The sequence below is a fragment of the Polypterus senegalus genome, chromosome 3 (assembly GCF_016835505.1).
Source record: "Polypterus senegalus isolate Bchr_013 chromosome 3, ASM1683550v1, whole genome shotgun sequence".
Classification (NCBI taxonomy): domain Eukaryota; kingdom Metazoa; phylum Chordata; class Cladistia; order Polypteriformes; family Polypteridae; genus Polypterus; species Polypterus senegalus.
This window is the reverse complement of record NC_053156.1, coordinates 241,607,360-241,679,448: the sequence shown is the minus strand read 5'-3', so window position 1 is coordinate 241,679,448 and position 72,089 is coordinate 241,607,360.

Sequence of the window (72,089 nt, the reverse complement as noted above, 5' to 3'; positions counted from 1 at the left end):
TTTTGGAAACCCTGGATCAATACTGCTACAAATGCAGGAAGCAAATTGAGATGACCAGCCATTCAATTAAAGCTAATTCTTTAATGTAGTTATCAGATATGAAACTGGAATTTTAGAAGAGTGGAGGCATGACCAGTATTGATATACTGACATCCTGCTCAAGTATAAAAATAATAATAATAATAATAATAATAATAATAATAATAATAATAATAAAAGTTACATTTATTGAGCGCCTTTCACAAACCCAAGGTTGCTTTACATACAGAGTAAAAAAAAAAAAAATTACACAGATGACGAAAGTTCGTAGAAGAGAAAGGTTTTCAGTTGAGATTTAAAAATAGTCAGATTATCTCAGAGATTTAAGTTATGCCAATTTCTACAGAAAACAAAACCACATGGTTTAAAATGTTCATCTGTTAAAAGTGCCAGAGATCAAAACTTTTAGGGAAAGAAGTGGTGATTTTCTATGGCAAAAGACTAAACAAAATGTGCATGAGAAGCAATAGAGGAAATAAATGACAGGGTAATTAATCAAATTGATTTCTGAAATATTTTTCTTAGAATTATAATAGACATTATACTCTACTAGAGATTAAGACAGAAGAGGTTCAGAAAAACAAAATAGAGTACAGATCTTTGCCTTGAATTATTTGCTAGCTCAAGCACTTTCCAATAGCACTTTAACTGCTATGTTGAGACACAAACAAATGTATAACAATACCATTCAATAGGTTTAAATAATTAATTAGTTCAAAACACCACAAAAGAGACTACAAATGGGCTAAGCAGCAAATATATAGTGCCTACTGTACATATCAAATGATCTTTGTTTGCAAAACGTATTAGAGTTCAGTGCTTTTTAAAGGTTACGCTGCATAACTGGTTTCACTAAAGGTTTCCGCATATAAAAAGAAAATAAAGGGTTATCTGTTGTGTATCACAGAGAGAAATGGTGGTTGAGATCATTAAGAGGAAATTGTGGTAAAGGATAAAATCCTTTAAAGAATATTTTTTTGGAATCAAATAAACAAGCATATTTATGAAAATGAACCTTCAGATATGATGGCATGATAACACAATAATTAGTGCTGCTGACTCACTGGTCAATGAACCTTTGTTGTCCATTCATTGTGTGTGGGAAGTGTTGGTTCTGTTTGTGTCTGTATAGGTCTTGTTTGGGTATTTTGTTTTTTTCCATTGCTTAACACTATAATTACCAAAGCCTATGAAAAAAACATGTATATCCGGCCCAGCTTTACTATATACATGATATAGTTTATTTCTACATTTTATCATTTATTACTAAAATATTAAAAACGTTTCTATTTTAATGATGTGTTTACACAGATTATTATATAAATGGAACACACATGAAATGCATGTGTTCCAAATAACGATCTGTGATTTTCCTATACAACTCTAGGCACATTTACAAGACAAAAGACCCTGATTGAGAGGTGCAAAGGTATTTAAGGTGGGCCAGGTTTACAAGTTTTTTCATTGCCTCTGGTAAGTCTAGTGTTAAAGATATGCATGCTTAGTAACTCTGAATTGGCCAGGTGTGAGTGAGTGCGTGCTGGTGTTTGAATTAGAGTATACTGTTATTGACTGGCACCCAGTTCAGGGTTGATTTCTGTCATGGGTCTGATGGTGACAGGATAATATTAATAACATAATAATAATTCTTCACATTTATATAGTGCTTTTCTCATTCTTCAAAGCTCTTTGCAAACTCCACACAGGGAGGATACAGGATGCAAACCCAGGATAAGCACTGTTTCATCACAAGTTCAAATTTTAAGAAGAGTTTCAATAAGATGGCTTCTAAAACAGATTGAAGACTAAAACCTCAAGTTGTATGCCTAATCTTTTGAATTTGTTTATGTAACGCATAAAAAACAATGTTAACAATGTTTCTCATATGAAATGATGGGTGGCCTATTGGTATACAAAGAAATCTCAAAGAGCTAATTTTATGTGAAACCATCATCATAAAGTTTATTTGAATTTTAGCATTTTTACTTAGGATTAAGTATATAAATACTAATATTCTAATAAAAGGGTGAGGTTTCACTCATTGTTGTGTATCCTCTAAACATATATAACCATTCATCAGTGCAGGTAATGAATGGTTAGATGTGTGTGCTGATACATTCCTCAGTGTAAACTAACATTTTTTGTTTGTCTTTTAAAAGAAATGTGTTGATAGAGACGTGCTTTAAAGATGAATATTCTGGGGTTACTACGTCACAGAGCCTGGCCCCCAATAAAGCTCATCTAGAAATATCTCCTTGATATTGCCAAATTTTAATGCGTGTTACCTCCAGAACCTTATCACTCTTGTCCTAAACACAAAGAGTTTTTTTTTGCCAGAATGCCTGCTTTAAGATGTACATGAATGCTGGTGTGTGCACAATTGTTCTGTGAGGTTCACAATGCATGCTGTGTGGAGTTTGCTTGTGTCTTTGGTTGAACATAACCGTGTTTTATTACAGTTGCTATACAATATAGTATAAAATGTTCAGGCCGAAAATACTAATAAAGATTATAATTTATTTATACAAAAGGTATTTTTATGATTATATCTTAATAAAAAGAAACATCTGAGCCAACATTATGTACAGCCGAGCTAAAAGTGTTGAAAATACATTGAAAGCATGTCTGTTTAGTGTACAGCTGTAAGAGGGGTAAAAAATGAAAACTGTGAAACTCACTTAAGCAGTAGTCTATGAAGGGACCTATAAAGACATATAAATAAATGGTACAAATATAAATTATGAATTTATAAAGATAATAAGCTGTGTTAATTAGTTAATTCAAAATTGGTAAGATGAAGCAAAAAAAAAAGTTCAGTCACCCAGTCTTAATAAACCAAAAGTGATGTACTAAATTTTAAACAAGGTTTTCAGTGCCTTGGAATATCCAGAGAGGCTAAATGAACACATTGCTGTAAAGAACAATATGTTACTAAGTATTATTACCGCTAAAATGGCTCAGTTTAAAGTGGTCAGACTCAAATAAATGAGTAAACAAGGCTTGAGAAATTATGACAAAAAGAATACAAAAATAATAAGCAGAAGTGATTTTTTTGTAATATCTTCTATTCATTCTGTATCTATTAAACCCAGGCCTGGGCAAATGGCCTTGTAGCTAAGGTATTGGACTGTATGGCATAAATCTGGTGGTTCATTCACCATAAAAGGTTCCCAGTGGCTCAATGGAACTCTCGTTTTGAGATAAGTAAAGGTAAGGTAATAATTTTAGATAAAAGTTTCATGAAAAAGTTACATCCAAATTATAAAGTGATATGGAATTTCAAATTTTACCTGCTTTTTTCATGTAAAACCTCAAATCAAGACAGATCACGTCAGACATGTCTTTAACTTTAATAAGCCTGTAACAAACATTTAAGTGAAAATCAAAGATCATTTTTATAAAAAAAAAACATTTAATTGCCTTGGTTGCATAAGATTACACCTCCTCTAATTAAATTTTTTAGAAGCTCCTTTTATTTGGATTACAGTAAGGCATTGTGTCACTTTTATCATCTGTTTGAGGTCAGCACCTTAACTCATATTCGCTATGCACAGCTTTCTGCTCCAACTCTTCTTTTCTTACTTGCTGATCTTTGTTAACCTCATTCCCTAGATAAAATATCTGAAATTCTGGGATAAAACTTGAAAGCTAAGATCAGTCATTAAAACAAATGTAATGTTTAAGAAAGTAATGCATGTAAAAAATAAAAATCTTTGAATTTGATTTACATTAACAAATTATATTTAAAAGACGTGTTTGCACTTTAGTGAATTTTATGAAAAAATATCAAAAACAATAAGTATGTTTATTACAGCAACAATTTGTATTAATTGCTCTTCCATATAATAACTCAGTGCACTACACAGCAATTACAAATTCAGTAGGAATAAAAGAATAAAATAGTGATATATACATGAAGAAAACATTATGCAGTGTATACTGTGACTGAGATGAAGCACTCTTTTGACCAGATCCAAAAGTATTTAGGCAGGGATTCTATCAAAGAAGGTTCAAATAATTGCTAAAAAGACAAAAAAAAGCATAGTTCACATATAGTCTAATATAAATTTTTTCTCATTTATCAGAGAATGAGTACTCTTTTCAAAATGTATGTCCTCTTAAACAACACTCCATCCTAGCCTGTCCCTCCATCAAAATGATGTGTGAGAGATGGTCCTTGTCTGGCCGGGACGCCTCATCACTGTATGAACTGGGGGGCAAGCCTGGTCAGAAGAGTACCTCCCCCGGGATGCTAGATGGCTTTTCCCCTGGGTGGCAGTGGTGCCTCAGATTCCGGCAGAGCTCCAAGGGAGATGGAGTTCTCTACGACCCTGTTGGGATCTGGGGGGTGCCACCAGGGGGCACTGCAGTAGTTCCTGAGCCCTTGTGGGCAGTTCTTCCGCCACACCTGGAAGTGCAGCCAGAAATGGGTCATCAAACACCTGAAGCAATTCCGGGTAGGCTATAAAAGGAGCCAGCAGCCACCACTCTGAGAACCAGAGTTGGGAGGAGAGGGACAAAGCTTGCTGGAGAGGAGTGGTGAAGAGAAAGTGCCTCCCATGTCTGTCTGTGTTGGGTTAAGTGCTGGTATAGCGCCATCCTTTGTCATAGGTGTTATAATCTATTTAAAATTTTGAAGGTTCATTCTAGTGCATTCATTTAGTTTTTAAAGTTATGTTTCTTAGGATTATAACAGCTTTGTTTTGGTTTCATCGTTGGGTTACCACTGGAAAAGCCATACCGAGCCCATGTCAGGTATGGTTAGTTTTTACTTGTTTTTCATTAACCATGTTTGATGTCACAGCTTCTCAAGTATTTAACACAGGTGTCATGCTTAGTTTTGTGTCCTAGTTTTATACTGTAGAGAAGGTCATTTTGCAATGGTGGAATGAACCATGGTGCTGCAAAAATATAAATATGGCTTTGACTCCAGATTCAACATGTCCTGGATCTGCTTCATTGTGAAATGGATCAAATGAAGACAGTTTCATTAGAACAGTACATACGGTGCATCCGGAACGTATTCACAGCGCATCACTTTTTCCACATTTTGTTATGTTACAGCCTTATTCCAAAATGGATTAAATTAATTTTTTCCTCAGAATTCTACACACAACACCCCATAATGACAACGTGAAAAAAGTTTATTTGAGGTTTTTGCAAATTAATTAAAAATAAAAAAAATGAGAAATCACATGTACTGTACACAAGTATTCACAGCCTTTGCTCAATACTTTGTCGATGCACCTTTGGCAGTAATTACAGCCTCAAGTCTTTTTGAATATGATGCCACAACCTTGGCACACCTATCCTTGGCCAGTTTCGCCCATTCCTCTTTGCAGCACCTCTCAAGCTCCATCAGGTTGGATAGGAAACGTCGGTGCACAGCCATTTTAAGATCTCTCCAGAGATGTTCAATCGGGTTCAAGTCTGGGCTCTGGCTGGGCCACTCAAGGACATTCACAGAGTTGTCCTGAAGCCACTCCTTTGATATCTTGGACGTGTGCTTAGGGTCGTTGTCCTGCTGAAAGATGAACCATCGCCCCAGTCTGAGGTCAAGAGCCCTCTGGAGCAGGTTTTCATCCAGGATGTCTCTGTACATTGCTGCGGTCATCTTTCCCTTTATCCTGACTAGTCTCCCAGTTCCTGCCGCTGAAAAACATCCCCACAGCATGCTGCTGCCACCACCATGCTTCACTGTAGGGATGGTATTGGCCAGGTGATGAGCGGTGCCTAGTTTCCTCCAAACGTGACACCTAGCATTCACACCAAAGAGTTCAATCTTTGTCCCATCAGACCAGAGAATTTTGTTTCTCATGGTCTGAGAGTCCTTTAGGTGCCTTTTGGCAAACTCCAGGCGGGCTGCCATGTGCCTTTTACTAAAGAGTGGTTTCCATCTGGCCACTGTACCATACAGGCCTGATTGGTGGATTGCTGCAGAGATGGTTGTCCTTCTGGAAGGTTCTCCTCTCTCCATGGAGGACCTCTGGAGCTCTGACAGAGTGACCATCGCGTTCTTGGTCACCTACCTGACTAAGGCCCTTCTCCCCCGATCGCTCTGTTTAGATGGCTGGCCAGCTTTAGGAAGAGCCCTGGTGGTTTTGAACTTCTTCCACTTATGGATGATGGAGGCCACTGTGCTCATTGGGACCTTCAAAGCAGCAGAACTTTTTCTGTAACTTTCCCCAGATGAGTACCTCGAGACAATCCTGTCTCAGAGGTCTACAGACAATTCCTTTGACTTCATGCTTGGTTTGTGCTCTGACATGAACTGTAAACTGTGGGACCTTATATAGACAGGTATGTGCCTTTCCAAATCCTGTCCAATCAACTGAATTTACTACAGGTGGACTCCAATTAAGCTCAAGGATGATCAGGGGAAACAGGATGCACCTGAGCTCAATTTTGAACTTCATGGCAAAGGCTGTGAATACTTATATACATGCGCTTTGTCAATTTTTTTATTTTTAATAAATTTGAAAAAACCTCAAGTAAACTTTTTTCACGTCGTCATTATGGGGTGTTGTGTGTAGAATTCTGAGGAAAAAAATGAATTTAATCCATTTTGGAATAAGGCTGTAACATAACAAAATGTGGAAAAAGTGATGTGCTGTGAATACTTTCTGGATGCACTGTATCTATGAAATAAGTCCATCATTTGTAAATGCACACCAAGGCAAAGTAAGAAACCACCACAAGTACTAAGAAATTAAAGTAAACAAGAAAAAGTATATAAATAGTTCAAAAGTAATATTACAGAGCAATATGAAAAGGATTTAAACGAAACCAGTGATGTTATGATTCTCTGTGTTTTTGCTATTATTTGCTTGGTAAAATTTTTTTTTTAAAATCTGTGGTTTAATGTTTGTTCTCTGTTTGTGCTCCCATTACTAAGATGCAGTTGTCTGTTGCCAAGGACACATTGTCATTGGTACAACATTATTTAAGCTGCTTTTGCGAATCAGCCATTAGCCAAGTTTGAGGATTTAAAGTGAAAACTTTTCATGGGTGCATCCTTTTGAAACATTGGAAGTTAGATATATCTGTTTTTATTCTCAGGCATTCTGTGATTCTTTGTTCACACATTGGGGTTGTTGCATTGTTACATGGTAGCTTTGACTTTCTGGTTATGGCAGGCCTGCCAATTTTCCAACTGCTCAGGTGTAACAGCTGGTGTTTTACTAATATTGGTAGATAGCCCATTCCAGAGTTTACGTGTTCTACAGCAATTGATTTATCTTTTGAATTTCAAGTAGGCTTTCATCTTAACATCATAATCGACAACCTAGAGTATTGGAATTGCTACTGCAGGTAGCATATGGCCGCATAACTTCTGTAGTAAAGTTCATTCAGTTCATCACAGAATAAGTATTACTTCTGTTAAACTATACCATACAGTACTTCTTTGAATTTTTGTGAAAATCATTTCTCAGAAAGTCACTTCAATGGTCGTCAAATATTGGTGCCTTCTGAATGTATAAAGTGATGTGAAGTGACGAACTTCAAGCAACAGTCTTAGAATATCAGCACTTACCTCCTGTTACCTGCTGTTGTAAACTTAACTCTAACACTCCTTATTTTTTACTTATAGGGACTGGTTCACATTTAATCAAACTGTAATGTTTCCAGTATTCATTTTATAATTATGTCAGACTCTTCATTTCTCCGAAAGAATCTAACATCTAACTTTTGAGTCACACATGTATGTCAGATTACAATATTAATTCTAAACTCAATCCAAAACAAATTTAGTGATTCAACAAATAGATTTATGATGGTAAAACTTCTTAGTTCTAGTTATGATCTTTGCTGCTGTGTTTTGACTTAACTGTAGAGCAGTATGTGAATGATTTGAACAGCCAGACCATAAAGCCACTGAACAGAAACAAAGCTTCTGAATATAAGATAGACATTTTATAAATTGTGAAAGAGGAATGCAAGACTCCTTGAAGTGAAAGCAACATTCATTTCTATGGCACAATAAAACACAGTGACTACATACCTCATCTTAAAGCTGCTTTCACTGTGTAACAGGTCACACCAAAATATCAGACAGACAGCTCAAAGATATTTTGAAAAATGATGTTTTGTGTTGTATTGCACCAAAATAAAAATAAAAAAAACATATGCTGCATATTCTGAAAGCTACTCTTCTACTGTAATGGATACTAACCAGTCAATAGCAGATGTAATCTTTGCTTCTTCGCCTTATGTGTTCATCAGGCTGATTTTATGAAGATCTTAAATGGTTTAAAATATTTAGTAATCTATGCTCATTACACCTAGCTTGTACATCAGTCCACAGTGTTAATTAGCACTTCCATTACATTCACAAATAAATGCGGCAGCATGAGTTCCAACACTGAACAAAGAGACAGGTAAACAGGAGCAGAGTGTCAAGGTTCTCACAAGGCTGTTCTTTGAGCTGTGGCACCTGCTGGTGTGCTCTGCTTTATGTGACCACCCACGTTTCCTGTTTTTTAGAATTCAAGGCAATTTATTATTTTTAAAATTTCATTCAGTATTTTACACAAACAACATGTCCTTCTCAAATAGGCAATTATCATTTTAAAGGAAAAAAATACTTTCATCAATGTAAGGTCTGTGCAGCATTACCTTTAAAAGTGTCATGGCAATACACAGCATTGGGTAATTATGTATGCATTTTTTGCCATACAATAATACAAAAATGACACCTTTAAAAGATATAAAAGAAAATTATCCAAGATGATTTTAGTTCAATAATAACCTGTCACTGTCTTTAATTGATTCATTAATGTAAAGGTGATAGCACCAAACCCTTACATGAAAGTACAAGAAAAGGATGGAAGATGTAGCCAAAAATAATTTGATCTTTTCATTATAAAGCAGGGTTTCTCAACCTTTAAGTATTTGCGACCCGAGTTTTCATAACAGTTTTAATTGCGCTGCCCCGCCCTAACATTTTTTTGAAATGTAGATGCATATTTTATTATACCTACTTAACTTTTATCGACATTTATCTAACTCTATATTTATTGTTCTAGTATCAGAATGCAGTTTAAGTTAATTTGTTTTGGTTTCAACGATGTTTTTTTCATATTTTTGATTCTTGTTTTCTTTTTTTCACATCTTCACGCCCCCCCTTTTTGTTACTTCCGCCCCACAGGTTGAGAACCACTGTTATAAAGTAAACATTAAAAAAAGTTTTGTATATCTTTTTTATTTCTTTTCTTACCATTTCATACCTTTATATCAAACATTTTATGTGGCTATTTGAAGTACTGCATAAATACAAACATAAAATTTAAAGAGAGTTGCACTGATAGATGAATATCTATACAGAGTGAACGTCTGAACTTTTTTCAAGTCATTTTGTTTTTTTAAAACAGGACACAATTAATTGACATAACAGCAATTCATATTTAGAGTGCATTCACAATACCTTTTACCAGATGGAATAGTCACAAAATAAAATTTATATTTAATGCATCATAAGTTAATTAAGTTTCAATGGGTCAATTAACATTCTCTATTAATCAAAAATATAATTAGTGCAAAATAATGTAAAACCAAGTTAACTTGCAAAGTAAATTAGAATTAGAATGTCTAAAGGCCAAAATGTAAAATCAATATGGCAACTTTATGGACAAATAAATATACTGGTATCTGCTCCTTTGGGTAAGGAGGAACAGGATGAGCACTGCCAGAGTCCTACAAACTGAGCTCCAGAAGGCCACTGGTGTGAATGTCTTTGACCAAACAATCAGAAACAAACTTTATGAGGGTGGCCTAACATCACAGATGAGAGCAGGTTCACCCTGAGCACATGTGACAAATGTGAAAGTGTCTGGAGAAGCCATGGAGAAGGTTTTGCTGCCTGTAATATCGTTCAGCACGACCGGTTTGGTGGTGAGTCAGTGATGGTCTGGGGAGGCATATCCATGGAGGGACACACAAATCTCTACAGGCTAGACAACGGCACCTTGACTGCCAGTAGGTATCGGGATGAAATCCTTGGACTCATTGCCAGACCCTGTGTTGGTGCATTGGGTCCTGGGTTCCTCCTGATGCACGACAATGCTTGGCCTCATGTGATGAGAGTATATAGGCAGTTTTTGGAGGATGAAGGAAATGATACTATTGACTGGCCCTCATGCTTGCCTGACCTAATTTCAATAGAACACCTCTAGGACATTACGTTTTGGTCTATCTGACACCACCAGGTTGCACCTCAGACTGTCCAGGAGCTCAGCGATGCCCTGGTCCAGATCTGGGATGAGATTCCCCAGGACACCATCTGTCGTCTCATTAGGAGCATGCCCCGATGTTGTCAGGCAGGCATACAAGCACGTGGGGGCCATATAAACTACTGAGCACGATTTTGAGTTGCTGCAATGAAATTTCGGCAAAATGGAGTAGCCTGCCGCATCAGTTACTCACTTTGATTTTCAAGGTGTCTTTAAATTCAGCCTTCTGTAGGTTGATAATTTTCATTTCCATCAAAGGATGTGGCATTATTTTGTTCCTAACACATTACCCAGTCCATGTCGGTATAGCTATCCAGCATGATTTTTTCCCCATTGACATCTGATGTGTTTTCAAAGTTTTCCTTTAATTTTTTTGTCCAGTTTATTATGTACTGAGCTTAACTCCAACATATTGTCAGATTTTTTAGATCTTTTGAGACCATCCCCAACAGTGCTGCATTCAGAAACACATTTGACACATCTGTCCAGGGTTGCTTGTCCGTCACTGAATGCATCCAGTTAGGTCAAGCCTGGGGATCCTCTACTGTCTCTGAGCTGTTAGAGGCCAAAAAGGTAAGCTTATCTCTCCATTTACCAAGGACTTCCCTCAATTAGTGTTGATTCTTGGGTCGGAAAGCCTTTCTTGTTACTATAACCTTCCAGTAACCTTTGGTGTCATGTCCTCTGGAGACTGGGTGTCAAAGGGGGTTATTTTGAAATTCTGCCTCTTCTGTAATTAGAAAAGATATTCAACTAAAAAAGAAATGGTTATAAACAACAAAGGTAAATACTGTATAACAAATACTGTTTTGAATTATAGTTTACAAAAGTGATGCTGTTTTACAAAATGTAACTCAAGTTTAGCAAGTTTAAGCAAGTGGTACATCAGGTAAAAGACTTATGATTTTTTTTTTTTTAATAAAATAAAGACTGGCAATGTGATGAATGTTAATTAGACATGCAAGAATTTCACTGTACTCTATATGTGTGGCAATAGTACTACATTTTCTACTACTTTTTTCTTCTGTGTCTTCAATTTCAAAAATTATATCTCCCCCCAGCTCTCATCTACAATTGCCTCAGTGTTAAGTTTCCTGTTCAGTTTCAGTGATTTTTTTAAAGCAATCAACACAATCTGAACTCTTCTTTTCTACCAAATTATCCTTATTATGAATAATGTCATATTCTTATTGTGAAACCTGAAAGCTCTCAATATTGTTTTGTTGCAGATTTGGTATTGTTTTTATCGACAGTATTATTTTTATTGTTCTTTAATAATGTCATTACAACACCCTTTTTGTGTTTGTTTTTCTTGTGGGTGCTGTCATTTTGTACCATGTTTTTGATTCCAGCAGCTATATTGTTGTTAACATCCTTTGCAAGTTGTGTGACATGTGATCTTGGTATATAAGATGCATAACAGTGTACCATTCTCAGTGTCTAAGCTTAACATTCACTTAACTTCAAGCAAGTACATTTTGGGAACCTTAATAGGGAAAGGATAACAGAAAGCACCAAGTCATTATTTATACTTTATTTACTTAGTTAGTTTTAATTCCAGGTTGTGTTTTTCATGTTTCTTCATATTCTTTCGTAATCAACGCTGGCCTGATTTTTGACTACTCTTTTACTTCTAACCATCCTATAAATTATTAATCTCTAGGCTTTAGAACTAATTTAAGTAATGTTCTGTCCTTGCAATTTTTTTAGTACATCTTAGTATAACAAATGTGACTTGCTTATTCATTTTTAAACAGCCTGTTTCTTGGATCATAGCTGTGGTTTGTGGTATAGAAAGAAACATCAATATTAAATCCACTATTAAAAGCAAAAGTCTGTAGTGATATTCTTTTTTAACATATGTACACTAAATAACTTTTTTTTTCCCAAACCCTTTTTTTAAATCATATACTATTGTCACAGCTGTAAAAAAGGATGCTGCAAATTTGAATAAAAAGGTCTTTTTGATTGTTATCTCTGTTAACAGTAAGTAAATCTCGGACATCTTAAGAATACTTTTGTTTGTCTCTGATAAATTTTATCTGTTCATTTTTTGTGATTTTTCTTTAAGCTTTATTTTCAGGAATCATGACCTTTTGTGTGTTTTGAATGAACTTTTTCTTTTTTTGCTTAAGAAATATTTTAATGCTATTTTAATTAAATTAAAGTGCATCACACCACCATTTTAGAGCCCCAGCATTTTCCTGGTGAGTTGCTGCAACGCACTGCACTTTTGCTAAGGAATGCTTTCCACTGCACGTCATGTCATGAAGGTCCTGCTATAAAACTCAATGTAATGCTTCAACTCTCTATCTCAGAAAAACAAACACATCCAGGTCTGTTTTTAGCATCATCTTTGTGGATGGATATAATCAGGAGGATGGCTGGAATTAAAAAGGAAGTGGAACAAGTCTGTGCTGCAGTCCAGCAAAGCCACTTTGAGTATCCACAACTGGTATTAATAATCACTATGTTTCTACAAACCTGATCAATAAAAACAACAATAACATTTACTTCTATAGAACATTTTCATACAAGGGATGTAACTGAAATTGCTTTACAAGATGAGCCCCCACTGGACATTTTACCTAACATAAATGTTCTTAATTGTTCTTTTTTTTTAAGGCATTCTGTTAGAGAATTCGACACGGTGGGTCTTGTGGCAAGTTAGGATATCCACTTTTTTCTCAACATCACAGGCAGCTGCACCAGGAAAACCAGGAACCAGAAAAAAAACCTCAGAAAATTAAAGATTAATAATGACTGCAGATTCATTGAAAAGCATGATAATATTATGCATATCTAGTTTATTAAGCACAGAACTAAAATGCGCTACAAAAAACATGTAAAAAGTGGGGTTTTAGCCGTTTTTTAAAATGATCCACTGTGTGAGCCTGGCACATCATTTTTGGTAAAGTATTTCAGAATTTTGGTGCATAACAGCAAAAGGCTGCCAAACAATTTCTTGTGTGCTTAGCTCTTGGAATAATAAGAAGAGTGCTATTAGAAGATCTAAGGTTACAACCTGGAATGTAGGTGGATAGGCACTTAGGAAGGAGCAAGGCTTTAAATACCATTAGAGTAGGACACAGGTAACCAATGCAATGAGGCTAAATCTGGTGAGGTGTGCTCAGATTTTCTTTTTCTGGCTAACATCCTTGCTGCTGCATTCAGAACTAACTGTGAATGGATTGATGTCTTTCTTAGGTAGGCTAGTTATGAGTGCAATACAGTAATTTAGTCATCTAAAAAAAAAAGTGTGAATTAATTTCTCTGTATCAATCTGTGTTTTAATTAAGATGTATAATATTTACAGCGTTACTTAAATGGAAAAATTTGGTCTAAGTAATATAGTTAATATATGATTCAAAGTATAGTTCAGAGTCCATGTTTGCACCTAAATTCTTTATTTATGTATTGACTTTTAATGCTAAGGGATCAAGTTTGTTTCTAATGTCCTCATTATTCCCATTTTACCACTGACTACAGTTTTGTTTTTTTTTCCTTATTTAACTTGAGGAGGCTACTAATTATCCATTCAGAAATACAAGACTGACATAGGGACCAGACAGCTGAGAGTGCCAGGTCCATCAGGTGCTGTAGATAGGAAAAGCGGTGTGTCATCTGCATAGCTGTGGTAGTTCATATTATGTTTTTAGATAATTTGACTTAATAGTATAGATCCTTGAGGTACAACATATACAATATCATAGAACTCCAAACTACAATCGGTATGACATATATAATATCATGGAGCTCTGAACTATAATCACCATAACTAAAAAAGAATTTTCTATCTGTTAAATAAGAAAATGTCTTATTTAATACAATATAATACAAATAATAATGTAGGCCCTCCAACCTGCAGAGAAAACCTGGTGATTGGTGGAAAAATTGGCACCCCAGCCACTGTAAAAAACCTTACATTGGACCATTGCATCTGAACTAGTGTGGTGCTGAGGTGTCACCCATTGCATGGCTGCACTTGAGTCCTAATCTGGGACCCTGAGTGGGTTTGTCATGTGGTGGGTGCGGCAATGTGCTGTATCAATGCGTGCTCCTAGCCTCTGTCTCTCTCTCTCCTGTCTAAATAACACAAACCAGTATAAATTGCTTCCAGAAAAACCTACCCATTGACTAAAGCAATTTATCAGAATACTATGATCTGTGATGCCAAATTGTGCGCTCGGGTCTAGTAGAACAAGTACAGATACAAAACCTTTATCCGCACTACCCCGCTGGTCATTTACTACTTTAAGCAGTGCAGTTTCTGTGCTATGATTTGTTCTAAAACTTGACTGAAACTAATGAAGTGTAGAATTGTTATTTAAATAGTCATTTAATGGCTGAAAAACTGCATCATAGACTATATCATCTGTGAATTTCCTAGATAACTTAGTCAGACTGTGCTTCAGCTGTTTCCTCATCTTTCCATTCTCTTTCTTTACTTTGAAAGGTAACAGAAAATTACAGTGGAGTATTCCATTTATACCCCATGCCAGATTAGTGTTTCATGATATTGCTCACAACTGTGTTTGAAGTAAACACATAGTTTTACATACACTTTTGGAACTTCAACAAACGTGTGTGTTCAATGATATTTTTAGTCATGGGCTATTTCAAATTATTACTCTCTATTCACTTACCTTTTATTTATTTATGCATTTACCTTTGTATAGCATTGTATAGTTCTTAGTTCTCTCTCTGTTTTGCACTTGTCCAGTGTCTATGTATATGTTGCACTGTCCTGGGAAACATCATTTCATGCCACTGTATGTTGCAATATGGTGTATGGATGGTATGACAATAACTTGACTTGACTTTGAGGGTTTTATTTTATATAACATATTTAATAGGCGGTAAAGTACATTGTTTATCAGTTTAACATGACAGTTTTAAGGACACATAAATAGGAACTGTTTAATTAGGGAGTTATTTTTTTTTTTAATTTTTTAAGTTGCAGGTTATGCATTTTCCTATAGCTACTGTGATGAAAAGGACATAGCACATTTTCATGTCGAAATGCAGCTCAAAGAATCATCATTTAATCCTCTGGAGTAATATACTGTAAGTTAATACATCACAGAGAGTTAAATCATTTATGCTGCAACCATAGCCAAACCTTTATTTATTTCAAGAACAGTCTAGAAATTCATTGTATTTCAGAGTATGTCATTTCTGTTCCATCTATCACAATAAAATCCTGCCTTGCGAATTTCATGCATATCCAGCAGAAAAAAAAAGATTACAAATCAGAGTTGCAGGCTTGCTGGGTCATTTTACTCACTTGGGTGCTAGTACATTATTGATCTCACAATCTCATCTTGTTATTTCTTTAGGATATCAGAGATGCCACTTCAACAACACAACTATGCAGTATATTACAGTCATAAAATTATTTCTTTGTATACTGCAGCTTCTGTTTTAGTGCTGCATACAACAGCACCACATGTTTAATGTCACCTTTCACATGCTTTCATCGTAAAGTTAATTTTGCCTTTGACACTGCTTTTAAAGTATTGTACATTTAAATGTGTAATGCTTTAGAAATGATTTTTGTGTATAGAGATACGCATGCAAAGGTCATGCATTTAGCACATAGAATACTTTTTTTACTTCTTTATATCTACATTAGTAAACTAAGGTCTTTTCAACTACACCCTTCAGATTTGTGGGTTGATTTGTTCCAAGCCTGCAAACTCTATTCTATTGTTTTACTCAATTATGTTGACCTCTTTTGTATGTCCCTTTGGATAAAAGTGTTTACTAATCAAAAAATATAAATGTGAATATATTCAAGGCGTGTTGGTCTGGTAAACACTGTAACAGCAGTGTTATAGCCTTATAGTCTATGTACAGTTTTACGGCTGTTTAAAATTTATATAATGTCAGTGAACTTAAAATACGCTGGCCTCAAATTAGAAATCTAGCAGTTTTGTTACACCATGTCTGTTAGATGGAATCTATGCTTTTCTTAAGAGATGCTTTGGTGAAACAAGATGTTAGTCACTTGCAGGAATATATTTGATAAGTATATCTAACATTTACTTATTGTTGTTTTTGGGCTGAGTTGCTGAAAATCTATTTTTACTATACTTTAAAACAGGTGAGAGCACACTCATGTTATGCTGCATAGAAAACATAATTAGTTTTTTTAATACAAAGCATATAAGGATAAATAAAAGGGAGAACAGTAAGCACAAATTTACATAAAAAATAAAAAATATGCATTTCACTGCATTTGTAAGATGGTACAGAGAGCCTGTCGGTCAGGTGGGGTGTGTTCTCCCATTTCTGAAGTACTAACAAGCACCCCTTTTTAATCTCCCTATCCTCACTCACTTATAAATATTTACCTAAATGAAAATAAATAGGGTGTGCAGTTTAAAATTCAGTAAGTGAAGAAATGTGACTTTTAGTGTCATTTTATGTACCTATGCCCAAAAGACTTCAATATGTTTTGCGACAGCTTAGGCCTTTGGGTCAAGCTTTCAAAGGCTTCATATTAACCAGGATCAAGATATTTTTGGCAGTCTTGTTGCTGTCAAGTTTTAAATGTATTCTATTAAAAGTAATTTTTTTCTGTATACTTTAGGAGCAATTTCTGCATAATAAAACAAAAACATCTCATTTCCATTTTCTCAACTGCTTTTCCTGGTGGGGGCTGTGTAAAACAGAACAAATGAGACAAAAGATACATTGTATGTGAGAACACACTTTAGAGGTTGAACATAATATTATAAACATTTTTATATGTGGTAAATTATATCACTTTAAATTTTTACAAGGAAAAAATAGGGAAATCAATCCATTTGTTTTTAAACAATGCTTACTCTGTTATAGAGTCCCATGAAGCCATTGGGCACTGGGCCCAAGGCAGAAGCCACCAATTCACTGCTGTGCATACCCTCATCCACTTATATACAGCACCATTTAAAGACACAATAAACACATACATCTTTCTGATGAAACCAAAATAGTCTGCCTATTCAACACAGACAGTAAGAGGTTAGGAAGATAGATAGATAGATTGATAGATAGATTTTAAAGAACCTTATTTGTCTTTATACAGAAGCTAAATAAATAAATACAAACACAATAAGGTCTGAACATACACACCAGAATAACCAAAAAGGAAGATACATTTAAAAAGAAAGAAAAGAAAACTTCTCAGTCACAGTCATACTCACAATGAGGTATTATGGAGATGTATTGCTGTTGAGCAACTGCTCATTCAACACAAAGTCAAACCAATAGTACCCAAGGATTTTCCAGAGAGACACAATACCAAAGGAGTCCAGTCTTCATCTCAGGTCACTGGATAGCGTCCATGTCTCGCAACCATATAGCAAGAAAGGAAGCACCAGTACTCTAAAGACTTGGACCTTGGTCATTTTGGCTGGATATCGGGAAAGCCACACACCCCTTTCCAGCGACCTCATGACCCCCCATGCTCTCCCAATCCATCTACTGACTTCATAGGAAGAGTCACCAGAGACATGAATGTTACTGCCAAGGTGAGTAAACCTCTCAACCTCTAGCAGAGTGGTGTTCCTAAAATCTACTGTATTAAGTCTGATGAGCAGTTCCCAACATATCAAAGTCTAAAAGGATTTAGTGGTTTGACTGAATGAATTTCTAGATGTTAAATACCTACTTTACATTTATTTTAATCTATATTATTTCTGCAGATGAAATTTGAATCAATTGTCACAATATATGGCTTGTTTAGTTAGAAACATATACATTTATTATGTAGCACATTTAGATTTTAAAAATGCTTGAAATAAAATGTAAAGTTCATTCTCAAATCATGTAAGATAATTAAAATTATATAGATATTTTTCTGCCTTTTATAGTAGATCTTGCCAGTTAGGCAACATTACAAATTGACATTTTTCATACTCTTGGGAAAAAGTGTACATTGTATTGGAATTCTGATGGATTTATATCAATATTTGGGTCGTATGTCCTTTGTATGCAATCATGTCATTCTTATTTGACTATTGACATCCATATATGTCATGAGTGTCAGCACAATCATGGGTCTTATTAATGACAACTTTCTTTTTGAAATAAGTCAAGCTCTGCCTGTTTTAGGGACGTATTTAGCAGATGGCTTGCTGCATCTCATATCAATCTAATGCTGACCGGTGAACTGGCACATGTCCCTAAAGACCCTATCCTTGCAAGGTCTTCTCTCAGATCTAACCACAGCAGTAAATCCCTACACTGACACCAGATGTAGGTCTTGTCATACTTCCCATAATGAGTGTCCAAAACAGTGGGAATAAAGAAGCCATTAAAATGTGATCGATATACTACTGGCAGTTTCAAGAGCTCTGATTTGAGATACTGTAAGTGTGGGTAAAACCGGGTTTGTCAAGCACAAATTTTCACAGTTAACTCCTATAATCACTGTCAGGGATGTCAGCTGATATTATTAAGGCATGATTTATCTTTACATTAACAGCACTCTATAGAAGGTCTCTCCTAATGATTTTACTGCCACTTTATTTTTTTTCATTTTGTCTTGCTGTTCACACATATGCAGATTATATAAATACTAGAAATTCATATCTAATGTAAATTAAAGAATGTATTATTTAATATTGACTTAATTCATTTTTGGTGGGTTACACTTTTAATCCAATTGATTTGTTGTAAGGCCCTGACTTTTAATGAAGTAAAAGAGACAAGAGACATTTGACAATGTGACAGCTCCAGTCCCAGAGGGGCCCACGGGGAACCACAAATGTTTCCGAAAAAGTGGGTCACAACATTATTAATATGGCCTTGTTTCTAGCCACCTGTGGTGAGGGTAGCCAGCTACCAGATCATTGATGGAAGATTTGCTGAAACAGTTCTTTACCAAAATGTGAATCAAGAGCTAATCAGGTAGCAACAAGACCAAAGTTCCGAACTGAACAGGATTAGTACCAAGGCCTGATGCAGCAACTCATAGAGTAGAGAGAAACCTAATTTAAATTATAGCCAGAGCACTGCAAACAACTATTATAATATTTCCGCCTGTTACATAGGCTGTTAGATATTATACACTTACTGTAGTGAACTGTTAAAAACTTCCAGCCCAGAGTATAGAAGCAATACATGACTTTCTGAAGCATGTTAAATCCTTCAAGCTCATTGAGAGATGATACAAAGACATTAATTTTGAAGATAAAAAGCACATCATTTAGACTTGAAAAGGGGATACAGACCATCATAGACCCTTTAGTGGAAGTAAGAGAGATCAGATGTCTCTTAATCTAAAACAGGGTAATTGTTTTCAGGGCATGATCCAACCTGCGAACGTTGCAACCAAGCCCCAGCCTCACTGGGTCACATGTTCTGGGCCTGCACCGAATTAACATTATTCTGGACAAAAATTTTTAATTACCTCTCAGACAGCCTTGGACTCACAATCCCTCCTAACCCATTAACAGCTGTGTTTGGGGTTCTTCCAGAGGGGCTTAAAGTGGAGAAGGAGAAACAAATTGTGATTGCATTTACTACACTCTTGGCACGCAGACTTATTCTGATAAACTGGAACCTCTTTTTCTTTTCTAGTCAGTGGGAAACCGATGTGTTATATTATTTGAAATTGGAAAAAATCAAATACTCAGTTAGAGGACCTGTACAGACTTTTTTCAAAACATGGCAGGATCTAATCAGTAATATTTTAAAATAAGTTTATAAAGCACAGAGAATTTATTAACTTAGGTATGTTTACAAGCCTTAAATCTTACACCGATCTGTTCTTAACATAATTCTTTTTTTTTGTAAAAACTTGATTGCTATGTATGGATTGTAATAAAATTAATAAAATAATAAAAAAATAAATAAATAAAACAGGGTAATTGTTTATAACAATTGCTCCCCATACTATCTGGGTGGTGGAATTCAGTCTTTTTTAAACCTACAACTGAGATCTCTTGGCCTCCCTCTAGCAGCCCCTGGTGTCCTACATGTCTAAGACTTCTGCTACACTTTAAGGCAGCATGTTTTGAATGGGTAGCAAAATGTTAACCTTAATACAGTACTTCCAGAAAGCAGTTTTGAATTAGCAATGTGGCTCCAGCTTTCTTAGTGAATATGTGATAATTTACAACCTCCCACCCAAGCCACAACTGTCTCATCTCTATCATAGTGTCCATGCCTGTAGCCCTTTTCAGTCATCTAGAAAAAGTAAAAAGCATCCTGCCACTTAGTGGCCCTGCAGTATCATACAGGAATGTGTATGATACTAGGGCTGGGTCCTTCAATTTTATAGAAACTTTCTATGAGATTGGCAACTTTTTCCCACCTCACCACGACTTTACAACATATAGTAATGGTGTTCATTGAGGCCAGATTCTATTCATTATAAAGATGTGTGAGGTTTAATGGCGGGGAAAGGAAGCAGACTTTTCCCTGAAACACACAAGAAATTTTCTATTAATCTTAAAAGTAGCAGTTAACAGGACAATTTTCATCTGCTGCAACAAATATCTGAAATATTTTTTCTGCCACAGTGTCCATCAATGGGTTTCATTCAGTAATTTATTAGAATGTAAATTAATGTTAAATGAAAAGTGTAATAATTTTCTAAGGTATATATTTCCCTTGTCATAGTATAACTACTGTTGGCGCTGAGTAGAGGAGGGCTACAATATTCACAGAAGCACATTCCAATATAGCATACAACTCCTTGGATACATAGACATTTTCAGAGATGGTTTCTTCCTGAGTATTTCTGCCAGGAAAGACTTGGCTACCTGAGACCCAGAGTTGGAATAAGTGTGGTCAGGAATAGAATAGATGCACTGGATTCCACTAAAAGAAAAATAAAACTGAGAGTACCCTCCTTTCATTACTGTACAACTGAAATACATCTATAAATTTATAAAAAAAATATACAAATGCGTAGGAATGAGAGAAAGTACTCAATAAGAAAGACATACTCAAAAATGATCCACAGAGAACTATTTTAAAGGTTTAAACCCCATTTGATCTATTTGGGTGGCTTGTCTACCAGTGCAGTTCTTAAAAAGCACTAAAAGAGGGTAACTTCAAGACCAAGCCCTGAAACCACTTCAAGGATCTGCTGGATGTTCACCTTACTTACAAGGGAAGGTTTCAGTTCCCTTTAGGGAAAGCAAATATCCCTATACATTTAGGCCATTAGTAGCTCCAGAATGTCTTCTTAAATGGTTCTCCTCCAGGACTATATTCTAACACCTAATTTTAAAGGGGATCTATGGTCTCTTTCCAGACCACCATGACGTATCTTTCCCTCTAAAATAGGAAACTTTTTTATGCCAACTGCTGGCTTAAAGGTCCCATACTCATCTCCCTGTCCTTTAACACCTCCCTCTCAATTCTATATTATACTACCCTCTTTTATTTAGTGCTTGCCTTTCTAGGACACTTTAATCTGTGATGATTTTTGTCGCTCCCTAGTGATACCTGTTTTTCCCAACTGGTATACTAAGGTAATTTCATATTTAAAGGTAAGCGTTTCTGTTCATTTAAGATTATCTGTAGACTGTGTGCTACCCTTAGTCATTGCGGTGGCCCAACTGTATCATCTACTTACTGTACATACTACAGCTATAGGCAATAGCAGCTGTAGAGTAAACAAACAAGTAAATTAAAATGGCCAAGTAGACAAATTGTATAATTAGAATGTTTTGTTGCACTTTAGATATCAGAATTTAATTATTAAATACAACAAAAAGACGTTAATAGTTATAATGTGTTTTTATTTATAAACTTCACAATACATAAAAACAGAAACACAGGTGCAAAAATATTTAATATAAATGGTGCTTTGTTTCTACTGAATACCTACATGTCCTACTTTAGAAGGTGTTGGCTTTAACCAAGGGTTTATCCAGTACATTTATTTATTTGAAAACTTAAAGAAAGAATTTTATTATAAATAATAAGTCATCTACTATTAATAAGATTTATCCAGCACAATTTAAAGAACAAAGATTTAAACTGGCATGTAAGCCCTGAGTTGTCTGAAATGTTAATATTCTAATGGTCAAAGTCATTGATGTACGTCAGGGGAGACAAGTTAGGCAAAGCCTCAGTTGTCATCATGAAAAGTAAAAACTAATAATGATAACATAAAATACATTTGTCCACTGGTCTGTGCTATTAATTTGTTTTCTGTATAATTCCAATAATTTTGATAATTTTTATAGTCAAAATCGCTGAATTTGCACATTTCCTGTTCAAATACAGGGGAGAAATGTGCTATCCGTCACACACTGGGTTGATGCATGTAATTGGTGCGTACCTGTTGCTGTCTCTCTGCATGCAGATACATTTATTATACCCCCTGACTTTCCACAGTCTGGCTAATATCTTCAATGAATGTATGTGACATATTTAGTCTTGCTGATCAGACATAAAACTGCAGTGAAAAGAAACAAGGTGAGGCACACACTACAGTGCCGCAACAAAGGGGGCAGAAGTGAGCCCAACAGGTGCTTGTTGCTGCTGTTCTTCTACGCAGGAGCTCTAGGCAACAATAAGTTAGCGATATCAGAAAGTCAAGAGCACTGCAACAGTCCATTGATTTTTATTTTTTGTTCTGACTGACTGCCAAAATGGAAGATTATATATCTAAGCTTACAAATTTCTCAAAACTGGACTTTCAGTCAAAACATGAAATGAAAAATAATGGAAGACCAAAGCCAGAAGTAAAAGGGTTGCTTCAAACTAATGGACAAAAAACAACTTGCTCTTTTCAGAGTGGTACAACCAAAAAGACTGGCTGTGTGGTTGTCCTATAAGAAACCGCCTATATTGCTTTCCGTGCCTTTTGTTCTCAACTTGTGACAATATCTGGACTAAAATGAGATATTGTGAAATGAAACATTTATGAAGTCAGTCAGTGAAAAAAAACATTCTTTTGGGTTCATATATTTGTAAATCTGACTCTGAAGGAGTCAGTGCCTCACCAGCCATGAACCTCACCGTATGTCACTGTTCAAGGTGGAGGTAGCCTGATTTTGTCATAAAATGTATATTCTTGTTTTCTTTAATACTCTTCTGCTAAATGAAATACCATTTTTAAACACAATAATAAAAAAAAAAACTTTAGAAAATTTTAAACTCCTTATCATGCAGCACTTTTAAAGTCTGAGTTCAGATATGGCCTGGAGTAGTGTTTCTCAACCTCTGCATTCCAGTCTGCCACCATTGGATGCACGAGTGGGTCATGGTGTGAGGCATAAGCATATAACAGCGATGTGCATTAGTTATCTTAGGTTGTATCTGTGGTTTCGCTAGAAAAACATTCATGCAGATTTCACCATGGGGAACCTCCCCACGTATTGATAAATTTAACAAGGGAAAACTGGAATGTGATTATATAAACACATCGAAACAATGGTCTAGAGATCTTTAATTTTGAAAACTTTCTGTCTCATGGTGTGGATTTCTAAGGTTAATGTCATTTCAGAACTCTTCAAAACATCTTTTTTGTTGTTGTTGTTGTTGTTTTTATTAAACATTACTTTAATAGTAGTTATAAAATATTTACATTACATTATATTGGATTGATTACATCTTGCCTGAAGAAGGGGCCCGAGTTGCCTTGAAAGCTTGCATTTTGTTATTTTTTTATTTAGCCAAGAAAAGGTGTCATTTTGCTTGACTTCTCTCTACATTAATATTGGCTAACATGGTACACCACCTTAGAACATTATGTTTGGAATTGCTGAATTATCATTAAGATAAAGTAATAGAGGGGGATATAATATCAGTGGCTAAAGTTGCTTCTGGAAAGACAATTAACAGTGTCACCCCTCTGCCTTTTCTATCACTCAAAATTAACATTCAGGCTCAAAAGATCAACAGAAGACTGTACTAAGAAACCTGTCAGAATTACTGTGGATTATAGTACTGCTTTCGGTTAGTTACAAGCTGAAAATATGGCTAATGGGTGAATTTTACAATGGTTTTTTTTGGCAGGTTTTGGTTCAATTGAAAATTTAAAAAATGCAGGACTGGTCCAGGCAGTAAAAATATAATAAAATGATAACTTTCTTTGATAGTGCTGCAGCAAATTAGGTAAATGTTGGAAGCTATACAGTATGTGGCTTCTGACAATGCCTACAGACTGAAAGGGTTAGGAATGCCCTTTGCTGTATCCTTCAGTAAGAAAGCTAAAGTAATTATTGTGATCAAAACAAAATACTTGATGTTATGAAGACAAAATTAACTACATGGAAATAGTACATAATTAATCATACTTGAGTAACGTCTGGGTTCAGTTTTGGTGGCATTGTTGATAGAGAAATTACACATGTTGCAGGGTTTGCGACTTGAAAAAAGCTGCTTGTTTTTGACAGATTCAAAATGCATATATAACTGATGAATTGTTTCTAGCATCTGAAACACCGTTTTTAAATTTCTTTCAAAAGTGATTAATTTTTCTGTTTTAAATTATTTTTACAGTACCATCACATTAGATGTTAGGCTAGTGCATAGTGCAGCTTTTTAACAGAATCTCAGATGACGACTGATCCTAGAATCACACCTCTCTTAGAATTCTCACACTTAATCCAGTAATAACTTATTTTTTGAGACTAAATGCTTAAAATTGTACTTGAAAAAACAGTAATACATAGAAAAACAAACACTTATTACTGGCAGAAAGCCGACTTTTTGAGGATGAGGAAATAGCTAGAAAAAGCAGAATGGGAGTAAAACAAACTTTGCTACTCTACTCTAAATAATAAATAGGATATTGTCACTTCAGAGACATTTTGTATTAGGAACCAAATAAATATATTTCAAAAAACAAAATTAAATGTAAACAGAAAGTCCCAAATGGGTAAACAAAGAAATAAGACTGAAGAAGAAAAATTATAAAAGAAAAAGTCACTGCAGCTAGAGATCACAAAAAAATAAAATGTATAAGAGAAACCAAATAAAACAATAATGGTGAAAACTAAAAAAAAACAAAAAAAAACAGCAGCATTTTTCTAGTACTTCTCCAGTAAAAAGGCTATAGCAAAGAATTTAAGATGCACAAGGAAACATCTTTGAAACTGGGCAGAAAATAGTAAATAAATTAGTACACACAGGTGTTTACAAAACATTAAACATGGAATGCTTTAGGCATATCAAAATTACAAGGAATAAATTTACAAAAAAAGGTTTTCAAGTAAGTTAATCTCCAAGATATAAAAACTACAGATAGGAGGAGGAGAGAAAGGTCCTCAGGGTGCAATGTATTAATAATGTTAATAATAATGGTTGCAGTGTAGCTAGTAAACTTTTGAAAATTGACACAGAAACTGGAGGGATAGTAAATAGCAAGCAGGAAGCAAAAAGAAGTTCAAATAGCCCAGGACAAAACTTAGCAAACAGCTGTATGCAGACAAGTGCAAAGTACTACATTTAGGTAAAAGGAACATCAATTTTAGATTGAAAATGAGTGAAACTGTCCTATAGGAAGCAATTCCTGAGAAACATGTAGGGGTTTAAGTTGACAAAATATTCTCATTGTCTAGGCAACACACAGAAGATATTAAAAAGGAGTTTAAAATGTTAGGCTTTGCAGTTCATGGCACTGCAGATTTGATTACCACATTACTGAAAGGATCTTTTAGCCTTAGTCCATTGACTAAACAAGACATCCTGCAGACTAGGAGCATTAAACCTTTTCATTTTAGGATCTGATTTGGGCTTTGATGCTTAAATCTGTGGTTCTTTAGTTGGCTGCAAGTATTCATTCTAACCAACTTTTGTTTTTAACTGGACTCTTACCCTCATTAAGGAAGCTGTTATTTTCCTCTTTCTGCCTTTCTTGTGCCAATCCAGAAATTATAAGCTGAGTCTGCTGAATATTTATTATGTTTTGGTCTTTTTTTGTGTTAAATTGGAGTTAATTACTTTCCTTTCTCTTTTTTTTTTAGCATTTGTGCTCTATTGTACTATTCGTGTTTATTTAGGTCTTTTCTTACTAATTACCACAGAAGTAAATATGATCATCAAGTAGATGGTCTACTTTATTATTCATTGTTATTTGCACTTGTACTCATAACTAGTGAAGAGTGAACTCCACTGAATTTACTATGCCATGAGTTCACCGAAATAGCAAAAACGTCCAGGAACGTCGCTGAACACAGCAAAATTTATTGGAGTCAATGGGGAAGGAGAAACTGAACTAGTTTTGAGTGGATTATATAATGATACAGTGGTTTTTTCAGTGCCCCTGATGGCTATGGAAACATCTGTCAACTGAGCTGGACTGATTATTGGAGCCAGTAATGTGCCTCCTTGAAGTAAAATAAATAGACCTAAATATATGAAAAGTGGTAGAAATACTGTAGACAGTGGCAGATTGGAAGCATGCATGCCTCCAAAAGACTCAACAGTACTAACTCACCTATCTCGAATAAAAAAAAAATAGTTTTTTTTTCCCTCCTGTGGATTTTTTCCTCTTTCCTGTTTGCATCAACTGCAAAACACTTCGGGTAATAATGTTAAAGGCATAGGCTCATGTATTACATAGACGTCACATACAAGTCCATACAAAAAAAGTTGCCTTTCAGACACAAATACACCAAAACATTTCCAATATCCTCCTGTGAGTGAATTTTGTATTAAAATGTATCTGCAAGTTTTGCAATAATTTTTAGCTCACTACTAAGATCAGCATTATATACTCGGGTTCCTATTACATCCAACACTGGCTGTTACAGTTGTGTGAAGTCATGCTGGTTCTGCAGAGCATCAAAGGGTGCTGGGAAAAAAAAGTTTGTCAAAACTGGTTGAATACCGAATCTCCTGGAAACAATTGTGCAAACAACACTTAGGTAATTTCACCAAGAAACATTACTACTCACTAATTGTCAATATCTGAATGCAGTTAACAGAGCAAGCTCCACAGGAAAAAGATGAATTAAAAAGAAAATAGTAAAAGACAATTAAGCACTAAAAGCTATGGAAACAAATATCTATTTCTGAACTTCTTGTAAATGTAAATATATTAGCATACTTCTCTGAATGTAAAATCAGAGAAGAAAAAAGGCTGGCTAATTAAACAAATAGAAGGAAGAGTGAGTGTGACTCATTGGCTTGTGAAACGGATTAGAATAAAAACCTGCAGACAGAATTAAACTTTACAATTGCTTTCATATAAGTAATTTTTCTGTAATTTATTGAATGTGATTTTTTTTTTCATTTGTGGCTTTTTGAATGGTTTGTGAGTTGTTGTGTCTACTAGCTTGGATACTTTTGCTTCTACTTACCTGCTTTGGGTTTTGACTTTGTGCCTGCCTTTCTGGTTTAGTGTTTTTGGATTACAGCTTTCAATAAAAGATTTTTTACCTTCTTGTCATGGGTGTTAAGTAGTCAGTTCATCTAGTTCCCAATCCATAGGTGCATGTTGTGAGCTGTGCTGTAGATCCACAGTCTAGCATTTCCTTCAAAGAAACCATCATTGCAGTTCTGTGCTCCATGAACCCCTGTTTTTGTGGATGGACCTGACATTTAAATCAAAGAAGGGTAAATTCGGACCTGTTCTAGGTTTTCAAAATACTCCAAGGCATTGATAAATCTGAAAAAACAGAATTTCAATGAAACAGGAAACTGCACTCTGAAGGATTCCACTCGAAATGATCTTTCTTATTAAAGTTGCAGCAATAAATTTAACGTTTCTAGTGCAATTTCTGCATTGTGTTTTGGAGGTTCTTTATCCCCTTTCCTTCTAATTTTATTTCTTCTGACATTTTATCCTCATTCTCCCCTTTTATCTTCACAGAAAATTACACCAAGAAAATGATGAGGGATCTAAGTAGTTTACTGTTATTTTGGTTTAAAAATGAAAAAGTGAAAAATAAAATATCAAAGTGTTACTTCTTAGACAGAATGCTGTATATCACATGGACATTCTTTTCTTTTTTTCCAGTAAAGATGGCTGACAAACATTTTTTGCTTTGTGTCAATGTAAACAATCAGCTTTAGACTATTAACTTGGCATTAAAATATATGATTTTGCTTTAGATCTTTGTTGTGTGTGAGACTTTGTATATAACAACAATGTGAGATGCCATTTCTAACCAATTTTTTCTTCTTTAGCTTAGCCACTCACGTCACATATATGCCCATTCCATTCACCAGTACAGCTCTACTTATAACAATGACTTTCTTGCAGGCTTGTTCCTGTGCTGTAAATCTCCTTGGGTATGTTAAGAAGTATAATGTGGTCCATTCAAAAGCAAACCACTTTGTGGCAAATACTAGTTTATGATACAGCATTCATCTAACAATTCTAAATAAAGTATGCACTGAAGTATTTCTCAGTCTGAAAATAGGTGCTGTAAAAAGTAAATAAAAAACTATTTTTAAACCGCTTGGGTAATCAATACTACTAATTTATATGGAGCAAAACAGAAATAGGGAAAAATTGTTTCATTTTGGACACAACAATGAAGCTTCCTCTAGGGTTGGTCTACCAATGAGATCATGCTTTTCCTGAGTACAGCCTTCAAGCACCAGGACCAGAAGAGGCAGGACCATCTTACCAGCATCATAGGCCCCTATTCAAAGCAGTGCACTGGGAGCCCTGTCTTCATAGCAAAACAGAAACATATGTAGTTATCAGACACATCGTGGGCCTCTATGCTATTGGGGTCCCCGGCCAGTGCCCATATGTTACAACGGCCCTGGCTGGAGGTGGAATTTATGTCTTCTCCAGAGTTATGGTCTTTCTGTCTGAGGTGTGATAGAGGAGAACAAGTGTGAGACTGCGCCATATCTATGTCCGTCGCCTGTACACTTGTTAAATCCTTTCCTGTTAAACGCACATGATACCCATGCATTTGACTGCTGCATAATTACCACTGGAATAATTTTGCTATTTACCCATATTTTAAGTTGTTTTGTGTTTAGGAAACTTTGCATTTTGGTTTTTAAGGGCATTGTAATCTTGTTTACAGTATTCAGTGGTGTATTTAATTTGCAGCACTCTTTAAAAAACAAAATAATGTAATGCTTCGTTCAAGCTTTGCACAGCATAACAATAAATCTATTACCCATTACCACTATGAGGACAATAAAAGTTCTTTGAAAACAAAAAAATAATGTCAAAATGTTTTCATTAATAGGAATCTATTAAATTTTAGCTACTCAGATACACCATTAGACACTAATAATACTATAAACTTCAAGTTGTAATAAATCATTAAATTTTTTTTAAATAACAGAAATTTTCTATATACTGCACAGTAGAAAAAACAAGCATAAAATATTACAAACTCTATATTAAAATATCTACAATCTCTAAAATATCTAGATTCTATATTGAAATATTAAAATATCTATATTAAAGTATTACAAACTCTTTAGGAAATAGGGTATTTTTATACAGAGAAAAGATTATACAGTAACAAACTTTATAATATTAGAAAAAAGCATTACTGATGGAACTGTATTTAACAGGGCTAAAGGCTATGTTTGCATAAAATATCAATGAAGAAATGGAATAACATTGTATATGTTTTCACAGTATTTAGTAAGCCCTTAACCCAGACTTGCTCTCTCCTGAGTATGACATTACGCTGCAAAAATGGGGGTTAGTGGCAGGATTGGCCCTCCAGCCACTGTAAAAAAAAACTCATGGTGTTCCATTCCATTCAAACTAGTGTGGCGCTGAGGTGTCACCTGTGCTTGAGTCCTAATTTGGGATCCTGAGGTGGTTCGTGTTCGCTGTCTCAGCACATGCTCCAAAACCCCCTCCCATTAGCTACAACATTGCTACTATCTATGGTGACATAGTTTATGATTTTATCTTGTAATGTATCTATGAGCATCTAGAAAAGTACAGTTACATAAATTATATTATTATTAGTGTTTTTATTTTTTACTGGCAAAATTTACTTTTTGTTTACTGTGTGTGGATATAATCATGAAAAGCACACATCATGTTCACAAATTATTGTACAAAAACTAAATTCTGTACGTGGAAAAAGATTGTTGATCAAAATTTGAACCCATTGCTTTTCTTACAAAAGAGGGATCTTCACACATGGACTGGGTGGTCTCGTGGCCTTGGAACCCCTGCAGATTTTGTTTTATCCTGGCCATCAGAATTTACTTTATTCTTTGTTACTTAGTATTGCCTAATTTTATTTTTATATTTTTCTTTTTCCTTCTTCATCTTGTTAAGCACTTTGAGCTACATCATTTGTAGCAAAACATGCTATATAAATATGTATTTTTGGGCTTATTATAGTTAACTCACTTGTTATGATTCAGAATGCCTATCTTAGTTTTATACAGCTTTAGCTAAGTTTAAATGGCTTCCTGTTTTCTTAATCAGCCATCGTCAATAAGGAAATACAAATAACAAAGAAACCATCAGCTCTCTTGATAACTTGGTTCACTTTACAATAGTGATAGTGCATCATAAAGTGTCTATGTTAAAGAAATGTTTAGAAATAAATGAGAGAGAAAAGAACAGGATCGTGAAATGCAAATCTGTTCCTGTCTACAAATCATATGGATCTCTACAATGTAATTCAAGTTTTTTCATGGATGAATGAAAGCACTAAAAAGCAATACAGTTAAAAACCAAGTTTCATTATCAGGAAGGACTGTCTTCTTGTTAGAAAACTAGTTAGAGCAAAAACCTGAAGCCATTGTGGCCCCAAGGACCGAGAGTGAATATTCATGTTGTAGAAGCTCAAATACTCCACAAAACACTTAAAGAATTCATTGTTTCACCTGGTGGTTTTACAAGGTAGTTCATAATAGAGTGTTGTACCATGTGCTGAAAATTTCTGATGCAGCCCATTTGAAAAGTTGAGTCTGTATAAAGAGCTATTTTATTATTCTGTCTGTGAATCCTCCTCATCCCTGTGCCCCATTTTCTTAACACTTTCCTTTCCTTTCATTTCACAGTTGACTTGGTAAGCACAGAGTTAGGTTAGCTACATGCACTCAGGAATTGGATCTGTCCCTCACTGTGGTGTCATTTTTTCTCTCTGAAGTAAAGTTTTGATTACTCTTAATTTCTGATCCACGGGATAGGAACTTCCAGTACTTATTGTTCTGTCTATAGAAAAGAAAAGGATGTTTAAAATTCTAACTTAAAAAACATTATAATAACAACAAAAAATCAGAAAAATGATACATTATGAAGACATTAAAATGCAGAAAGTTTAAAATTGCTTGATGAAGAACTGCAAATTAACCTGTCTCACATTAACCTAACATCAAAGGAATCTGTAAACCTCACCAGTCTTATGTGAGTCACCAACTTTAGAAAATCATTCAATAAAAAATTTGGCTTGCAAAGGTAACCATGGCTTTGTTCTCTATTCCTTTTCTAAAATCTAGTTACATATGTAAATATTACGCAGGTGTGTCAAGCAAACATTTATAAGACCTTGGGAGGTCACCATGGAAAAGTTTGGAAAGCACTGATCTAGTTGCTTCTTGACGTCAGCACAGATATTTCCATGGCAAACTTTGAATACAGCTTTGTGACAAAATGTTGGCTGCAATTGTGCAGTGATTCTTTTAGGGTAGGCTGCTATGTTGTTGCTGAGGCTCTCCACACAAGCGACTTTGTGTTATAAATGGATTCATTTCAAAGACATCACAAAAATAATAGTCTGTACACTTACCTGAAAGAGTCTGTTTTTCAGGGTTTAAATACAATGCCTATATTTTAGTTAAAACATTGTTTAAGTCCCTAAATAACAGATGGCCTGATGATAGTACTGTAGCACTGGTGCGAGTGCCAGAATGGATTCTTTTTCTTTTCACAAAGTTTTATGAGGAGGCTCGCCATCCTTAACGGAACTGCTAGCCTGTGCTACACTAGATGGAATTCTGTTGATGACATTGCAGGCTTGCCGTTTTTATAGGTGCCTCTGCTGCTAGTGATGACGTGCCAGCTTATACTAAGGGTGTCTGATGCCTGGCTGATACAACTGGTTAGCGCTGTTACTTTGCCCTCCCTTCAAATTTCCAGCTTCATAAAACGGCACACAATTCTTCAAAGTGGTGAGGTGATTTTCGTTTCTGCTGCTGCTGGTGGAAAAAGCACATTAGCAGGGGTCTTGAGTGTTTGAGTGTTAGATGGTGCAGCAGGGATGCTGAATGCTGTGCTTCATACCATGCAGCAGAGGTGTTAAACAGTGCATTTACTGTTTGTGCAGTGAAGTATTGATTACAAGTGAGCAGGCAAATCTCCTTGTCTGAAGCTGCAGGAGCACTAGTCTTTCAGCTATTTTCCTTCACTGAACTAACACTGCAAACTCCATTTCAGTTCTGGATATCAGTTTTGAGACTCTCCCTCCATTGCTGCTCTGTAGCATCTCTACAATCTGCTTCATCTGCTTTGCCTACACTGTATTACCTCCAGCCCTGCTTCTGTTTTTCACAGCTCTATTAAATGGCAGCTCCACTGGCATCCATGCACCCATGCCAATAGAAATTAGCAGATGGAGTAGCATTAGTGAAGCTGCAATGGCAGCAGTCTTTCAGATGTCTTCTACCCAGTATCGATGCTGCAAATGAGGTCCCAGCCAAGTAGGCCCATTGCAGTTTCAATGGCACGTACTACTTGATGCAATCAGATGATCAGGTCTTGTTTTCATCCCACTGTTCACACCAAGGGTGACTGTTTGCATTTGCTGCACTAGACAGAATTCTGTTTGTGACATTGCAAGCTTGCAATTTTGATAGGTCCCCTGCTGCTGGCAATGGAATGCCAGCTCATATTATGGATGACTTATCCCGGCTGATGTAACTTGTCAGCACGGGTACTGGACAACAAACTTACAGAGAATATTTTGCACTTTGCAGTAAGTTTCAGTTGTGTGCACTGACTCAAGATGTCAAACATATAGTACTTTAAAGGTATACAGAAATGGTAAGAAAAGTATAATAATTAACAGCATATTTTTTATTTAAAAAATAATAATAAATCTTAGGCTTATCTGCAAAAGTACTGGGATTTTTTACAGTGTTTGAAAATAGAGAATTTCAAATACAGTGTTACTAAGTTTTTGAAGGATCAACATAAGTTGCTAGCAGTATTTATTTAAGCTACAAATTTGAATTTTCATAATTTTAATATTAATTTTAATTTTAACACGTTTTGAAGAAGTTTTTTTTTGCTTAGTTTAGAGAGGGTTTTATACGTTTGCCCTGATCTATGGCTCACCACAATTTTATTGCAGATATCTACAGAGTGTTCCTTGGACCTCATTCCTTGATGTCCTGATGTGCGGTGTGAATTGTGAGACCTTATATACACAGGTGAGTACCATTCTAAACAATGTCCAATCAATTCAGTTTGCCAAAGGTGGATTCCAATCAAGTTCTAGAGACACCTTAAGGATAATTAAACAAACAGCAAAGAGACGGAGTAAATACATGAATGAGAGATTTCAGTTCTTGATTTTTAATAAATTTGCAGACCTTTCTGAAATATTTTCACTTTGTCAATCTCAGGGAGATTGTTGAGCAAAAATGTATCAATTTAAAATTAGATCTATAACCCAATGAAATGTGAAACAAGTGAAGGGGTCTGAATGACTTATGAATGCACTGCATTTATCTAGAAAATAGCCGTGAATTACAATGATAAAAAAATCCTCTCTTACAAGGTGTTATTATTAAAGAAACCTTAGTACCTAGTAGTTGTAAATTAAATTACTTTGTAGCATACCATTTTGTGATAATAAACAAGAAGATCAAAAATGGGAGCGATCCTCTGTTTCATGTCCATACTTTGGATTGTCTACCAAAAAAAGGTGTCTTTAGTGATAGAGTGGGGTAAGTTAAAACAATTTAATAACTCACTGGTGCACACAGTCCTCCTAGTTGTGACTGCAACACATTCATGCCTAGAAATGATTATGACACCAATTTTCTAGAAGGTATACGGTAGTGCTTCAAAAAACTTTTAAAAATATTTTAAACTAATTATTTGTTAAGATTTTACCTCCTAGAATTTTAAAAAATACATATTTAAAAAGTCTTTTAAAAATGCGCAGCCACAGCAGTAAAACCCATCTGTCCACATTTGAACCTGCTTATTCTGGTTTATGTCGGTAAAGACATGTCATAATAAAATTTCAATAACCACAGGCCTACCATGTTTATCTTCACTATAGCATTACTTTAAACACACTAATAGGGGGGCAGATACCCTTCTGTTTGAGAAAAGAAAGGTAAAGAATGCTGTTGTTCTGTTGGTTTATGAATAATCATGTTAAATGTGAGAAAATGTGATATACTCATAGACTATTATTATTATGTAATTGTAAACATTTAAACAAATAATGAAAAGGTTACAACAAGCCATCTTCATTCTTGACATAGAACTAAACATTTGAAAACCTAATTCAGGTAAAATTACCTCTCAAAATGCCTTATATGATTGCTGAAGTATTGGGAAGTACAGCATGCAGATGATAAGGACATTCAATTCTCAACAGAAAAATGAAATACAGTTTAATATAAGTAAGAACAGTTCTTTATAAATAAGCTTTAGGATGTAGACACTTTATGAATGTATGCAATCATAGCTTTGCTGAGGGAGCCAAATCATTCTGCACAGCAGTGGTCTTTGTGCCATAATGCTGGAAGCTCACAGCAATATATACTTTAATATGCATATGTTTCCAATTACATATTGAATAAACACAATATTATACTGAAAGCCATACAAATACTGCAGCAAACAGATTTCCAAATCTTTTAAATGCAACTGACAGACTCTGAAGCAGCTGTATAAATTGCTATATTGCCATATAAGTAAACAGAAAATGACATCTGGTACTTGCTGCAGGCATAGCTCCAAAGACATAAGGGACATATCATTCTTTAAATATGAAATTGTCGGCTGCTATAGCAGTAGAAAGTGTATATTTTATGAACATGCATATAATGTGATGCTAACAAGATAATCATGCATATGCTTGTACAGTTTCCCTTTTCCACTTGTCAGTCAATTTCTAAGCTATGCTTGGCAGCAGGTCTTTGTGAAACCCAGATCTGCCAGATTCAATAATATTTTTTTTTCATAGAAACACCAAAGAAATACAAGTGCATATATGGCGAGAATGTAGGCTTTTCATAATGAATTACCTATGAATTTAACAATCACTTATTGTTAATTAAAATCCTGCATTGCCCATTTATCCAAACAACATATTTCTGACTGCTGTCATATTAAAATTGTCCATTTACAAATTCTGCACATGTCCATTTCAACATTACTATAAAAAAGTCCAGAAGATGCAACATTAGAACGTTTTTCATCCTCCCCTTGAAGGTAGAGTTGTCATACTTGTCGGTAAATTTCCTAAAATATACAAAACGTATGTTAAATGTTTATTCAAAAAGACAGGGAGCTTATGTATCAAGTTTGAATGTTCGTTATATTTTTTAAGCAAGTGATATCGTTTTGTATATGTGGAATCTAATGAAGTTTTCAATAATATACCTTTGTTTTCTTTCTAGTCTATTATATGTTTTATTCAATAGATGCCAATAGTACTAGATATTAAGCAGTTTTCTATATATCATAAAAGACATCTATTGCATTTACCAAATGGACTAGTAACAAACAGGAACAACTATTGTGGTATATAGAATTACTGCATGTAACTTTCAAATTGAATTTTAGTTAAAAACTATATTCAATATTTCCAGTTTGGTTTTAGTAATTCAAAATTAGCTTATTACCTCAACAAAATGACAATAGTTGTGTTAAAAGTCCATACCTGAACTGACGTAAATTGATACACTTCTACAGAGACTGAAAATTGTTTGTTGCTGGTGCTTGGGGTCATTGACTTAAGAAGGAAATAGGCATTTCTGGTTTCAGTCACAATCTCGTGTGGTCTTCCTTTTTAAATCTGGTCCTGCAAATTCAGCCAAACGATCATATTCATTACACTATTTTTTAAATATGTATTAAAATTTGTATCTATATTTGTTTTCCCAGTAACAAATGGGTACATTACAAAATAAATATAAGGAAAACTGCAGTCAGATAAAATATAATCTTATCCCATACATGGTAGTAGGATGCAACATAGAAAAGTAAATATCATACTAAGAAAAGGCAAACATTATTATTAAAGAAGTCAGTCTTCCTGCATAATCACTGTTCTACCCCCTCCACTCTTGCAGATTACAAAGGACCCATATCAATAAATTCATAATTTTTATCGTCAGATTATATGGCTGTTCTATCTATCTATCTATCTATCTATCTATCTATCTATCTATCTATCTATCTATCTATCTATTGCATATAAATACAGTAATAATTAGCTGTAAACTTTGATTGTGGCAATGTTGCTTTAAAAAAAATAAATGATTATAATTCTTATGAAGACATGGAGGGTGGGCATAACAGATCACTTAAATTAAAATGCAGCTACAGTGGCAAGGTAAAGCTTGCCTTAGCAGTATCTGAGAAAGAGCAATCAGTTGCAGAGACTGAAGCATGACTGTGTTTTAGACCCAATCACATAGGTACAATCTAAAAACCAAAAAATTGCCAATTTTACTTTGGTCACTGTATCATAGCTTGTTAACAATTGTGTGGTACAAATTAGCGGCAACCCATCCAACAAACAAAGCAGTGGTCAGAATAATGTTTTCAATTTAAAAAACTTCAAAGCTTTCTGAACTAAGGTGTCAAAGCTAAGTGTGAATCAGCATGAAACATTAGGTTTTAACTTCGGGTTTTCTGTGTGCAAAATACTAGTTATTCTTTTATGCAAACAGAATTATGTTTTTCTTTCTAAAACTTAAGATAGTTATCTTTTTTTTTTGCCCTAAACTTGCCAGAAAGGGCAGATTGCCAATTCTGTTTAAAATGAGCCTACAGAAGAAGGTCTGTTTTACACACATCGTATTTACAATTTGTAAAAAAAAAATTATGTTTACAAAATCCCAAAACAGTGAAAATGGCCCAAAAACAGACTCTGTGCCCCCATCATTATATTAAAATAACAAACCAGACATTAGTGGGGTGTACTAATTGGACAACTATAATTATCTTGGTTCATTAAGCTGCAATTTCATTAGGCACATCTATCTAATAACAAGCCTGTTCCCCACTTACAGTCAGAAAAGTAGTTTTCTGTGAATTGACTCAACAAGGACTCAACAAGGTGCTGAATGTGCAATGGGGTGCTGGCACTTGTCAACTGAAATGCCTTCCATAATAGTGGCAAATTAGTTGGAGGTGGATCCATTCACTCACTAGCTCATTCCATCTCATCTCACAGTAATTGGCAAATAGGGAAGCCACTGCATCAACACCTCAGTAAGGGATACTTATAATAGTGTATCTTGTGTCCACGACCATACTGTATTTAATGATATTTAAATCTGTTCTTATCCATTCTCCACTGATTTTTGAGCACATATATACATACACATACAATCTGTTAGTACCTTCACCTTTTAAACAGTCAAGTATATATTAATGTCATGTGTTCCTAATAAAGGGGCAAATCTTGAGTACAAATGAGGAACACTTTATTAATAATGAATTGCATTTCAATTCAATTCTAGTTAATTCAGTTTGACATGTTTCTATGTAATATTATTTTCTTCAAGTAAAATCAATAAAAAATATATATATTACAAGAACATTACTTTAAATAAGTAATTAATGATCAACAAGAGGAAAGGTTTGTCTTGTTGATTTCTTTGATAATGAAGGTGTGTTATAGAATATAGAGGTATTTAACAAGTTTTCACAACAAAATATTTTCACAATTTTTTTTATCAAAGCCCCCTGACATAAACTATTAAATATAAAATGAGAGACAACAGTTCTGAAGACATGCAGAAAAGAAAGCTGTTGAGAAAAAAATTTTAATCTTTAAGATATAGGGTTGGATAATGGATGGATGGATGAATTTAATTTAAAAATGACTCAAATAGTGCAAGATAATACTGTATTATGATAAAACAAAATGAGAGAAGTAATTCTTGTTTTTGAAGTCTTACCAGTAAAGAAGTCATTAACCTGCTGTCAAACCTGCAAATGACAAACTGCTTCTTTAGGGTGGGTCATTCCTTCAGACCTTTTGAAATATGTTTTCATGGTACATAACATAAGCCTTGAAGGCAAAGTACAGATGTCAATAAAAAAGTTAAGGTAACGAAAATAGTAACAAGATGAATAGTTATAGAAATATTCCAATTATACTGCATGATAGTTAAATTAAAGTAAAGTTCTTAGGCCATTCTTAGAAATGCCTGAAGAATTCCTAGAAAGAAAGATAATATATTTCTCTTTAAATTACTACAGAATGTTGAAAAAGAGCCATCATCATAGTTCAGCAAGTGAACTTGTCAGTGTCAAGTAGATATCCAAAGCCTGTACCGATACATAAATAATTGATTATTATATACATTGTTGCATAAATCATAGTGGCAACTTTCAAATATGCTTTATAAAGCAATGTAATTTACCATATAAGAAATCTTTCTTGATTATTCTTATTGATCACAAAGATTTAGTTTCAGTTGTCTTTTCCTGAGGTATCTCAAAATCAATATAGGACATCTGATTCACACACAGTTTTGTACCATCATCTCTGCAACTGCCACTATATGTAATATCTAAAATAAACAGGAAGTATTCCATTATTGTACACCCAATCTCCTGAAAGAAGGAGTTAAGAGCATTTGCATTTGAATTTAGGTGCACAATAATGAAAATTTGACTTGAATTTTCTTGTTTTTGCCTGTTAGCCTGCAAAGTGTCAGTGGAACTTGTTTTGTCTTTTGTCTTTGGGGCGTATAGGGCTACACTACCCCAACAAAACAAATTCAGCATACCTGATAATGCATAAGAGGGAGGCAAAACCATTGTTTTATGAGAAATTGGAATAAGCCTATAAAGTCTCCTATCTGCATATGATGCCTTTAGGGGTAATTTTACACTGATTTTACATAAATGTTTACACATACCGCCCCCAGCTTTGCATGAAATGTATTCTCATTGGAAAAAATACTTTACTATTTGACTGAGAGTGCACTTTGATAATCTGAAAGCTAAACAATAATATCTTTAAATAAACTAGAAATAAATACTAATAAGCTTTTACAGTTTGCTACTCAAACAGAAAAACAAGGGCTAACACCTATTGTTTAAGGGAGTCTCATCTCCACATTCAAATATCTACATTTATGCAAAGTCCTTGTAAATGAATGCTATTATCAAGTCACAAAGCAGCAATTGTATTCTGCAGTGGAAGCATGTCGGCTGGTCCAGGTGTGTTGTGGCATGTTGCCCAGATGTGATTTTGCTTTGCTTTTTTGTAGCCAAATGGAAGCAGGAGGACAACATTAAATAAATATGTAAATGGACAAGCAGCTACTTTACAAATAAGGTAAGTCATTTTTAGCAGTGGTCATGTTCTCCAGAGACCTGTGTTTAATGTTGATTTTCAGTTGCCCTGTGACTTGGCTTAATTTCCAACCAATTTCCTATTACTAAAGGTCAACATTTTCCTTTAAAAAAGATCTTTAGCTAATTAAATGTGACACTTTTTGTATCCTGCATTTATTACATGCATAAACACTCAATCCTGTGTCTTTTACTTTTCTAAGAAATGTGTGCTTGTGTTTGTACCTGAGTATGCATTCATTTTGCTTAAATCTCATGTTAAACTGTGTACTGTGCGTACACTGTGATACTGTGTTGGTTTCTTGGTCTTATTCTAAACAATCATCAGCAGCAAAGAGATAGCTACCTCCACATAGCTCTAGAGCTTCACCTTCAATTCTAGTGTCTTATGCAATGCTTTTCTTATTCTCCCTGTGTATAAAGGGACTCCAAAGTTTCCCCGGGGAGGGACACCAAAGCATTTTGTTAATAACCTTTGGTAAATTATCTAAGGTGAGGCTGTTTATATTCTTCCTGTTATCAACAGCAAATGTTTCAGTGTTGTCCCTACAGCTACTGGGTTAGATTGTCTATAACCCAACAAGGATTAGAAGGTTTGCTGAACGATTGAGTGGATAGCTTACAGCTGAAAATGCCACTGAACTAGCAGTTACTCTAGAATATATTGTATTTGGCTGAAAGTCTGGTTTAGCTAAAAATGAAGCAAAAGTACTAAATGTATTAAACTACCATCCAACAATATTAGTTTCATCAAATATACCATTATATATTGAGTGAGGACGGTTAAAACTACTGTCTCACAGCTCCAAGAACCTGGTTTTAAATCTAGGCCTTGTCACTTTCTATGTGGTTCACAGATTCTCACAGTATTCTCAGTGTTTTTCAAACAGATATTAGCTTCTTTCCGCAAACATAAGACATACATGTTATATAACATCAGTGAACTAGGCCCTAATGTATGCATGTGATCACTTCGCAATAGAATGGAGCCTTGTCTCTGGTATAGTTCTTGCCATCAGTTCCCCCCTATCTGTACAGTAAATAAATAAGACTCAAATAATGGATTAGGAGCACTATTTTATATTAACTTTAAATTCATTAAAACAAGTGCAACAGGCAAATATGACGTCCTGGACAATGTATGAGCCAGTGTTTCCATATCTCATTTGTGTAGAAATATTAAAACTTGATGTGAATAAATGTAACATGTCTACCACTCCTTTGGGGTTCATCCAAGCATGTGTGTGACATCACTCATTGTGATGCACTGGTGCATGTAGAGTAAATGTTGAAGGACTCAAATTGGATAAACATGCTATGAAAAAGAGACATAATCATATCATCAAATTAGACACTTGAGACAAGGGAGCTTTTCTTTGTCACAGCTGACTAAGACATCTTCTGTTCACACTTAGTGTAGGGTGCACACACAAGTTCATGCTTCAGGGGCCCATTGGAGACTCAATGTGGAAGGAGTGCTTCCTGAGCACATACTGTAGTATCTCATTACAGAAAGTCAACTCTACCTGGTTTAATTCTGTTGAGTTAATCCTACTGTATCCTGTATTTGAAATATTCTGCAGATTAATTCATTATTCTCTATAATTACAATCACCATTATTGCATACCCCTTTGGCACAGTGCATTTACCTCTCACCCTAGGAGCAAACTTGTCTCCTATCAGTCTCCATGTGTGATGATTAGGTTGCAGTTTCCTGAGCAGACTATTCAGAAAGAAGTGTTAATTTAGAAAGCTTTTTAGGAAACTGTTTATTTGATGGAATGCTTCAAACACTCAATGAAAGCCAACAAAGCAGGGTTGATCCAACAGAAGCAGGATCCTAAGACTTAAATTCTACAACTCAGTTTTTCACTTGATTACCTGTGCTAAATTGAAGATATACTTCAGTTTAACATTTGATGTACTTTGGTACCTTCAGATAACAGTCCTGGGGCCTCATTTATAAAACTTTGCATGGATTTGATTGTGAACATATGGCATGCCATAAAAATAGGAAAATGTGTTTGCCAAAAAATAATATTTAAAAAACTTGGTGCACACATATTTCTACGCAATTTACTCTTTATAAATCACCTTGTAAATATGTGTATGCGAGTGCGCCTGAAAAGCTGCCCTGAAACCATATGTGAAGCATGCTAATCAGCCTCATATACATGTAATCTCGATGCTGCAGACTTTCATTGGCTGGTAGAGCAACTCACTCCTGATGTTTTGAGACCTTGCCATCTCCATTCAAGAGTATCTGGCTATGCTCTGCATCTCAGTATTATATATATGTATAATAGTAACTCTCCTCTGCACTCTCCAGATCTGGGAAAGGTGTAAGGCACCATCATCTGATCACCTTGTACATATATTAATGTGATTGCTCTTACAATGAATAATATAGCTTATATTAAATAATGAGGGTTCAGCCAGCTATCTTACTAACTAGCCACCCACCACGTACAGCAACATCATATCTGTCAGTTCCTCTGCCTCAAAATAATTGAATCACGGATTGAACCAGGTCACTGAGACAAAATGTTTGCCAGCGACATCTTGCATGAATTGTGCAGTAGTGCAATGTAACTGCTTATGGTTTTTCAAAATCAGCTTCATTCTTGCTAGATGCCCGTATTGAAATATGAATACAGTAAAGTGGTCCAATAACAATAAGGGAATAGGGATACTGCTGCAGATTAACTTTTTAGGATGGCAAAAACATTGCTTTTGTATGTATACCCACACCATACAAAAACTGGATGAAGTGCCTCACTGGTCACTTAAAGGCTTCCAGCATAGCAGGTATGATGGAGTAAAGCTTGGTTGAGCTATTCATGACCTTTTGGCCAATTCCCAGATAAGTTAAAACAAGTAGTCAATATAAGCTGATGGTAAAACAAAAAAGTTCTTCAGTACAATATGTAGCATTGGCCCTCTTAAAAGGGAACTAAAATAGTCTATGCATATTATTAATAATGTTTTTGCAGTGAAAAATGCATATCACATCAATGCACATTATAATATCAGATTTTTGATATGAATAATTATACGTGTGAGTCGTTATTTAGATTGTTTGGCTGCAAGGATAAAAACCATGAAAGGAAAAGAATGGAGCAGGAGACAGAATCGGGGTGTCCAAAGAGAGCGTGATGGTACAGAAGGAGGCGGTCAGTGACCCAGAGAGGGAGTGAGTGATCAGTGGTCCAGTGGTAGATCATACTCAGCGATTAGTTCAGAGGTATTGGGGCTGATAGAGAAGTTCCTCCTAGGGATTCGCTATATGCCAGGAGATTTTGGTTGAAGACAGAGGGCTGCTATATGCATCACACCCAACAGTGATGGAGGCATTCAGGACAAGAACCAGAAAATGGGACCCCAGCTGCTGGTGTCTCTGCCAGCTGAGAATTCCTGACAGGTTAAGTTGAAGTGAAGGAGAGTAATAGATGTGTTGGACTTGAGGAAAAAGAAAAGAGAAAAAAAGAAACCCAATATCTGCATGGTTTTATTCGTGTTGTTATCCAAGGATTTATTTATTGACTTTTAACTATCATAGATGAGCACTTGTTTTTATAAGTATTTGTCAGATTATTTATTTGAGACACTTTACAGTTTGCACTTTGGAGATTTGCACCCTTGTTTGGAATTGTGAAAATAAAAGCATTTTTCTAGGTTGCAATATCCTTTACTTGTGTGTAAGCGTGAGCAGGTTATAGAGTGGGTTCCTGCCTTTAGTCCAATGTTAGAGAGTCTCCATCCCCAAAAACCCTGAATTGGACTACACAAATTAAGAAAATGAATGGTTTGATTCTACATAAGAGATTTAAATCAGCTTCTGTTCTCAGATTCCCAATCTTTTGTGCTTTTTAATCTCTTGTCATCACTGTAACAGGCATTTGACCTTATAGCTTTATCACATTTTTAACTGTCATTGTGAACTTTTGTGGACTTTTACATTGCTTTTTTACTTTTTCTCCAACATTTTATAAAAGGTAATATATTACAACTTTTGCACAACCTCTGTAAAAATATTTAAAAATTATTTAAAAATTAAAAATCCTCTATAGCAGCATTGGGCAAATCCTGCAATTGTGTCCAACCAGGTCCAAAATAACTAGCAGGTAGTGCAGAGGTTACTGCTGCAGCTCCAGAGTCCTTTGTTTGAATCCTGCCTTGATCGCTTCGGGGAGTCCTAATGCACTCCCAATGCCATTATAGGCTTTTCTAGCACCTCTGAAACATGTACAATTTGTGTTGGGAAGATTAGCTTCTCAAAATGAACCCCATTGATTCTGTTTTAAGCATACAGTATAATAAACAGAACCTTGAATTATGTTATAAAAGTGATGTGCATACATATCTCATTATCTGATTGGAATACTACTTTGTTTTTTTCTGAGCCTTGGTTAACATACTCTTTCTCTTTTCTTCATAACAATGCCTATCTAGTGGCATGCAAACCAGGCAAGGATGATGATGTCAAATATTTTAAATTGGTCCTGTGGTTTTTTTTTCTAGACTCAACAAACAGTACTTCATTCTAAATGTGTATTTTGACATAGTATCCTAATCACATATGACAATTTCTTCTTTAAAAACCAAGACATGAAGGAAAACTGAAACAGTGATCTGGCACACAGAATAAGGGCATAAAAAGGGAGGAGAACCAAACCAAAAACACCCTGTAATACAGAATGAAAAGAAAAGGCGTAGTAAGGAACATTTTATTCAGTTACAGGCTTTGGCATTACAAGAAGTATGTGATGTAATAGAAATCATGGAAATGTGGCTAATGGGTGGTAATGCTTACATTATATAGTATAGAATATTATAGAATACTATGATTTGTGTTCAAAGGCTAGAATCATCACAAGAAGAGACAGGTTTGGAAAGTATCTAATCATAAATGTAGGAACTATACATTCTAAATTAGCTGTGGCCAATCATACCGTGCTATATGTGTATACATTGTGCTGAATATGTTCAGAACGAAACTAGTGAACATATGGAATGTGTTACTGGCTCTCAAACTATTGCAGTAATAATGACCTGGTTCTTTATGACTCTATTAAAAGCACATGTACAAGGAAGGAAGTTATTTTGATGAGTATTTTTATCTTCCTGACATTGACAGGGTAAACCCCACTCACATAAGGCATAATGGAAATAATTTGTCGGAGATGGCACAAGCCTCTCTTCTCTGCCAGTTAATTAAAGTTTCCACTAGAGGCAAAGAAAACTACAGGTGACTGAAAGATGAAATAAAATCAGTACACTTTGGAGTTATATTAACATTTGATTGTGTTAATTAAATGTGAGGGTGGTAAAGAAACAGAATAGAAATGCTACAAAAATAAATTTTCTTCAAACATAATTAAGAATAAACAGAGAAAAGAGTCTTTGTCATTAACAGAGACACTGACATTGACATTTGAACAAAAGTCTAGACTTCAGAAGGCTATGCAAGAAAAACAGTGATGATTATGTGATAATTAAAAGAAGGTGGGAGAAAAATAATCAAAAGGTATACAGGAGAAAGCAGTACATTAAGAGTGAAAATGTAAATAATGCTAAGGCCAATTATTCCTCTCTTTTGTAAACTAATTTCAACAAAATTTTAAACAGGAGATATGTAAAACTGATAATCTGCAAGGATTTACATTGGGTTCTTAAAGAGATGAGCACCTCAAAGTTCTGCTGATGGCTTCTGTCTCTTGTATTAAATAAGACAATAGAAATTGCATACAAGCCCAATTTAAAAAAAAAATCCAGTCAATGTACTGTCATGTGAGGAAACAGGAAGGTTGGTAGCAGGGCAAGTTTCCAAATAACAACTGAATACCTGACTTTGGAAGGTAAGACAGCACTATATCCTGAACTATGTCCCCTTTAATTGGTTGTATAACATAATTACTTTATGTATTGGAATTAAAATTAATAAGGCTGAGTGTATTAATTAATCACATGGAGGAGGATTATGCATGTTTGAAAACGGGTATCTTTCATAAATTAGTATTTTGTGCTGCACCTCTAAACATACATTAATAATTTATTGAACACAATTAAATACAAACTTCCTGAATGAGGAACCTTATGTTAAGGTAAAGTCCATCTATCCACACATTTTAAGACTAACATTAAAAAACAATTATATATCCTTTTACAGCTTGCATGTTAACTATCTTAACAACACACTGACTGTAATGTGTTAACATCAAGAATGTTCAAAGCCAACTCTCACAGTACTGTCCATCTTGTATATTTCTGTGTAATGATGCATGAGATTTTATCAATAATCTGTTGATAAACTGCAGACTCCAATTTGACATATATTGTAAGGTTTCTTAAATCTTATGGGGCTCCTCACGATGTGACGACACACTGAAGAGTGTCCCGAATCGCTATCACCATGTCTGTGGAAGACAGCATATTGGTCGCTGGGTTAACCACAGGCTCCCAGCACTGTAGCAGCTCACCCTGAAAACAAATCCTAAAACATCGCGATTGACGCTGTGAGCATCTGCTGTTAATGGGTGATGCAAGGAATATTGTAAATGCAGGGAACAATATTACTTGGCCATTAACCATTAACCAGGGACTCACACGTCACAATATGTATTGTAATAATATAGAATATATATATCTGTATAATGTATATTTTTAATGAAAGAACATTTGAAGATAATAATTGAAATTTAAATGACCGACTGCCCAGTAGTGGAGGAGAGAGATCGAGAGCAGGATGCGACAGAGTGGCTTATTAATCCCAACGTCCGGCTCCCAGCCCCGCCAAATCAGTGGCGGTCACATGTAAGTCAAAGGGGTGCAGACTCATTTTATGCCATAGGGAGACCGAGACTATCAGAGAAGGAAGGAAACCTGTAAGAAAAAGACAGAGTACTCAAACATTGCAACACGCATGGCCGTGCGCTCTCATGTGATGTAGGGCCTCACTCCATGAGGGTGGAGAGATGAGCCAACTTCAAATGGTCATTAGGCACAGGAGGAGTTTCCATCCTGCTTCAAATCCCACAGGTCAGGGCTGCGGTTGTGCTTAGAATGCCGCTGCCTGGGCCATGGATGGATATAATGGTGACAGACATTGGAAGGCAGCGTTGGTGGAGTGTTTTAAACATTTTGGAACAAATACATAAAAATGTATACTAAAAAATCCTTGTAAAAAGAGTCCTCTGAGCCTGACTATTTTAATCACTGGTATTTGGCTCTCTCACCTTGAATGCTGATTTGATATTTTAGCCAGTTGATAAGGAGAATGCAAAATGTTTAAAAGGGAGTCATAAAATAAAATTCCTGTTGTAAATTAACCATCTATACAATGTCTAACATTATGAAGCTAAAAGAAAGTCCCTACATTATTTTCTGAACAAGAAATGTACATATTAATTTCAAAATAGAAACATTTTAGATTTGAAAAAATATCTTACTGATTAAGCAACTAAAGTATATTCAATTCTGCTACCTAGAACTATCCATCCATCCATTGTCTAACCCGCTGAATCGAATACAGGGTCACGGGGTCTGCTGGAGCCAATCCCAGCCAACACAGGGCACAAGGCAGGAACCAATCCTGGGCAGGGTGCCAACCCACCGCAGGACACACACAAACACACCCAGCACACACTAGGGCCAATTTAGAATCGCCAATCCACCTAACCTGCATGTCTTTGGATTGTGGGAGGAAACCCACGCAGACACGGGAGAACATGCAAACTCCACGCAGGGAGGACCGGGGAAGCGAACCCAGGTCTCCTAACTGCGAGGCAGCAGCGCTACACCACTGAGCCACCGTTCCACCATTACCTAGAACTCCCACTGATTTATTCAAGACTGTACTAGTGCACCTTTACTGTCTCAGAGTTACACTAGTATAGTGGTTAAGTAGCCTTAAATACATTTTGAGAACATACATTTGGCATATTTAGAATGTCAATCTCTGAACAGGTCTTTTGGCATACATTTCTAAAAAGGCAAATGTTCTTCATTAGGATCTCAGACTAAATAGAAAACTGGGTAAAGTGTTTTTTCCTGCAGTACTACTTTGGAATCATTCTCAGAATGTATTAATAATGATTTACATTTAAATGACTTTTTGCTTATCCTTCCTTTTTCAAAATGAAATAACTCATTCTCTATTTTTTTTATTTGTCCTATGAATGGAGTTAAAATTCAGCTAATTTGTTTATACGTACTTTCTCTTGAAATAATTTGAAACATCTGAGGTCAGCCATATCTTGGTAAAAGAATAATCCTTTGTGATGAAAACTAAAATTGGTTAACCTTATAAATTGATAGATTAAATATATGTTTCAAAGAAAAGTATTCTGCCATTCTAGACCTTACTTAAGGTATGTGAAAAAAAGTAAAAGTCATGTCTTTTCATATTCTAACCCACTTAATCCAGACCAGGGTTACAGGTTTGGTGGAGGGGAAGGAATTGGGGCCCATCGCTGATAGAACAGGGAGCAAGATAGGAACAAACTCTGGACAATGTGCCAATCCATCACAGGGTAAACACACGCACACACACGCACACACACACTAGGGTCAATTTAGCGCCACCATTTCACCTAACCTGCATGTCTTTGGAGTGTGGGAGGAAATCGTAGTACCAAGAGGAAACCCACACAGAAAAGTAAAGCTTCTAAAAGTAGATTATTATGAAAAGCAGCAATGACTTTTTTTAGCACTACAAAGTATAATTTACATTCTAAATGCACAAACTTGTTGAAGGTGAAGCAAACCCTACATTTAAGAGAAGACTGAATTGAAAAAGGAAATGTTTCTCTTTAATTTTAATTCTTGCATTTTCGATATATGGTAGTGTAACAGTCAACACTGATCCCTTACAAATATGGAGTCATGGGTCAATTCCAGGATGTTGTCTATGTGGACTTTACATGGCCTCTCTGTGTCTGCATAGGTTTTCCTTGAGGCATTCAGGTTTTTTTTCACTTATCCCAAAAGACATTAGATTAATTATTTCAAGTTGGCCTCTGTAATGAACTTGCACCTTGTACTGGACTGTTTCCTGCCTTGCACGCAGTGCTGCCATGGTAGATTCTGCCAGACGTGACCCTTTAATGGATTAATTGGGTTTGAGATGGAAATCAGATTATCAGTATAAAAGCTTGACATTAATGTAATAAACTAACTTCTTCCAATATTACTTGTGTTAACTATGTCTTCTCTTTTCATTGTTTACTTGCTATCAGCAGGGGTAACCCCTCAAATTCAACATCAGATTGGCCATAAACAAGCAACACAGTTGCTGACATTATATTTTGCTATCAAAATAGGTAATGTTCAGCAGGATGATACTCTTAAAATAAGACATGTTTTATAAATTCTTGCTGCAATTCAAATACTGGTCAATAGTTGTATGTACCTACTTATTTGTTTTGTTGACTATTGAGTAAGATTGTCATGTATGAAAAGTCTAACAAAATCTGAAATTTTACTCAGCTGACAGAGTTTATGATAAACATATTAAAGAGCTATGCGCTGAAGGTGTAGATTCTGTATTGGTTAGTACTTGACCAAATATAATTATTTTGCCATCTTATCATTTTGCCAAAACATTTAGGCTACTTCTTCATTGTACCTAATGGTATACAGTGAAATCTCAAAATTCTTGTATTCTTTGCAGTCACTCATTAATTTTTTTTACCTGTAAAATGTTATATTTTAGTTAGGCCTGGGAAAGTTAATGCATTATGTGTCCCATTTAACACATAAAAAATACTGGCAGTGCTTTGGTCAGAGTAGCATTTTCATGTATTGTTTTTTAACATTACAAAACAATAATACAAAAAGTTAAGTGTGTACTTTATATACTACATTTAGTGAGACGTTAAGCAAAATGACACCTTTTACTGGCTAACTTGAAAGGTTACAATATGCAAGCTTTCAAGGCAACTCAGGCCTCTTCTTCAGGCAAGATGTAATGATTATGCGGTTCACAGCGATATCAAAATGTAGCACTGGTGTTCATTTTCTTCATTTATATATGCTGACATAGTTGCAGAGGAGTGGGATAAAAAGGGTGCAATGCTGGAGTAAAGTTGCGAAGGTAAAAATTACACTCTCTCTTTTTTTCATTTTATGTTTCTGTAAGAAGATTGAGTTATCTTTCAGTGGCACTAAAACCAAAATAAGTCTCTAGTACAGGCATCACTAAATGGTAGACATTATATGTTCATAATATGTTCATTTACTGTATTTTGTTTCATATTGTTTGTGCTGTGTTTCTGTTTAGTTAAAATCCCTGTAAGGTTACAAACACTGTACAGTTTTTATTTCAGCTGTCCTGGGAGCCAGATATGCATGACATTAAAGTTTAGAGAAAAGTGCAACAAAAGGCATTGTTTCTTTCAAAAAAAGTTGCCACGTTCTCTTATGATATATTTGATTTCCTGCCACTAAAGTACACCAGCATAGACAGCTGAAACTTTCTAATGTGCAGCAGTTTGACATATGTAAGAGAAAAAGAGGAAAATAATAAGAACATAATATACAAAAGCATCATCTTAATAGAAATAAATCAAGAAATTATCTTTAATAATTGATGCTCTGTGCGAGAGAGGACAGAGCTGACTATACTTCCTTAAAAGGCTGGCATCCGTCAACATCTGCAATAAGATGCTGCAGATGTTCTATCAGGCAGTTGTGGCGAGAACTCTCTTCTATGCGGTGGTGTGCTGGGAAGGGAGCATAAAGAAGAGGGACACCTCACGCCTGGACAAACTAGTGAGGAAGGCAAGCTCTATTGTAGTCACAGAGCTGGACAGTTTGACATCCATGGCAGAGTGATGGGCACTGAGCAGGCTCCAGTCAATCATGAAGAATCCACTGCATCCACTGAACAGTGTCATCACCAGACAGAGGAGCAGCTTCAGTGACAGACTGCTGTCAATGTCCTGCTCCACTGACAGACTGAGGAGACCGTTCCTCCCCCACACTATGTGACTCTTCAATTCCACCCTGGGGTAAACGTTAACACTGTACAAGATTATAGACTGTTATACCTGCCTCACATTCTCCACCTTGTATTTTTTTAACTTTCACTGCGCTTTTATTGCTCTTTAATTAATATTGTTTTTATCTGTATGCTGCTGCTGGAGTATGAGTATGTGAATTTCCCCTTGGAGATTAATAAAGTATCTACAGTATCTATCTATCTATCTATTGTCAGGGATGCCAGGGGCAACGACCCGGCCGGGACGCCATGAAGGACCGGAAGAGGGTCAAAGCCCACCCTGGATCACATGGGGGCCGCCTTCCTGGTTGCTCTGGGGGCCACGGGTTGAGGGCATGGAAGCCCTACCCTATAGGGGCCCGTGGTCACCGCCAGGAGGCGCCCCAATGCCTTGGGGACCTGTTACCCCAGCACTTCTGCCACACCAGGAAGTGCTGGGGGGAAGACTTTGGACGACACCCAGAGAGCTGCCAGGAGACCAGCCGGCACTTCTGCCACGCTGTGGCGTGGCTAACGGGTAGTGTCGGAAGCACCTGGAGCTCATCCGGGTCATGTATAAAAGGGGCCGTCTCCCTTCATTCGAGGCTAAAGTCGGGTGGAAGGAGGACGAGGCAAGAGAGGAGAGTGGAGGCGGTCCGAAGAAAGGCATTTGAGTGGCCAGGACTGTGTTGGGGTTTGTGCACTTGTGGACAGTGGGTCTTAGTGACCATATTTATTGTATATATTTTGTAAATAAAATACGTGTGGTGGTGAAGAACAAAATGTCCGCCTGTCTGTGTCCGGGTGGGCTCCACACTATCTCTATCTATCTATCTATCTATCTATCTATCTATCTATCTATCTATCTATCTAATAATACCATATGACTCCTATGAATTCAAATTAAACAAAGACAAATAGCAATTGTTTTGCAAGTACATTCTTAAATGTATTTTTAATCTTTGCATATGGTATATAACACAGATATGGCAGTTGTATGGTTAAAATATGTTATAATAACAATATATTTCTTCTGTTGCAATTTGAGATGTAAATGATAAAATCCCTGTAAGTAAGGTATGGCTGTGTATTTTATATGGGGAACTATGTTTAGCAACATTTGCCACATAGTTCTCTGGACATTATCTGTGGGTTTTCTTGTTCATCTTGGATCTACAGGGATTTTCTTTGCATAAATTAGTTTCTAAAAGCTAAGAAGTAAGTTGAATACCAAATCTAATTTGTCTCGTATGCATGAGTGTGGGGCTGTTCCTGAGTTCATCCTACAAGTGAATGCCATATTGCCCAACGCTGGAAGCCAACTCTGATGTGGAATAATTAGATTCAGATAATGGAAGGATGGACCATTCTCCCACTAAATATTTCCATGTGAAATTTTGGTCATTACTATGTTTCTTTAAGGTAATGGTGAAACTAATACTACTTACTTCAAAGCAATTTCTTTGCCTATGCCTGATTGTATCTTTAAAATATTGTAGGAAATGTGCAGTTTCTAGTTTAACACAGTTGTTTCCAAACCACAAACACTCAAATAAAGATAATTTGAGTGTGTTTTCCCAATAAATGTTTGTTAAGGCACTTGATCATCTAAGGAATTATTAGAATGTAATAGATAGTGTATATATAATAAACATGAAATATTAAAAACATTTTTTAAATTTATTGTGGATTAATGACATTAATAAATTATTTTTTAATTTATATCTGAAGTTAAGCCACATTTTCTAAATGTTTTTTTCAAATATATTATTTGTTTTCAACATGTTGATTAGCACAGCAGCATCACAGCTCTAATGGAATCGTTTTTTAACTCGGCTCAGTCATTGCTTATGTTTCAGTTTTTCCCTGTGTATTAGATATGTTTTCTTTCAGCTCTTCCAAATTCATCCTTTACCCTAAAGACCTACATGGAAAGTTTTCTTGTTGTTAGCAAGTGTAGATGTATTTATTAGTGTGCACAATAAGTTTACTTCATCTATGGCTTAATCCTGCCTTGCTCATAAAGCTGCTTAAATAGATTATTTGCAGTTCTGTTTAGAAATAAGCAGGTAAAAAAATGGATAATTGTATATTTGTTTTCATGTTAATAATTTATCAATCTACATGGCTGTGGTTCTTGTACCTTTTTCTTTTCGGGAGTTGAACTTGGCATTACACCATTGCATATTGTATTCTTTTCTGTGCCTGATTAAATGCTATGAGATTTTTTTTCCCTGGAACTGTGGGTTTTTTTTCACTAATTTTTGTGGTGGTTGCACTAGAACAAGCAGAGAGCTTAACTTGGACAACACTAGCCATGCTTGAATAGGCCAAATGACTTCCAGTTGCCTAAATGTATTATATTCTTATGTTCACAGCCATGTGGCAGCCAACTGCCTAACTATGCATTTGTATTTATAAGGCTGTAAATTGCTATGTGCAGACCAGCAATCAGAAGGCAATTAGGCTCAAGCAGACTCAATTGTGCATGTTGTTACCTATAAATGGAGTGTCTGTAAGAGGCACAGCTGGAACAGAGAAGGAAAGAATTCCGTACGGACAGTGTGAGTCCAAGTATGGGTGTGGTTGTGAGTGTGGGCCTATAAGCCATCTTTAAAGTGCTATCATAAGTCCCCATAAATAGGGTAGAGTGTTGGCCAAGGCTGTTCAAATGAAAAAATGATTCAGAATGAAATTGTGGTAATGTTCAAGCAGTATTAGTTTTCTTTATTCTTTTTGTTAAAATGTCAGCACTAATTGTAGCCCAATATACTCTACATACACACACACACACACACACACACACACACACACACAGAGTACACATTTAAGAAGGAGCCCTCACCTAATACTCTTCTGACAACTCACATGCTATGTTCTGTATCAGTCCAGAAATGACATTGACATGAACAATTAAATGATGTAAGGAGCCTAATTTACGCACCTTTCCACATTTGAATTAAAATTGGCTATTCTGGCAAAAATATGAAAAAGAACAGAACGTTGAATATCAGTCACTAAATTAACTGTAGCTGTAAATTAAAATAAATCAGTGTAATCAGAAAGCAACAGTAGCTTAACAGTGTTCAATGTGTTAGCGGGCTATACGTAGCATCATAGATGTACCATTCTGCCAACTATTCAAATGAATTATGTATTTGCAAAGTGGCACTGACACTAACATTGCAGCATACCCCCCTTGCTACTGTACTGTACTGTGCTCACCTGCAACAATATGCTTAGTCACATCAGGTTTCCCACTCAATGGAAATGCCTTTTGATTTTTTTTGGGCTTTACTCTTTTAAGATTTTTCTCCACTTTCACGGCCATTATTCTGTACATAATACAAAATGAAATCATGTGAACCACACATGTGAAAAGTTGACTAAACGTAGTTGGTAGATTGACTATGCCGGTGGCTCATTTATCAAGTTGTCTCAAACTTGGTCTTTGTAACCATGAAAATTCATGTTTGTTGTTGTTCATAAGATAGAAAATGGTATTAAATAACTTTATTTTTATACCTGAATATCGGTAAATTAAATGTGCATAATTCGGTAGAGAACTGTAATTGAATCAGTGCTGTGTTCTGTATTTTATGAACACTTAGTGTAAAGAAGTGCTTTAATGCACTTCTATTTTATTTATACCCTTTTCCTCAAGTATGTGATTTACCAATTAAATTTTGAGAAATAACAATGAAAGTTAAGGAAATTTAATGTCTCTTTAAGTCATGGGTGTCAAATCTAAGGCTTGCAGGCATCCGGCCATGGGATTCCATTAAAGCAGCACACTTTATTAATAATCAAAACATGTCACATATAGCCTGTGATGACCTTAAGTTCTATCCCTTTAACATGCATTTTACATGTAAATTGTATCTGTCTATAATCTAACTGGACTGCAGTTATACCTGGCATTAAAATTCCGCTTCAGGGTCCTCTTGTATTTATCTGATCAGCAGAGTTCACCACAGCTACTAAACTATAGTTAGAATGGAAGCTGGACAATTCATAAAGAACAGCAAGAAAAAATTAAAAGAAAGCGACATGCCATATTGGCATACAGAACTCCAGTGTTTTAGCTTGATGTTAAAAATTTAAAAGAGGTGGTTGCTCCAGTTTATACATAATGCTGCTGCCACTTCACTCACTTTTTAAAGCTGTATAGGTATCAAGCTACTACTGATAATGTACCCAAGGCATGAGCCAGTGGATGAGGACACTCACACAGTACAAGGGGTAGGTGCATAAAAATACAAAAGCGCTTTTCTCAAAAACAGTCAAAAACTACAGTATCCAAAATAAATAGTGTAGTGCAGATCTTCAATAAAAACTGTAAATAAATAATCCATAAAATCAAAGTAAAAAAAAATAATTCTTTAAAAACGAAGTGAAAAACATGGCAGGGCATGATCTTTTAAAAATGCAGCCCTGGTGCATCCCTTTGAAAACGTCCACCTTCTCAGATAAGCCCATACAGCTTATTGTAGTCGAGGAGACAATTAGCTGGCAGTTCAGTCCACCTTCTACCTCTGCCCCTAGTCCTGGTCCCCTGCAAGCTTTTGTGGCTCCAGCAGGGCACTATGCTGAGCCTCTGACTCAGCCGCTGTGCCCTCCTTCAGCCCTTGAATGTCGGCTGCACATTGCACAATGGACATAAAACCAGCTGCCTGCCTTCTGTCTCTCCCTCTCATCCACACGATCACACGCACTGGTTTCTTCCACCTCCTACCTTTTTCTCTCTTGTCTTTTAATCTCCTTTTTTTCCCTTTTTCATTTTTCTCTGATCTTCTCTGTTCTTCCTATATGCCTCCCTGGGCGCAGCATTTCAATTGCACACTGCAGAAAGCCGATGAAGCAATTGACACAGACCACACCCTCATGCCCAGGTGCATTCCGCTTCAATTACCTCACGAACCTCCTGTAGCTCTGCTAACACACACAACCACGGAGATCAAACCAGCCAATAAATTATTAATGTATTTAGTGTTAATCCACCAACAAAAGGCTGACTATAGGAATTTGATGAGCTGAGAGGTGTATGTATGTCTTATTTTGTAAAGAAAATATGGTGGTAGTTTGTTGATATACACCATCCCATTTTGGTTATATAAAGTGTTATTTTTAGCATTCAATAAAATTGGGTTGAGTACCACAGCACTAAGTCTGTGTTAACAAGTGTTACATTCTTTACCTGGGTGATGTTTCATACTGACTTTACTCACAAAAACTTTCAAATGAGGCAGATTTGTTGCCAATCATTGTATAAGTACAGCCTGTCCCCTTCAAGACCACTAGCATATTGAGCATCATTTAGCTGTTATTGCTATCTGATTACACTGACTTATTTTAATTTACAGTTACGTTTAATTTTGCCACCGATGTTCAATGTTCAGTTCTCTCTCATACTTTTGCCAGAATTAGCCGTTTTAATTCAAATTCAGAAAGGTGTATAAATTAGGGTGCTCACATCAATAAATAAACTGGATTAAATTTGCAATTTCAGTGCCAGTGACACTTTACAAATATGTAATTAAATTGAATAGTTGGCAGAATTAAAAGCATTCTCAAACTGTCAATATGTTTGTGTTCTTATGCAAATAATTCTGAGATATTTTTGCAGCTGGTGAAGATTAATAACTTTGATTAACATTGTCTAGCATTCTAAAACTCAGATAAAAAAAAATGTATTTTGTGTATAGTGCTACTTTCTAAAAAAAAAAAAAGGGATTGGTGGGTATGGAAGTGGCATTTGTCTGGCATGGTGGCCTTCAGAAAAAGAATAAAACCTCATGTACAATGAGGATGATCATGTATTGTACAGCTACAGGCAGTAGAGTCTTGCAAGTATAGTGGGTGTTTCACAAGAATTTACCTGTAGGCTACAGATTGAGAGAGGGGGCCCTTGGAGGCTTGGCTAAAAACTTGCAGGTGTTTTGCTAATAGGCAGAAGCACATAGTCCTTAACAAGAAAAGCGAGGACAATGTCACTGCCATCTTTGTTTTATTATGCAATAAACCTATCCATTCTGAATTCTTTGGACAGAGGTTCACTCTTTCACTTATTTATCCTCAACTGCTGAAGGAGGTTAGAGAGTATCTATATAAACCCTTGACAAATAATTTTAGGAAGTCACTGCACACTGGGGAAATTCAGAAGGACTTGAAAAATGGAAACATTCTCCTTTAAAATAAAATGGGTGACTGGGCAGAACCAAGTAACTAGATGGTCAGTAAGCTTTGCTTTGTTGCAAGATTTGCTTTTTATTTGACTACAACCCTATTAGTTTTTCTGACTTTGTTTTCATCTCTAACTTCTTCTGACCCATTCCTGTTCCCTGCTAGTTCCATTAATGGCAAAAAAATGCATATTTTTCTTTTGTTCAGTACTCATGTTTTTATCAGGTTCTGTTAATTTGAAGAAGCTACAAAAATCACATCATCATACCTACTGTAAATATATTTCGAAGGCATCTTTTCTATCATATTTAAATTGTTTTAATGAATATCCTTTATCTCTCCTACTCTTTTCAGCACCTACTCATTACTCCCCTGTTTCTGATCAACTTTTTCTATACATTCTTTCCTAAATCCATGTCTCAAATGCTTCCATATGTTTAATATTTACTTCCTGTAGTATACAAATTTCTAATCCATAAAGAAATTCTGCACAACCTTCTCCATGAATCACAACTATACTAAAATTTTCCTATTTATTTCCACAAGGTTTCAGGTAATTGGATTAAAGAAACAGGAGTAAGTCGAGCATCAGGTGTACTATTATTTTTCCGTTAAATAGCATGAAATTACAAATTTTAATACATTCTTGTTTATCATGGTGACATGTTGCATGTTGATCAGATAAACAGAAATGAATGTCGTTGCACTCTGTATTTGCAATACTATTATTACTAGTATGGAGTGGTCAGAGTGGTGGCTCCGAGGCTAGGGAACTGCACTGGCAATCGGAAGTTTGTTGGTTCAGATCCCATAAATGTCAAAAGTGATTCCACTCTATTCGGCACTTGAGCAAGGCCCTTAACCTGCAATTGACCCATCTTGGGTATGACGTTAATTTGCATCCAGCCCTGCAATTAGGCCCTCCAACCTGCAGAGAAATATTGAGGTTGTTGGCAGAATTGGCACTCTAGCCACCATAAAAAACCTTACACTTCCATTTGTGGTGCTGAAGTCTCACACTCTTGACAGCTGCACTCGGTTATTCAAAAATTTTATCTTCATGATGGTACTTTCATTATGAAATTCTCCACAGTGGTGTTGAGAGAGCTGTAGTCCATTTCTTGTGCTTGCCATTATTACTTGATCTTCTTTAAATTTTATAGTTTCATCATTTCAACATTTATTTATATAGCACATATTCATACAAAAATGTAGCTCAAAGTGCATTTATCCACTATCCTTTATTATTATGAATATATGCCTTTTTGTTTTTATTTTGCAAGATATTTTTTGATTCTGGATTGTTTTTTCTAGTCTGATAACATCCTAGTAACTTAACATCCTAACAGTATGATAATTACTATTATCCAGGAAACTTTATGCATGGTTTGATTTCAAATTCTCTCTGATTTCTTTAATTTATTTAGTTTATAGTTTTTACTTTATAGTGATGTCAACCTTTGTTGTGTTGTTCTGGCTTAAGTGAGTTTGCAGGACCAGACAACTGGGAGAGCTGTATGTGAGAACTGGATTGCCAAAGGGTTTTTAATGATAGAACATCATGTGTACATGTTGGAGATGGGCTAGTTCTTCATTGCTTGAGTGCTCACTTCCTTAATATGTATCTGCAGAAGAATTTTAAAGATTGTTTCAATTGGTTTTTAGCTCAATCATTCATAGTCATAATTAAATAGAGAACCCATATTTTACTGCCTTGACAGGGGATTAGCAGAACAGAATTCCATGGAATTCCATATCTGTGATGAATGACTAGTTAGATGATATCCTACTGCTGACAGACCTCCAGTAGCCATGCTCCCTGAGCTGTCACTATTGGAGACTTCATTGTCTTCTTGTGTGGGGCCTGCTGCAGGCATTGAATTGCACCAACTGCCACTGTCCATTTTAAAACCAATCTATACTTAGATGCTAAACTTTCCATGTTAAACATTTTTTTTCAGTAAAATCAAAATAAAACATTTCTTTATTGTGTACTTTTTCTTACTGATTTCTTTTTCCTTCCTGTTTGTTATAACTATCCTTAATTTCTAAACAAATGTTTATTTTCTTTCTTTTGTTACTTTTAGATTGATGGTGATGTTTTTCCTTCTTTGACTCACATAAAGTTTTAATCAAGTGTTTTACTATCTCTAAGACAATGTACAAATTTTCAGTTCTTTTTCAACTCATCTTTTCTACCTTTTTTCAGTATGAAAAAAATTGCAATAATCAAGAATCATTAAAAAATGTATAAAATAAATCACAATTTTAAGAATTGCCTTTTAAGTTAATCAAATAATGGACAAAATCTTTTGTGTACTAATTGTATACTTACCTAGTTAAGATAATTAATCTAATGCTTAAACTAGTATGTAATTTTTTTATACAATTAATAAACATGAATTGGACATTAAATTTACTGTTATACCATCCTATTTTATAATATTCAATTTAACAGCATCCTATTGTGGTATTAAGTGTACCTGCCTGTGCTCTATAAGAACAAATGAATCAGAATTTATCAGTAGTTACAATGTCTCTGAATTATGCTCAGAAGGTACATCATTCCATTTGGCAAAATGAACTGTTTCCTCTACTTACCAGACAACTGTTTTTATTTTATGTATCAAAAAAGCATATTTTTTTGCTGTAAACTTACCTCTCTCTTAAGTTTTTAATGAATGTTTCTTATGAATGTTTTGTTTCCAACTTAGGTTTACATTTTCAATCAACTGAAGAAGTGTTGCTTCTCTCTTTTTCCTGTTTCTTACATCTCACAGCCAAATTCCCTTTAAATGTTGGTGTCATTACTTCCTACTACCATACCAATGACACCTTAGCTTCTGTTGATTGTGAAACATGGGTAAGTTAACCAGGAATATCTGAACGTTGGTAGCTATCCAGCATTTTTACAGTATATAAGTCATTAAATAAAGATATTGATTAGTTCATTATCTTAATGACCACACACATTCTCCTTTAAAAAAATTAGTATGCCATGTTTACTTGTTTCCCATGTCTCCTCTGCTATCTGAACATATTCAAGACTTTTCATTTTATTTTATCTACAAAGTTCATATTATATTTTGGGTATGCATGTTGGAAGAATGAAGTGTAGATATTATATACGGTACCAGTGTGGAAGATACTGCCAATTTGCATAAACTCATAGACTTAAGGTTAACAAAATTGTTGTACTTAATATTAATTTCAAGAGTGAACTACTCCACTCTGCCAAACAAAATCTCACTACAGTGCGCTGTACAGCAATGTTGCAATCGTGTATCAGAGCGGCTTCAACTAAACTAACGGCAGAGCACTGTGCTATGTGTGTTCGAAGTACCCATAAGCCGTTGCGAACATGTTTCAGTGCGTCATCTTCTATCCATTGCAGTTACCTCATAACTTTCACATTTTTTTTATTTTTTCCTTTTTGATTTACTCTCGTATTTCATGTTTTTTTTCCAGGTACTCCAGTTTGCCAAGTTTTTTTAAATGGTGACAATGAACTGGTCTTGTATGAGTGTGAATGTGGCTGTATGTTTTAGTGAGCCCTTGTCCAGAGTTGGTCTCTGCCTTTTACCTAATCAACCTGGGATAACTTACAACCCTCCATTACCCTGAATTGTATGAAGCCTTTTTGACAATGTTGCATTAGTATATTGTCAGCTCATGTCCAAGTAGAGTGCATTTTCAAAAATAATTTGACATGTGACTCCCTAGAAAAAAATGCCTTTTCCAGCCTAACCAGTGTGTGGCTCCACTGTACACTTTAAAGGGGTTGCTTTGTTGACAATGACCAAATTATATATGATGAAAAAACATAATTCATTTTATTGGTAGTATAGCATATTGAGGCTGTTTTACATAATGATAATGCTACATTTTAGCAATTGTTTCTAATCTGTAAATACCCTTCAAATAAAATGAAAATGAAGTTAAATAAATAATTTCAAATTCAGACGTGATGCTAATACACCCTAGTATAAGGTAACTAAAACATTTGCAGAATAATACATGACTGCTAAGCAGCATTTAAAAATGAACTGAACCAGTCCAGCTAGGACTTTACTTTTACTGTTAATACACAAGAATTCCTTCCAAGTGTACTTCTGCAATTGCAGTTTTAAATTTAGATGTTCTAGTGTCACCTTTACAATCTAGTAAAAGTGTTATCTTGTTACTGGAATTTATTGTAACCTTATTTTTTTAATTGTCAGATTTAGTAAGATAAATTTAAAAGGTGGTATGTTTTTTGGATACTGCAAAATAGGTGGAATGTTACAAGGGAATAAACAGACACTGTAGCATGTGTAAAAACAGTATTGGGCAAAGGCAGGGTGGATGCCATACTGAGGTGTACAGCCCTAGTTAACTGAAATGTACTCTTTACCCTGTGCATTATAAGGAAATGACATCTATTAGTACAAAATAAGTCTAAAACATTGAAAAAAGGACCACTTATCAAGGAAGTCTGAAAGAGACCAACATTAGATATTACATACATTATTATATATATATCTTCTTATATAATATGCTACCGTGGCTGTTCGTTTGTCTGTCCAGGATTTTAAATCACCTGTAGCTCACAAACCGTTTGACCTATTGGCCTGAAATTTGGTACACATGTACTACGTGATGTCTAATATCCACTTTCAGGGTGAAGTGGTTATTCCTCTTTTTAATTTTATTTTATTGTAGAATCAATTATTACATTATAATATATTATTACATACATTTTCCATACATTAGAGGTAAATTGTTGAAGGCTCCTAATGACATTCTTATTATTTGTTTGTGTGTGGCAAGGAGTTTATTTCCAATATTAGACATAACATTTCATCAGTAATGTACTTTTTTCTGTATAGGAAGTACTTCTTCCTCAGATCTCCTGGGATCAAGTCCCAACCCTGATATTGTTGTTGTAGAATAGTCACTTTCTCCATATACCTGGATGGATTTTCTCTTGGCACACTTGTATTTGGATTCTATTAAATCTGCTGAAATATGTTTATGTCCTTTTAATACACCAATGACCCATCTACAGAATGGCTGATTCCTGCCAACTGCCAAATGCTGCTGGAATGAGCTTAGGCTCTTCTCAGGCTTGAAATGCATTAATATACATCCATCAATTTTCAAATCTGCTAATCAAATGCAGGTTTATTTATATTCATTTTCTATCTTGTGTGTGAGGGAGGAAACAACTGTGGATATTACTATAATATACATTATATATACTGCATGTGTGTGTGTGAATATACAGTCATTTAGCGTTACATTTTTTCTGCTAAAGGTGGATGCACAAATTACTGAATCAATAGTTGTAACAGCAGTACAATCAGGTGTTGGTGAGGTTTAGTTATTTTTTCACTTAAGGCTTTTAACATATTTTTTTCAATACATAATGACAAGGTAAAATATGTTGTGTTTATCATGTTAGGTTTGATTTGCCTAATTTTAGGACTTTGTGAGAATTAGATAATTAGTGTTTGATATGTAAAAGCATAGAATTGAATGAGGGTGCAGTTTTTTCACTTCAATGTACGTATTGATTTTTCTATAAAAAGTATGTTTAAAACATAATTTGACAAGGTCAATTACATTTTATTGTGATTTTTTTTTCAAACCTTTTCTCTGTATCTGTTTTTTCATTAAAATATTTAAATAGATGTGGAGTCTTTTAATTATTAGGTGTATTATAGTATTTCTTTTACATGAGAATTGCTTTTCCTATTTTTTAATCACAGAACCAATTAAATGAACCTTGGAACTCCAAAGTATTAAAAAAAAAACACTAATTAAAATACGCCTGTGGGCATTGCCAAATTGGGAAGGCTTTCAGGTCAATTTTAACAGCTTGTAATCTGCATTTCAGTGCCACAGCATATAAATTTCCACCCCCACCCACAGACACATGGAAAGGATTTAATTTGGAGACAAATTAGAACAGCATATACTATAGATTTTCAGAGTGAACACATTTTCATTGTAATTTAAGATAAGTAAATCAGCTTTCATTATTAAACCTTATTTTGAACAGATTTTTTGTATAATTAACCACTGAAAACAGATATAGTTTATATGACTTGCTTGCTTTGTTATAGTTTAAAAATGAAGGCTATTGTCAGATGGTTACAGAAGAGCACAAACTGTAGCTAAAAAATAATTACTAAAATACTTGTTATGTTTCATTATGAAAAACTGCACAGAACCTATAAATACTTACGTATGAGAATTAGAATAGCTACAGAGAGATATTTACCAAGGTAACAAGTCACATTATGTTCTTTTAATAATGGTTAAAGTTTGTTGTTACACCAACTATGCCATCAGAAGGTGTTTACTAGTTCCTAGGGGTGAACAGATATGCTTACAGTCATCAGAAAAGTTTGTCAGTGGACTATTAGAATGATGGCCATACTGCATAGAAACACATTCGACTTATTGAGAGGAATTTCCTAACATCATCCAATTCATAATTGTTTTTCAGTTCTTCATTCTTATTATGTGTGCTTTCTTTCACTTGGGTAATTTACTGGTTCTTCTTCATTTCCCTATACACACCTAAGGAGTTGGAATTGATTTGTCCAAATAAGTGAGTGAACAAGTGGGTGTATTGTCACTATATTTAGAACAAGACACATAGTCCTCAAAAAAGTGAGTGGAATATGGAAGACACGAGCATGACTGCGTTTGGCCACTCTGAGTGACTAAAGGTGACTTGGAATGATTGAAATAAAACCAGATATTTATTAACCATCATTTTTAATCCTTTCATATTAGAACAGATATGTTAAGACAGTTTACAGGATTGATTTTTTTCCTCTATTATGAAGTCACACATCTGGACAAGGCATGGTGTTGTACCAGAATAAAATGGAAGGCTCCACTAGGGATTATTATGCCTCCTAGTTGCATGAAGTGCCCTGTTAACTACCAAGGTGTGATTCACAAGCAGCATTTATCTGTATCATAATGCTAACTTTAGGTCACTCATGTTCCCCTACAGGATTTCAGGCCATTGACAGAGGTTATCTGAGAATGCAGTAGAATGGTGCCTTTGGCAGGTTCAAGGATTTTGGGGCCAGCAAGAAAGCGTAGCAAGGATTCAACTGGAAGAAGAAAGAAAGGCTGGATTGAAGAAAAGAAAGGGAGACTGGAAGAGATGGAATTGTTTCCAGGTGATGGATAAGCCATGTCACATACAGGCAGGGGCTTGGGTGACTGAAAGGTTATTGTTTTACATGTGTTGTGTTGAACTTTACATTCTTCATTTGTTAAACTTTTATTGTTTATTTTTATTAATGAAAAGTCTTTATTTGAACATCTTGGCCTCCATTTCATCTACAGCTAGGCCCATAAGTATTTGGGCAGTGACACAATTTTCATAATTTTAGCTCTGTATGCTACCACAATGGATTTGAAATTAAGCAACCATCATGTGATTGAAATATGGACTCAGCTTTACAGTAATTTAAGGGGTTTACCAAAAATTATTGTATGAGCCTTTTTGGAATGACAGCCATTTTTTTGAATAGGTCTCCTATTTCCAGGGGTTCAGTAGTATTTGGGCAGGCTAGCATAATCATAAACATAATGATCATTTTAAATATTTGGTTGAAAATCCTTCATATTCAAGTCTGGAACCCATGGCCATCTCCAAGTGCTGGGTTTTCACCCTAGTGATGCTTTGCCAGGCCATTACTGCTGTTATGTTTAGTTGCTACTTGTTCATTCGATTTTTTGCCATCAGTTTTGTAAGTGAAATGCATGAACAATTGGGTTGAGGTAAGTTGATTGACTTGGCATTGTTTTTGGTTCACTGTCCAGTTGTACTTTGAAGCATTGTCCTATCAGTTCTGTAGCATTTGGCTGAATCTGAGCAGATAGTATAGTTCTGTAAACGTCAGAACTCATCTTTCTACTTCTGCCAGCAATCATATCATCAATAAAACTAGTGACTGACTTCCATTCAAAGACATGCATCATCATGATATTCATGGGATCATGACCCATTTCTTCACTTCTCTGTACTCTTTCCAACATTCTGGTAAATACTAATCTTAGTTTCCTTTGTCCAAATAAAATTGTTCCAGAACCGGACAGCCTTTTAAAAAAGGGTTTCTAGCAAAGTCTAATCTGTCCTTCATATACTTGCGGTTTACTTGTGGTTTACGCCTTGTGGTAAACCATCTGTCTTTACTTTCATGAAGCTTACCTCCCAGAGAGTGTCCTTGGTTTGGCTAAATGTTGTGAAGGTGTTCTTCTTCAACAAGGACAGAATTCTCAATTATGCAGAAAAGTTTTCTTCTTTAGTTTTCCAGTCCTTTTTGGTATTGCTTAATTCACCAGTGTGCACCACCTTTTTAAGAAAGGACCAACTGGTTGATTTGACCACTCCTCATGTTTCTGCTATTTCTCTAAAGGAGTTGTTTTGTTTTCTCTGCCAAATGATGGCCTGTTTTTACTTGCTTGGACAGGTCTTTGGATTTCATATTGAGAGTTCTCTGTGATAGATTCCAAAGGCAAAATCCACACTTGGAATCAATTCCAAACCTTTTATTTGCTTAATAGTTAATGAAATAATGAGGGAACTGCTCACACCTGGCTATGAAACAACTTGTCAGTCAGATGTCCATGTACTTTTGAGCATCTGGAAATGGGGGGATGGAGGGGGCATATGCAGAGAAATGTCTGTCATTCCAAAAACGGCTCATATAAAGCTAAAAGTCTACACTTCAATCTCATAATGATTGCATTGTTTCAAATTTGCTCTGTTGGTGTACTAAATTATGAAAATTTTATCACTGTCCGAAAATCTATGGACCTGACTGTATATTAGATTAAGAATGTTGTGAGAGTGTCCCTTTATGGATCATAGTCTCTTTAGTATTACTTTGTGTCTCAAAACTGACAATTTAGATACAAATTACAGCATCATACATTTTAAAAATTTTTAATTTCAAAATTACAACTACCATTTTTTTTATTGAAGAGGAATCTGATGCATTTTGAAAGCTTTGTGTCAACACATTCAACCCAACGTATGTGTTGTCTTTCCCAGCTTACTCAAACTCTGTGCTACCACAATTGGATCTACAGTAGCTGTTTGAATACACACTCTCTTTTTCACAACAGCATCAGAAAATGCAAGGGCTCTGAGGAAAGCTAACACAACTACAGTAAGACCAAAGGCTAATTTTCCAACTAACTAAGACACACCACATGAGATAATGAAAATAATTGTTTAGTATTTGGAGTGTATTTAAGAAGAAATTGTTTCACCATCAGCCAGACTTTCATTAAAATTTAATACAAAAGGGTTGACTTTTTCTTTTGCGGTATAGTGACACCTTCAGGGCAGCTACAGAGCAAATGTGCCAAGAGGTCTAGCAGAAGGGCACAGGAAGAGTTGTATGATATTTTATTTAACAAGAAATATCAAATATACCATGGCTTCTAAAGGTCTTGGTATTTCTGTATGCCAAAAAAGTTTCTCACTGAGCTGAATCGCAATATCTCTTCACTATTGTACAAAAACTTTGTTTTGGACTCAACATGTGTACATGGATTAAATTATTATTCTCCTGCCTACAGGTTTCTGTTTATATAAACACTAGAAATTCAGACCATTTTATGTGGAAACCAGCAGCCCTGAATTAACTATTAAACAAACTAAGCACATGCTTAGGGCACCAATGGAAGGGGCACCACAGAGGTTTTCCTCTAGTTATCATCCCCTTAACTCTTTCACTGACACATTATATTTTAAATAATTTTTTTTCATAAATGTCCTTATCTGCCATTTAAAACTTTAATTTAAATTGGTAACAAAATTTTTAAACTTTTTAAAGTGCAAATTAAGCCTACATTAAAGTTATAAGTTGGCAGTAATAAGCCTTATTTTGGCATCTTTTGATACATACATGTTGAAATACTATATATTCCTTGTATAGTGTTCATATTTTTGTTACGCAGCTGGTGTTCATGGGTGTGGTACACCTGCAATATTATTTTGTTTTTAAAACTTTAAAACCATAAAAATTTATGTTAAACCACCTAAATGATGCTGAATTTCTATCTCACTTACAAACAATACAGACAGGACATAGTTTAATATTCACTATTAACCTGTGCTAGCTTACATTTATCAATGAAAGTGTTATTCGATTCTTGTGATAAAATGTTGTTTTTGTGTTGAAATCAAAAAAAATCAAGACATAGGTGTAATATATCATATTAATCTTGAACAAATATAAATAAGATAAGGTTACCAGAGCTAACTGCAAGGACAAATCTACACCCAGTGTTATATTGATATCATATAATAAGTCTGGTTGGACACAAATTCAAAGAATCTGCACACCACATGAAAGACAGAATTTTACTGCACAGTATGTGCATTGCAAATGTATTCTTTTTCACTTGATGCATGCAAACTGTGCCTTTTTGGGTCAGCCAACATAACAGCATTTCCTTTTACTGCAATTGGCAGCAACCTACAATGAAGAAAATGTTGGTTATTTCTAAGAGTCTACTAACACCTGTCTAAGTGCCTCTGTTCCTCACACAGACATTTTATATACAGTATATTCAAGAAACATTACTCAAACTTATTAGAGGTTCTGGAGTTGGTGGTCCTGTGGCTCTCGAGTCCTCACAATGGCTTTGTCCAACTCTTGAAGAAAGAGTCGTCTACTCTAGAGCTTTCCTATGTTCCAATTTGGATTCAGTGTTTCTTCATTTGCATATGTATCCACTAATCAACTTATCTCAGTTATCCACTCGTCCTTTTGTAATATTTCAGTCGTTAGTGATTTCTGGGTTATGATGCTCCTCGCCACAAATTCTTTTGTTCCTATGCAGCATGGTCATGAGCTCCATATTTTTTTTTTCCTTTTTTGGGATGTAAGAACCCAAGGATGTCTCTGCTATTATTAAAACATTACTTGAATTACCAGGCCTGCTCTTTGTACTCGTCAGCTGAGGTGGAAGCTCTGGCCTGTTGTTTGTTATTATTCCTACCATTGTCAGCTTTCTTTTCAGGAGTTCCTGTCCTATCCTGCAATGATGGTTAAAAGGGAAAATATAAAATACTGGATATCAACTGGAAAAGGAATATTGTTACTACTATAATGATAAAGTCACTACCTAAAAGCAATGTAGTGAAGTAAAAGTGAAATGTACAAAGAAACAGTAATTACTCAATTATTTTTTCTGTGATTTTACACAGTGAAGCAGTTAGTAAAATGCAAACACCCACCAGGAAAAATAAAGAGTTAGAAAGATATAGCATATAATGTTCATTCACGTATCCATCCATTGATCTACTGTTTAAACAATTACACAGCTATCTTGGGCATAATCAGTGAACTAATCCTAAAAGGAGTGAAAGAGTGATGTGGCGAAACATTACATACATGCATTCTTGAACCTTTGTAATTCAATTCAGGGGCACAGGGAGTCAGAGCCCATCCCAGGAGTATTGGGTGTAAGGCAGAAGGCATCCCACAGTGGGACGCTAGTTCATCTCAGGATAAAAACACTTAAAATGTTAAAAACTAATAAAGTACTTGGAAAATCCATTTATCTGTAAGTTCTGAAATTAACTACTGGTTGATTATATACATTAATGTTGAACATCTGCTTTAGGAGGTTACTATAGACCACAGAAATTCTAATTGAACTGAAATTTAGCCAACACTGTACCATTATATGAAAAAGGAGAATAGGCCAACCCTGATAATTACAGGCTGGTCTGCATAACTTGTATCAGTAAAAAATTAATGGAAATGTATTTTAAAATACAAGCTAGTAAAGTAGCTGCACAGTAAACCCAGCTTAGAGCTGCATACAGGGGTATCCTGTCTTACTAAAATACTTAGGTTTTATGGGAACCTACAAATATATTCAACACGAGAAATCATTTATACATGGGAGGATGTTCAAACTTCATTTAGAAGAGATACAGGGTGCAGTAAAGACTGAAAACAATATGTTATAGTGCAAGGATCATTTTTATCAATTATGTAATACCAAAAATAAGTCTTCCAATGATCAGTGCTCCTTTAATTTACAGTTAGGTCCATAAATATTTGGACAGAGACAACATTTTTCTAATTTTGGTTCTGTACATTACCATAATGAATTTTAAATGAAACAACTCAGATGCAATTGAAGTGCAGACTTCCAGATTTAATTCAGTGAGTTTAACAAAAAGATTGCATAAAAATGTGAGGGAACTAAAGTATTTTTTTTAACACAATCCCTTTATTTCAGGGGCTCAAAAGTAATTGGACAAATTAAATAACTGAAAATAAAATGTTCATTTCTAATACTTGGTTGAAAACCCTTTGCTGGCAATGACAGCCTGAAGTCTTGAACTCATGGACATCACCAGATACTGGTGCTCTGCCAGGACTTTACTGCAGCGGCTTTCAGTTGCTGTTTGTTTGTGGGCCCTTCTGTCCGAAGTTTAGTCTTCAACAAGTGAAATGCATGCTCAATTGGGTTAAGATCAGGTGACTGACTTGGCCATTCAAGAATTTTCCACTTCTTTGCTTTAATAAACTCCTGGGTTGCTTTGGCTGTATGTTTTGGGTCATTGTCCATCTGTATCATGAAATGCCGCCCAATCAGTTTGACTGCATTTAACTGGATTTGAGCAGACAGTATGTCTCTGAACACCTCAGAATTCATTCGGCTGCTTCTGTCCTGTGTCACATCATCAATAAACACTAGTGTCCCAGTGCCACTGGCAGCCATGCACGCCCAAGCCATCACACTGCCTCCACCGTGTTTTACAGTGGATGTGGTATGCTTTGGATAATGAGCTGTTCCACACCTTCTCCATACTTTTTTCTTGCCATCATTCTGGCAGAAGTTGATCTTGGTTTCATCTGTCCAAAGAATGTTTTTCCAGAACTGTGCTGGCTTTTTTAGATGTTCTTTAGCAAAGTCCAATCTAGCCTTTCTATTCTTGAGGCTTATGAGTGGCTTGCACCTTGCAGTGCACCCTCTGTATTTACTTTCATGCAGTCTTCTCTTTATGGTAGACTTGGATATCGACCCCCCTGGAGAGTGTTGTTCACTTGGTTGGCTGTGAAGGGGTTTCTCTTCACCATGGAAATGATTCTGCGATTATCGACCACTGTTGTCTTCCGTGGACGCCCAGGTCTTTTTGTGTTGCTGAGTTCACCAGTGCTTGCTTTATTTCTCAGGATGTACCAAACTGTAGATTTTGCCACTCGTAATATTGTAGCAATTTCTCGGATGGGTTTTTTCTGTTTTTGCAGCTTAAGAATGGCTTCTTTCACCTGCGTGGAGAGCTCCTTTGATTTCATGTTGTCTGTTCAGAGCAAAATCTTCCACATGCAAGCACCACACCTCAAATCAACTCCAGGCCTTTTATCTGCTTAATTGATAACGACATAACAACGGACTAGCCCACACCTGCCCATAAAATAGCCTTTGAGTCAATTGTCCAATTACTTTTGAGCCCATGAAATAAAGGGATTGTGTTAAAAAAAATGTTTTTTGTAACCCACTGAATTAAAGCTGAAAGTCTGCATTTCAACTGCATCTGAGTTGTTTCATTTAAAATTAATTGTGGTAATGTACAGAACCAAAATTAGAAAAAAGTTGTCACTGTCCAAATATTTATGGACCTAACTGTATATGAGTAGTTTAGATAATGAATTTAAGAAAGTCAGTGAACTTGCAAATACCCTGGGGTCTGTAATCTCCCTGGATAAGGTATTAAAAAGATGTTCTAAGTTACTGTACTCCCCTTTAAGAGGTAACATGCAGCAAAATCTGACAGGAGAAGAGGCATTGGTTTTGTTGATGCTGCAACCTGTCGATGCAAGCATTCTTTTTCTGTGAGATTTTTTAGTGAAATCTTGCATGCATTCTTTTGTTTGTTATTGTACCGAGTACAATAAAGGAAAACAGTTACAAAATTTTAGTGTGAGATTCAGGAGAAAGGGCAAAGAAAAGGTCAAGACTAGAAAAGAAAATGAGTGACAAAAGTCAATTTCTAAATGAACGCTTTAACAAAAAAAATTAAGAATTTAAATCATAAAAACCTCAGATATTTTTATAACTCCAGAAAAACCTACAAAAAGTGAAAAAAAAACCTCAATTCGTAACAGTTGTAATTGCTTCAGTTATTTCTGTTAACTCAGATGAGTAATGACAATAGTGGAAGGTAACAAGTCTCTCAGTATTGAGAGTTTCATTTATGCTCAGCATCTGATGCTTCTTATTTCGGTATGCAAAAACAGTCTGCCAGCATTGATGAATTCAGTTTGACTTGATACCACTTTTTTTGTAAAGTACTGGTATTAGTTTTCACCATGTTCATTACTAACTGCACCAACATTAGCTGGGAAGAAGGCCAAATGTGAATAAAAAAATAATTATTTAATGGCATGTTGCACTTTATGGTTTTGTATACTTGAAGCAGATTGCCTACTAGCTGGATGTAGTTTGTTGCTCTACTGTAATGAGAAAATCCTTATTAACATCCTTGAATTCCTTTTTTTTTTGATTGCAATCTTCACATCACCTTTCATTGATAACATGTCTTGAGTTATGGACCAACAAAAATGCCTTCATCAACCTTGGCATCAGTCATCTGTGGAAATATCTGACTCAGATATCAAAATCCTTGTCCAGGTTTTAAATGGAGAGGTGGCAAAGCTGTCTTTTTTGTGTCGATAAGTGGTTTATAGGCCATATGTTTCTATCCTAGAACCAAATGCTTACAAAGTGGCCAGTTCTTTTTAATGTACTGAGACACTTTAGCATGGCTGTCCAATTCAAAAATGACACAACAGTACTTGGTACGTCTGAACCTAGTTGCACTACTTTTAGGTCACCAAAGATGTTTCAGTTGTAGGTGTTGCGCTGTATATGTTCTGTATACTTAAAATATGAGAGGAAATCACACAGTTATGCAACTGTAATAAAGCGGTACATGATGGGAAAATTTATCAGGCCAAAATCTATATTGTAAGTTACACGGGGAATTGTTTAGGAAGTGAAATCTTTGTTCCCCATTGTTACCTACGTGAATGGTAATTGACAAGCCATGCTGAAGTGAATGACTTATTGTTTTCAAATATTTAGTAGTGTCATCATGACTTGGAGATATTTACCAATAACATGATTAAAGCAGGTTTGTTAGAGAAGGCAATGGGACTTGAGAAAACTGAACACTGAAAATATAGGTGCACA